Consider the following 72,089-nt stretch of genomic DNA (forward strand, 5'->3'; position numbering starts at 1 on the left):
TTGGATACTCCATACATGCTGCTATATTTCCAGTTCCACGCTACTGAACGCCACGCTACTCAACTATATTTCCAGATCGGCGGCAAGGTTTCTCAGTGAAATTTTTCATTAGTAAGTTGGGCAGTAAGGACCTAAGGGTGAGCGGCCATCCTGACGACGTTTCAGAGCGTGCTCAATGGTTGTTTTCATTCAGTTTGAGAGATCTTTGAATCAGCTGTAAATTCTCAAGCACGTCACAACTGCTCACCACTTAAAAGCACAGAGACACGACGCTGTGAGTAGGCAGCAGTTGCTACTTTTATATGCTGAACCGGTGTCTTAACATCGTATGGAAGCGTTTCTGGGCACACCTTAGTGTTTCTCGTCCTTTTTCTCCATTCCTGACATTGACTGAAGCAGGGCTCAAAGGTTCGCATGTTGGTAATCGTTCATGATGGGTACCTTAGCTCAAAAAAGCACAAGAAACGCAAGAAATCATAAAAGAAGATATTAACAGCTATGATTCGATGTTTTTCTTGTTCTTTTCATTTTGCTTATTTTGCCTCATATTTACACCGCACGTTGATATACGCCTTTGGTTTCTAGAACGCGCTTGTGCAGTGTATATTAAAGGTTTCTCGCCCTAAATCACGATACACTACCTATTACTAACCACGTCCACTCATCGCTTAGCAGTACCCACAAATGTTAATTTAGGCATTCCTAGACAAACAAATTCAAACAAATGTTTCGCTGTGGGAAAAAGCACTCTCTCTACTTTAAGGAACATATCAGCACCTCGTACTTGGAATGTACGTGGTCCGAGTTGTGCTGGCGTCCAACATTTGATCGGCGCTGCTGCGCACTGTAATACAGTGTGTTTTTGATCTGAATTGAGGGTGACGATTATTCTGTCTGCTGCCTACGGAAGAAGTGTACTCGTGCTGACTTTGCTTTCGTGGAAACACTAACCGTTTTATAGACGGAGAGAGTACCAGTGTTCGTGTACAGGTAGAGTGAAGATGGCAGTTCACTCTTCGTTGCGAGAGTAGGGCACGCACCGTAGGGTAGCTAGCATTTCAGAAGGCAGAAAAGCGGCCTGGGCATAAGCATGATGCGGCGGCTGGCGTCTTCCGTGAAATGGTCGGAGAAGCTGCTTGTATTAGGTGTCGAGCGCTCAAGTGTTGTGAGTGGTCACGTTGGTGATGGTGGTGGTGTATACTTGCTGTAAATATGGATTGGTGTAATCTATTTTTGTTCCGGCTGATCTAGTCAGAGTGAATGTGGTATTTCACGGTTAATGATCTGGGCGATAAATTTGTGTTTGTGGCAGCTCTTTTTGTTTCGGCTGCGCTACAGGCTTAGTGAATGCGGAATCGCGATTGATGGTATGGGCAAGAGCACGCTCTACACTAAAGAGAGCATGTCAGCACCTGGAACTTGAAAATTTACGCTGTCAGGGTAGTGACTGCACCCCCCAAGTTGTTGGCGCGGTAGTGTAACGTGAGCACTGCGTGTTTTGATCTCGTACCGGGTGACGTTGATCAAGCTGTGTGTTGCCTCTCGGAAAGCCTAATCGTGGTGAATTTGATATATCAGCAACTGGAGGAGTTTTTAGCTGTGGAGTCTTGCACTGTTTGCGGATACAGGCATAAAAAGACGTTACATGGCGGTTGATTGCCTGGGGAGGAGCACGCAGTGGATTGGTAGGCGCCATTCCAGAATTTGGAAAATGAACCTGTCCATATACATGGTGCGTCGAATGGTCTCGCAGCTCCAAGATTAGGCGGGTCTGCTCATATTAAGTACCTCGTGCTCTGGTTTAATTGCTGACTGGTCTCGTCTGCTCGGTATGTGCTTCAGTTGGCGGCAAGTGAGTTCGTTTTGGCTGAGTTAGATAGAGTGAATCTGGTAGTTCACGACTAGGGATCTGGGAAACGGCACGCTCCGCCCTTCAGGTAGCATGTCAGCACCTGGAACCTTAAAGTCTGCCTCGTCCCGCCAGTGGTGGCACCCAGTATTTGGTCGGCGCAGCTGCGTATGGTAAATGCTGCGTTTTTTGTTGTGGTGACGGGTGACGTTGGTCAAGCTGTGCGTTGCAAAATGAACTGCTGCTTAATTTGATGTCACGGCAACTGGAACATTTTTATCTCTGGAGAGTATCAATGTTTGGCTACAGGCAGCGTTTATACGGCAGATAAAAACTGGTTGTCTGGGGAACGGCACACACTGTGCGGTAGCCAGCATTTAAAAATCTGGAAAATGAAGCTATGCATTTACATGGTGCTTCTAATAGTGTCGTGCCTCAAATGTTAGGCGCAGCTTCTCGTATTAAGTGTCCTGCGCTCTGGTTTTTCTGCCAGGCCACGACGTCTACTCGTCGCTGAACTTCCGTTCCCGGCTACTGAGTTCGTTTCGTCTGGGCTTGATACAGTACAGGTGCTAGTCCGCGGCTGGTGTTCTGACAACAGTACGCTCTAAACATTTAATAGCAGGTCAGCTCCTGGAAGTTGAAAAAGTACGTAGTCCTCCGATTATTGCCGGCCCTTAGCTGGTTGGCGCATCGGTGTAAAATACATATTGCGTGTTTTGATGTGGTGAGGGGTGACATTGATCAAGCTGTGTATGCCTTCTGGAGAAGCCTACTGGAGCTAAAGTGGCGTACGTGGAAAGTGGAGCCGTTTTTAGCCACATGGTTGTTGACTGCTAGTGGTGCGGCCAAGAGTACAGATTGGTGCTAGCAAACAGCTCAGTGTTTTGTAAGACCACGGTTATATTTTACCGCAGAAGCGGAAAACCTTTTTTTCCATGCATATTACTGCAAAAAAAAACCAGCAGGAGTCCTATAGAAACAGTATTACTCTTGAAAACCTAAGCAGATAAAAGCGGCGCTGGGATCTAATACAGCGCATCCCGCTTGAGGCGGAAGCTAAAGCCACCAGGCCACTGCAGCGTTCCACTACAAACAGACGTGCTCTAAGCACAGGCAACTGTGTTGGTTCACGTTGTAAAGAAGTTTCTATTCGCTATTTTTTGCTGTACTGAGCCATGTAATGTATCGATGCATTTAAAGCCTCAGCAGAAGCAACATAACTGAAGGCGCTAGTGTGCTGGGGCAGCTATCACATGCTGCAGATGTTTCAACGATGGCTTTCGTGCGTTTCCGTCTTATATGCTTCTTCCTTTAAAACGTATTCCTGACAGACACTTAACTGCCGCTTATCTTACGAGGATGGCACCAAGGTTCTGCATATCTTTTCATGAGCCATGAAAAGAGCTCGTTCACCCGTACTTTCTGGAATGAAATTTACTGTGCGCTGTAGCATACAGCGCCCTTCTACTAATTAGTTTGTGAGATTATTTTACCACATCATGCGCGCTGCATTCGTAAATGCTGACTTGATGTTATCCTGTAGCGGCGCTGGCATCGCCAGCGGCGCTGATGAAGAAGAAGAGATCTCGCTCGAGCAACACAGAACGATTTCGGCAACCGGCCTCGCCAGCAACGTCGTAGCCCGCTCCGCCGGCTCACCAGCCGCGGCTACCGCGACATCCAATTAATGTGGTTCGCCCCTCTACAATCCTACGCACATTCTCCTGTGGTGTGCAGATCAAATCATTTCCTGAAGCAAAACAGTCCTCGCCCCATATCGACAACTGTGTTCACTGGTGGTTTGCAGCTACTGAATGTTTGTTGTTCAGGAATGTCGAGCTTCGGACACAAGAACGAGTGAAGCAGTTCATTCCCCTGCTCTAAATCGCTAACATGCTAAAAGCATGACCACCATGAGGTGAATTTACCCTTGGCGTCCGTGTCGTGCTAAGCGCTCATTTGCACCCGAGGTCCTACACAGAGGAGGGCTCACGTTCTAATATGCTATTCACTGCCCTTCTTTTTTTTGTATACTGCGGTGCTTATAGTAATTATGCATGTTACAGTTATCATTGCGAATACCGCAGCCTTCTTACATGGAGCCCAAAAGCATTGTATGACTGCTAGCGGACAATTTTTTTTTGGGTGGGGGGGAGTAATAGCGTAACAGATGCTGCATATCACGTCTATTAACCTTTGTGCCGCCTGTAGGAACAGTAGGTGAAAGCATTTTCAATTTTGAACGGAGGAACCCTTTGCGCAAGGAATGGTAACGACGCGTAAGGGCGTTAGCAACATTTACTTTTTTTAAGCAAGAACGGCGTGAGCGGTGACATTGCGAAAGCCGTCTTAAAGCTAAAAAACTACTGCCCAATATTATTCGCTATAATGACACCGTATGCCATGTAGTGTAACATTAAACAGCCTGAAAAATGACAAGCGTATCCAAATTAGGCTGATTAATATTTTGATTCCAACGCATGAGCGAAAAGGCCTGATTTTAGAGCCAAACCAATGCTGCACATCTACCTATCACGTAAAATATTGAAGTGGCGACGCTATATGTAATTTCAAGTGGATGAGTAGGTGCCATGAAGTTGTAAACCCAATCCTCACAAGCACTAAAAAAGCCGGAAAGCTTTCTCCTGGAAACTGCGCTGCGTGCTAGTAACGTAGCTTCGCAAAGCGTACAGCCCATTCATACTGTGAACCCGCAATTTTCTTGCTCATGTAAAGCTTTTTTATACGCCATATAAAAATATCTGTCAACACATTTTGACGATGTTTTCGCAAAAATTGTACTGGTTGCTTGTTACTGAATAATTAAAAAAAAGGCACACAGGTTTGAATGGAAGCATTCTCCGTTTTTTTTTCCTTCAGGCCAAGCCACAACCTTAACTTCAAGTTCGAGCAGCATCAATCTGGTAGATACAACAAAATGACTACTAAGTCAGGTGGTAAGAAAATTTGTGCATTTTTGTTGTCTGTTGCACCACCTACACAAAGGCAGGCACGGGTAACCGATGCGAAAATGGATGTTGAATTTCTGATAACATTGAGATACAATCATGGTGAGTCGTCAGAAATTAATCACAAAAGCCAAGTATGTTGTTCTTTTGCATCAGCCCGGCATCATAAATTCTTAACGAGTTTTTGCGAATATAAATTTTTGCGTTTTTGCAAGAACGTTCCGGATGAAAAAACAAGTTTTTCTGATGCGTGAAGCAATAAGACCAGTATCTTTATCAATCACCGTCTCAGATATTTCTTTTTTTGCGTGCAGCAATGATGCACATCAACTAAAAAACTTTGCAGTTCAACCTCCTCATTTTTACCTGCTGGAGGTTGCGTATATGAACGAAAATTGCGTTAGAAAACTTTACTTGTTAACTTAACAGCTCCTTACTAGCACTTGTTAGGGGGCTTCTTTTTGTAGGTATGCAATCATGAGGCCGCGCTAGGAAGTATTGCAGATCACATGAGTGTACAGGTGTGACATGTATGTCAAAAACTTTTATGCCCTATTCAAGATCTTGTTACTTAATTCTTTGGAACATTTTTGCAGCCAAGACTGGCAGGTTATTGTCCTGGATAGGTCTACGTTTCAGCAAATGTACCACGTAGAATAGTTTTTGTAGATGTTTACATTGCTTGTAAAAGAGCTTCGTCGCAGCGGCTTCTGTGCGACGTTAGAGCCGTTAAGAAAAAAGAAATTAGCGACATTTATTTTTTTTTGGCCATAACACTAGTCGGACTACATCATAAAATATTCACGAATGCGTTAAGAATTCAGCACGTATGCAAAAGTAATAATGAGAACCTAAACACGGAAAAAACACACCCCGTCTTAATCAGAACCTCGGTGACCATTATTACTCACCAGTGCATCAGAAACTGAACTCACAATTCTTGAGAAATACGTCATGAGTGTGATATCTGAAATCAATGCCTTTTTATCAGAAACTCATCACAAATATTTTTAAGAGAAGAAACTATACAGTAAAGAGCCTGGCAGCTCTCGTGCATTTACGCATGCAATTTCATGGGGTTTCGCAGCGTCTCTTAATGGCGGAGAATCATAGCACCTTACGTCGTCTTAATGCAGCAAACCGTTGGTCTGCTGAGCTGCCTCCTTCAAATGACAAGAGAACGTACATCGTAGATAAGCAGAGGAATGATCAAAATGTTGTGTTGACGAAAACTTCCTTGTACAGAGAAAAAATGGCTGGTTTGCTTTCGATGTTGAAAATAAAGCGGACAGTTCGCGAATCGCTGCTTTGTGGTAAAACTATTTTGCGTTCTCCTTGTAAGTGTGTTGCTGCAGAGCACTGAAGCGCAATTATTGCACAAAAGCTTACCACTGTAATAAAAGAGATTTTAAGGATATAGCTAACCGCAATGAAAGCGCAGCTCACCATAATGCGTGCTATAGTTCAGTGTTTTAGAAACATATTGAACAAAGGATCTTTGCTGAAACTCATATTTTGTTTCGGCGATGTTTTTAAAATTGCCTTAAACCTTTTTTAACCGGACTTCTGTGGAAACCTCTCCGCTTTTTATGTTGAGCCGGAACAGCGAAAACAATTTTATGAAACACTGCGTGAGATATTCTGTAAACACCCCATACAGAGAAAGGCTTCACTTTAGTCTGTTAGCCTGTATCGTCCATTACAGTGTGTAAAAAAATTTGTGAACCGTTTCACACAGGAAAACCACTTTACGCGCATTTGGGGCGTTGTGCGCGGGCTTCGAGTATCTCCTCAAGAGCTCGACCCTGTCAAGCCACTCTCAGTTTGCACAAAACGTGGGGAACTGGGCACTGGCGACAGGTGTTCCACTCGCCTGTAGTAGGCCACACGACCCGTTCCGCGATTCGGACTTTTCGCCAATCTCTCGGCTGTCAAGATCTGCATATGAGTCGTCTTATTCCGTGCTGTAATGAGACGGCATATTTTACAGTTGCAGACGATCATTACCACCTGGACATAGAGGTGTGATATTTTTTGCGATTACAAAAGTTATCCATCATGCTCGAAGTCCACTTTTGGGGCATTAAAATGTATTATGTATAGTATTAAAATTTTGGCGAAACGGTTATTAAGCAGTAAAACATTCGTGGCTAAAGATTAGTTCTAAAGTCTATGAAACTTCCTCTCATACTGACATCATGCCGTCCGCTTGTACTAGTTAGTGGTTCCGAAAAGTCCTCCAATGTGTGATGCTGGCAGATCTGAAATTTACCTCTTGTGTAACCTATTTTATCGAGAGTGATGTCCGTATTTTCATACGGCCTCTCGCCAGTAGAAAATGAAGCTGACGTCGTAACCTCCATTCAGCATGAAGAAAGTTACGCAAAGAGCTTTTAGATGCCCTCTGCTACAATGCTGGCCGTCGCAGTAGTTCCGAGGTATATGCACAGTGGCAGCGTAGCTTCCAGAGAAGCTGATGCGTTCAAAACATTCTAAAATAGAGGACAAATAAACTCGACGCCGTAATTAAAAGCAAAAACGTGGCGTCATAGCCACGAGATTTAATGCAGACAAAAAACTATTGGGCGAATGGATGTTCATCACGACACACAAGACAAGGACGAAGAAGACGCAATGCGCACAACTACCGGCGCCATTTTTAAGGTGGTCGGCTCTAGCGTTCTCTTCCTTCTTGTGTCTTTCTGTGACACTTTCTGTGTCTGCACAAAGAACTATGTGCCGTCTTACAAGAGATCAACTGTTCAGGCAACTCTTATCAATAATGACGAGTTAGATTTAAATACCATTCCTTATTTTGTCAGAAAATGCGACTTAATAATCGTTCATTACCCAGGTTTTTTAATTGATCAGACGCCCATTTTTTATTAAAAGCTACTTTTTATAAAGCCATTTGCTTTTAAAAGACCCAGTAGACGGGGTGTTCAGCTCACTCTTTTCAGCTATCTTGTCGGTGTGTTCGACGATCTTCTTCACTGTGTACAGATCATCTACGCAAACGACACTTCTTTTAGGGCACCACGCGCCGACGAGCCCACAACTTCCTGCAAGCTTCATTAAGTTTTATAGGAATTTACCCTTATCATCACTTTCAAGACGTCTGCGTTCCTTCTGAAAAGTGTGTTGTTGCGTTCACAGGCAGGACAGTTTTAACACAAGCTATATTTTAAAAATGGCAAATTATCAACTAAGAAGGAAGCCATCGCAGTGTTTTAGTTATTTTGGACACCCCCAGCCTGTGGTCCGGAACATATATGGCCTATATCAAGTAGACTGATCGCAAATTACGTTGTCCTTTCGGTTTCAGAGACAACCTGCGGTGTGTGGACCCATGGCGCTATTTTAGAATTTTAAAGCCTTTCAATTTTTCACCACTATTACGCGATCGTAAAGTGCTGCCTTTATCAGATCCTGTGGTGACGAAAACCTGCATCCTGAGCGGCAGTTCGCAAATCCGCACGAAGGCCACATCCGGGCGGAGTGCTTATACTCGGTTGCCCTCGACGCTGGGGGCAGTCCACGATTCTTTTCTTTGTACAGTGCCCGCCAACGATGTTCAAGATAAACAACGTGGAATCAACCGCTAATGGCATGCTCAGCTTTTCAGGGACGAATCATGCATTACCGTTTGTTGTCTTCTCTCATAGGCTTACAGGAACAGGTCTTGCTCGCGTTTTTATAGCTGGGGATGAAAAGGAAAAGGCAACCATCTTGATATGAACATTATGAAAACTCAGTGGTCCACATTACGTTTATTCTACAATTTTTGAGGATACGTCTGGTTTCCTACCAACCTACAGCGAAGCTGGTCTGAAAAAGTGGCTCGGGGTTGGTTTTCTTGAACAGGGTCGGCAGGGTTGATGGGGATGTTTTGGAGGCCTTCAATATCGCCCTTCGGCCGGGGTCTCAGTGCAGCATATGAAAGACACTTCTTTAACGCCGTAAAGCTCGGCTGTCGTGGAGGTTGTCTCCCGCTGCATGCGCTAATCAAATATTTGACTTGCTGGGGGCACCTAAATACCCCAGGAGGAGGTGCGTGTCCGAGAAGAAAGGGGGGGAGCCAGTAATTTCTGTGGTTGAGTAATACTAGCGAGGAGTAGGAGTTGCACCGTTTGTTGAAACATAGAGTTACTGTGGGTTGTGTGGAGGCCGGAGATAGATACCCGCAGTTCCCATAACATCTAGCGAGAAACATCACCCTTTCGCTACAGTTCCAGGGCAGAAGGGCTCTCTGGCAGGCTATCGCAGATTCGCAGGCAGTTTCTTCGCGCAGTTTCTAAGGTGTTCTTACCGGGTAGATATACTGAGCGAAGAACCGGTGAACAGTATTGCATTATTCCTTCAATTGCGGTTTTTAAAAAGCTTCACTCAGCGGCAGTTGTATACCCTTCGTGTCCCAGCCAAAAAAGCCTGGAAATATGTAATTTTCTGGGACCCCTTTCACAAATTTTTGAATCTCCGCTGCCCAAGAGAGAATTCTACCGGTAGCAACACTAAGGAATCAACAGGACCGTATGCAAGGAAGCGCCCCTCCACCTAAAAGAAGCAGATATCTTGTCACTTTTTTGATAACCATGGCGACACGTCTGTCAGGCAAGAGACGAAGACTTCGTGGAGCTAAAGACATGAACGTCCTTAGTAATGTTCTCTCAAAACGTTGCTGGGTGATGTAGCCCGAACGTGTCGCGCTCCAGATACATTTATCAGCTAGTATATCGATGCATACTCCTCACGGCATAATCGATGTTATGCATTTTAGGTTAATAATGAACAAGAGAGCTCTTAGCACCTCCCCCTCCCCCCCCCCTCCACCTCCCCGAGGTACGCTCAACTCTACAGTGTGAAACAGCGTGAGACCGTTTCAAGTACTAAAAAAATTTATCGCTCTTTTAAATAGTTTTTATCCACATGTAAAACTTCCTTCCGAAGCCACGGCTACCGTAGGCTGGGAGCACGAATGTGAAAAAGAGTGAAAAACTCCACGATGTCGAAAAAAACAGGTCCTCTTTTAGTCATGACATGAGAGCGATGACCTCATTTGGTGAAACCAGTTCATGTAGCAAATCCAGCTTTGTAGAAACCAGTTCATTTCTTGGGGATGCTCATTTCGACTTTCCAGGAACCATGTGACACGTCTGTAGAACCTCTCCATAACTTACCTACGTGCCTCAGTAGTGCGATTAGCAGGAACGATAGGTATCTGTTGACTGGTTTCCATGTGTCTAAAGCGGCATAATTTTCGCCATCTTCTACTTCATTGGGACCTCATCAGCGACTCAGTGATGCCGAAGAAAGGGGCCTCGCATTAATTTTAACAACGCGGGGTTCATGAAAGTTCTGAGATGAACGATGCCAATGCAAAGTTTCTGCCGTTTCTTCAACAAAGGGCAGCTCCTCCGGCCGCGATGCGAAATAGCGAATTTCATATGCATTGCTCAAGCATATTATCCGAAGCGGCAGGTAATAATGAACGTTCTCAGCTCAACCAATTCGAGTGCCAGTCATCGAACCGCAGCCGGCATGAGGTCAGCTTTGACAGTTTTTCGTGCTGAAGCTCCGTCATGGCCTGGAGGAAGTGTCTTCGATAACAACTGGATAATAATGTAGAAGAATGTAAGATGTTGATACCCACCATTTTCCATCAGTCCTTCGCCGTTATTCGTGTTCCATAAACGCGGATAATGGCGCCGATGCCAGATTAAAAACGAAACACAAGTAGCAAAATTCAATTCGCAAGTTTCGACCGTGGGTTGCTATCTGATTAAAATGCCTCCCTGGTCTTTCGGCAGGGGAGATGCGGGAGTTACTGAACCAATTGGTATCTAATTAAAATGCCCTCCCTGGGCTTTAAGCAACGGAGTTGCGTCAACCTTGGTCGAGTTTGCTGTTTTGCTCTGACATAGGGCACCAAAGAAGCGAATTATGGACGGCCGCGTGACGCCGGCAAAAAAATTGCAAGGGTGTACAATTCTGTATTTCTTGGCTTCCCGAGCTACAGTGTCTCCCTACTAGCGTTAGAAGGACAAAAACCCCAGTTTTCAAACGTATACAAACGCAACCCTCATGAACACACCTAATGCTGGCAAGATTCGTTCCTCCGGATAAAGCTGCTCTCGTCGACCGGGAGCATCGCATCACTGCGCACAGTGCAGCTGTTTACGTCGGAACATATATTCTACGTGTCGCTCGAGCGCTATTTCACTCTCTTGCAAACATTTCTCTCACTCTTACCGAGACAAGTGCAACTTACTTCGAAGAACTTAATTAAAATCGGCCCTTTCTGCCCCTGCATTTTACACAAGCCTGAATAACAGCCTCCCTCTTGTGGAGCTTTTATGACCCTCTACACTTACAAGCAGTAAGAAAGGCAGTGTATCGTCTGAGGTGCTGAAATGCCTGCGACAAAATTTTCGCATATTATGCAGTCGAAAAAGCCCGTCTACAAGACGGCTTAGTTTCATATTTCTCGGTGTCTTGTCAACCTAATAATAATAATAATAATTGGTTTTGGGGCAAAAGAAATGGCGCAGTATCTGTCTCATATATCGTTGGACACCTGAACCGCGCCGTAAGGGAAGGGATAAAGGAGGGAGTGAAAGAGGAAAGGAAGAAGAGGTGCAGTAGTGGAGGGCTCCGGAATAATTTCGACCACCTGGGGATCTTTAACATGCACTGACATCGCACAGCACACGGGCACCTTAGCGTTTTTCCTCCATAAAAACGCAGCCGCCGTGGTCGGGTTCGAACCCGGGAACTCCGGATCAGTAGTCGAGCACCCTAACCACTGAGCCACCGCGGCGGGTCTGGTCAACCTCGCAAAGTCCGTTTTGATCTAGAGAAAAACAACATATCACACTTCATCGACAAATGTGTAACTCACTGTCCTTCGGGATCCTACTGAGTGCATTTGTCAACAGACGTGATCGGAATGGTTGACGCAGGTGATTTTCTTATGTTCTCAAGCAGCTCTCCAAGCTCTGCAAGCAAGATGACGCCGCGGGCCAAATGATCAACTTGTGTCAGAAATTCTAGACTTTTTCTTTAACGCCAGCATGAAAGGATAGCCCCTAATTTCTATTCGCTGCCAGGATACGACGACACATTACGAGAAACTACCTTGAGCTCGAATCCGTCCATCTGCCTGCAGTCAAGATCATCATGTGGCCATTCTATATACACTGATTTGACGCACCGGAAAGACTGTGCATGCTGCTGCTGGAGATTATTCTTCGCGCAAGTATAACTGAGGCCAGTTTTCAACCTATGTCTCGTCTCCCGACTAAGCCACCGCAATGTGAAGGAAATTCGCTTTTAGACTGTAGCTCGGCATTGGCTTCACAACATCATCGTCGTTCCTGATTTGTGTGGCAAGCAGCCCTTGCTACAGTACCTCCCTGGTTGCGATGAGACAATTCAAAATATGTTTGAACATTGGTTTTGAAGAAAGAAAATGACGCAGTAACTGTCACACTTATCTTGGTGGGCATCCAAACCGCGCCGCATGGGAAGGAATAAAGGAGAGTGCGAAAGAAGAAAGGAAGAAAGAGGTGCCGTAGTGGAGGTCGCCGGAATATTTTGGACTGCCTGGGGATCTTTAACCCGCACTGACATCACACACCACACGGGCGCCTTTTTGCACTTCGCTTCCATCGAAACGCTGCCGCCACGGTGGGGCTGGAACCCAAGCACTCCGGCTACATTTTATGCCCGCTAACGGCAATCCCCGCTCCAGCTCCATTTAATGCCCGCTAGCGGGCATTAACTAGCGGGCAATAAAAGGGATGTTATAAGACTTAGTATTATAGGAGTGTAGAGTACTAAAGGACGGCTATATACTGTGCTGACGTGGATTAGCAGATAGGCGAGAACATGGTGTGAGATTCCTCAATAATCACGATATAGGTGGCAATGTAGAGGAGTTCTATAGTATTAACGAGAGGGTGGGAGCGATCGTAATTAGGCTCAAAGGAGGTACAAGCTGAAGGTATTGCAGACCTACGCGCCTACATCCAGCCATGATGACCAGAACGTTTAAAGCTTCTATAAAGACGTGGAATCAGCAATGAACAATGTAAAACTAAAGTACACTGTACCGATTGGCGAATACAATGTGAAGGTGGACAAGAAGCAGGCTGGCGAACAGGCGGTAGGCGACTATGGGGTAGGTTCTAGGAATAGCAGGAGAGAGTTATTAGTAGAGTTCGCAGGAAGAAATAATTCACGGATCATGAACACCTTCTTCCGCAAACGATAGAACAGGAATTGAACCAGAAGAGCCCCAATGGGGAGACTAAAAATGAAATCGACTTCATACTATGCGCTCAACCTGGCATCGTTCAGGACGTGGATGTGCACGGAAAATGCGTTGTAGCGGCCACACATTGGAAAGGTCTCGATTTATTTATTTATTTACAATACTGCCAGTCCCATCAGGGACCATAGCAGGTGGGCGAACAAAAATGACAAACATGATAAAAGTTTGAGCCGTGCACTTTGGAATACAAATCAAACACACGTGAACAGAAAGGAACAAGAAAAATACAAGAAAAGGTAAACATTAGCAAGGAAAAATAAAAATACATGTCTAGGAGTCGGGTAAAGCATTGCCATAAGGAATTCAATTAGAGCACATGGGAACACAGCAGCGGAAAAAATAAGACTTTCTTCACAATTAATTAACAGTCTAATGAAGTGATGAGAGGCGGTTGAGTATGTCAGTGAAACTGCTTTATTCGTTAATTGATAATGATTCTATCCGTGACGTGAACTGAGATAATGTGGTTTCAGTTATGATTGAGGGATCAAGGCGATTCCATTCTCTGATCACGAGGGGAAAGTACGAATACATGAACGTGTCGTTATGTCATGAGTATTCTGTTATCGCGGTTGCGTGTTTATGCCTCGACGGGCGTGATTGCGAGAAAGATATGTATTTTGATACGTCTATCTTGTAGTAGTTGTGCATCAGGTGAAATAAAAATTTTAGTCGTGCTTGTTGCGCTCTTGATGATAGCGTCTCTAAACCCGAAATAGCCGCGAGGTTAGTTGGTGAATCTGTGCGCTTATATTTGTTGTGTATAAACCGCAATGCTTTACGCTGTACTTTTTCTAGTTTTGTTACATTAGTCACTGAATGGGGGAACCAAACTGTGTTAGCGTACTCAAAAACTGGTCGAACGAAAGTAGTATATGCGAGAAGCTTTGTCGATGTGGGTGCAAGGCGCAGACATCTTCGAAGAAAAAATAGTTTGCGTAATGCTTTCGAGGTTATGCTAGCAATGTGCGCGTCCCATCTGAGGTCAGAAGTTAGTGTGATGCCTAAGTACTTATGCTGGTGAACTTTCGTCAGTATTCTGCCATTAACAAAGTACGGAAAATCATAAGGTTGCCTTTTTCTTGTTACCGTCATGCAAACAGATTTAGTCGTGTTTACCGTCATTTGCCATGTTTTGCACCATTCGGTTATTTTGTTCAATGAATCGCTGAGTGAAATGTGGTCTTCGTAGCTGTTAATTGTTTTATAGATAATGCAGTCATCGGCGAAGAGTTTGATGTTAGAATCGATATTGTTGGTTATGTCGTTGATGAAAATTAAAAATAACAGTGGTCCCAACATGGATCCTTGAGGTACACCTGATATGACGGGTACTGTCGCAGATTCCATGTTCTGAAACAGTACGAATTGTGTCCGGTTTGATAAGTAATCTGAAATCCAATCTAAAATTTCCCCATCCCCGATGGCACCCCGTAAATTTGCTATTAATTTGTTGTGGCAGACGCGATCGAATGCTTTAGAAAAGTCCAACAATATAATGTCAGTCTGGCTACAGTTATTGATGGCCAATGCGAGGTCATGCACAACCTCTGTAAGCTGTGTGACGGTTGATAGCCCATGACGGAATCCATGTTGGTTTGGAGATAACAGATTGTGTGTATCAAGGAAGTTTGTTAGGTGTTGAAGGATGATATGCTCGAGCATCTTGCAAGCCGTGCTGGTGAGAGATATTGGTCTATAGTTCGATGGTAATGTGGTGTCTCCTGTTTTGTGTATTGGTATAATCTTTGCCTTCTTCCAGTCGTCCGGTAAAGTTGATGACTCGAGAGATTTACGAAATATTAGACCCAAGTATCTGCTGCACCATTCTGCGTATCGTTTCAAGAAATCGTTTGGGATATTGTCTGGGCCGGGTGATTTTTTAGGGTCAAGCGTGAGTAATAGATTAAAAATGCCGGCCTCTGATATGATTAAAGGGTCAATGCGTGATTTTTGATTGCCGTAAAAGTCCGGGAGATTACCGTCATCTTTTGTGAAACGTGAGTGAAAAAACGTGTTGTACGCATTAGCATTGTTAGCTCTATCTTCTGGAGACAAGTCGGATAACGGGTTCTTAGTTGGACGGAAATGGTTCCAAAATCAATGCGGGTTGTTTGTCAGAAAGTTAGGCAGTGTTACATTAAAGTAGTGTTTCTTGGCCCGTTTGCCTATCTCTCTGAACTTCGCGATTGCGCAGGCTAGTTTTGTAGTTTTAGAAGGACATGAACCATGATTTTTGATAGAAATACGCAACCTTTTCGCATGACGTTTAGCGTGGATAACATCCCTTGTTACCCATGGACTGTTTCTTTGTGGACGCTTAGTTTTTAGTGGAATATGATTAGTTATGCAGTGTGAAACCATAGTCTTAAAATGAAGCCAAACCCTGTTAATATTGATTGAGGGGTCGGAGACCATTTCACTGAATGCTTCAAATTCATGTGCGAGGTAGGTTAATATGCTGGCATTATCAGCCTTATCGAAGTTCAGTGTTGTCTTTACATCGGATCGTTTTTGTATTGAGCAGTCTAGAGGTAACAAACATAATGGTATGTTGTGATCAGAGATGCCTTCGATGATTTCTGTCTGCGCTAGGTGTACTGGAAAGTGATCACTGATTAGTATAAGATCGAGTATATTGTTTGCTGATCCTTGCTTGCGCGTTGGTTCTAGGATAATTTGGTGGAGATTAAAGGAGAGCATTAAGTCAAAAAGAGCTTCTGAAGATGATGATGTGTGTTGCATAGTTATCCAGTCCACGTCCGGAAGGTTAAAGTCACCCATGAGAATGATTCTAGTGCTGCAAGCATATTGTTGAAGGAAGTCATGAATGACAGAAATGTACTCATCTCCTGAAGAGGGACTCCTATACAAACAGCCTACACAGACAGTAGTATTGTTGCAGAGAAGTCTGCAGAATACGCTTTCAGCACCCGACACATCTGGGAGCATAACAAACGGCAGGGTTTTCTTTATCAAGAGAGCCACACCACCGCCACGGGAGCTTTGCCTTAAAGAGGTAACCGAAAGAGGTAGTGAAAACAAAGTCCATTATTGAGATTACGGTAGGAGAGAAAATAGAGGAATTCAAGATAGCGCTGCTGAACAGATTTTCAGCTTTAACTGAGGAAGATGATCTTAATGTCATACAATGAACGATAATCTGACAGCTGTCACTGCGGAGTCGCGAAATAGAAGTAAGCGATAGGACGGTTCGACAGGACACCGGCTAGCTATCTCAGGAGACGAAATATCTGATTAAGAAACGCCAAAGCATGAGAGTGTCCAGCCCTAGCGACAGAACTAGAAGAGCTATCGAAGTTAATAAATAAGCTCAAAGGGGGGGGGGGGGGTGAGGGGGTTGCCGATATAAGGAAGTTTAATATGGAGAGCATCGAGCATGCTCTAAAGAACAGAAGGAGACTGAAAGCGGTGAAAAGGAAACTAGGCATAGGTAAAAACCAGGTGTATGCGTTAAGAGACAAGAAGAGCAATGTCTTTAGCAAAATGGATAAGATAGTTAAAGTTCGACACGAATCTATACAGTAGCCAATGTAATCAGGACGTTAATGAGAAAAACAGTAGCTCACAGCAATGCGTCATCTCGCGAGTAACGAAACAGAAAGTAAAGAAAGCATTTAGTGCAATGCAAAAGGGAAAAGCAGCTGGTGAGGATATCAGGTAACAGCAGATCTGTTGAAGGACGGAGGGGAGATTGCGCCAGACAAACGAGCCACTGTGTATACGGATTGCCTTATGACCTCGACCGTAGCAGAAGCTTGGAAGAACGAAAACATATTAATTCGCAAGAATCGAGACGGCAAGGAAATTAAAAATTGCAGACTGCTCAGCTCATTGTCCGTGGATTACAAGGTATTTACAAAGGTAATCATTAATATAGTCAGTGAAACCTTGGACATTAATCAACTAAATAATGTGGTAGGATTTCGTAAAGGATATTCCACAATATATCATATTCATACTATCAATCACGTGATAGAGAAATGCGAAGAATATAACCAACCCCAATATATAGCTTTCATTGATTACAAGAAGAATTTGACTGAGTGGAAATCTCAGGAGTCATACAGGCATTGTGGAATCGGCAAAAAAATTCCGATGAGGAAGGGCGTCAGGCAAGGAGACACGATGTCATCAATGCTATTCGCCGCCTTTTTAAAGGAGGTATTCAGGGGCCTAAATTGGGAACAGTTGGAAATATGAGTTAATGGAGAATACCTAAATAATCTGTGATTCGATGATGGCATTGCCTTGCTGAGTCACTCAGCAGATGAACTGCAAAGCACGATGAATGATTTAGAAAGGCAGAGCAGAAAGGTGGGTCTAACTATTCACTTGCTGAAAACCAAACTATTGCTCAACAGTCTAGCAAGGAAACAGCAGTTCACAACTGGCACCGAGGTGCTGGAAGTGGTAAAGGAATGCGTATACTTAGAGCAAGGAGTTATAGCTGATCTTGATCATGAGAGGGCAATAAGTGGAAGGATAAAAATGGGTGGAGCACATATCGGAGCTTCTCTCAGATCATGAATGGCAGTTACCCACTATTCCTAAGGAGAAAAGTGTACAACATCTGTATGTTAGCTGCACTCACCTACGGGCCATAAACGTGGACGCTCACGAAAAGGATTAAGCTTAAGTTATGGACGACGCCGCTAGCCATGGAAAGAAAACAATAAAACGCGGGTTAATGATATCGTGGTCGAAATCAAGATGTAAAAATGGGCTTCGGTAGGAAATATAATGCGAAGGCAAGACAACCGCTGGGCATTAGGGGAACGGAGAGGATTCCAAGAGGAGGCAAGCATACCAGGGGGCTCCAGAAGGTTATGTGGGCGGATGAGATTACTAAGTTTGCAGGCGCAGGGTGGGCGCAGCTGGAAAAGGACAGGGTTGAGATGCATGCAGAGGCCTTTGCCCTGCAGTGGGTGTAGTCAGGCTGCTGATGATGATGAGATGACGCTGGCTTAGTTGACAACCGCCTTTACCACTCAGCCACTGCGGTGGGTTCAATGTCTGTTTTGGGAATGAATTCTGTACAGCACTCAAATCTTCTGGTGTACGGGAGAACACACCGACATTGTACCATGGACAGAAAATATAATCCTCGGATGACGGCTATATGTATGCGAGGAGCGAAGGCTTGCCAACAACTTTATCGCTTCGCGAATGCGTTTTCTTGCTCAAAAGACGGTGACTTGGCAGTACGCACTTACTTACCTCATGTTCTTTTAATGAGAAATAAATGCTAGTCCCTTTACGGTAAAACCCATCTGCATGCACGTGTGTGTGCGTATTCGTAGATGGTGCAGAAAATCCCATCAATACCAAGGAAAATAGGTTGACGTCATCAAGCGACCGCTTTACTCAGACAATAAGCCGAGCATCGACACGTCATACAATCCTATGCATCTCGTTCGCCTGTATACACACCCACAAGTCGAATTGAATGTGGCGACAGGTTTTCTGAAATCTGTACCGAAATTGTGACGCAACCGTTTCTCGCAAAGCATTTGTCACATGATTTTTCGTTTCATATAGCTTACATGTGCTAGTCAAATTGGAGGCTAGTTTCCAGCATAGATTCGAACTGATGGCATGCGCACCTTCAAAAGTATTCAAAATTAGCGACCACCGCTTTTTTCGCAAAATGTTTTGCTTCGCAGCTTAAGTTTTGTACTAACATGTCGGTTTGCCCATTGGCAAATTCGACAAAGCCTCGAGATACAAAAACTTACCGTCCGAGTAGCAGTGACAAGTTCGCTTCCTCAATGCCGCGAGTTCCGGAGCTGTGATCGCACTAGGCTGCGAAACATTTGCTTCCTCTGGGTGGTATTGTTTTGTGGTCGCAACGAACGCGTAACACTGCTCTGCTGGGCCCGGCGTGGGTATCAATGGCTCGCTAGGCTGAAAACACTGCAATAAGCTCCCGAAGGTTGATGACCGCATCCTACATTACGGAAGGAAAGCCATGCCAATAATCGGGTATTTTGTGCACTCGTGTAAACAACTTGGCAGTCAAAGTGACGCCGGGTATCTGTATTCGGCACCTGGAGACGCCAGTCGGCGTCATCACATGACCACCGGCTGTGGATATTTTGGGTCCAGACCAAGGCGTCAAAACTTCACTTAGAGTCCCAGTTATGGCAGGCTACTCATCAATAAAAATAATCGTCGGTATCTACGAGCGCGCTCACGCGACAACTATCGGTGGTTTGTAAAATTTTAGAGGAAGCCCGTCTTTCACAGCTGGTCGGTGAGGCCGTTGGATCGGGCCGTCGGCGCTCGTAGCGTCGCTTCAAACCATCGGGTGCAGGCTCTTCAAGCTGCGCTGTACCGGTGGTCATACCCCCGGCTGACACCGTCTTCAGTTTTCCCGGCGAGTGGACCTGGGTCTAAATTTACTAGAGGATGAGGGCCGACTTGATGAAGCAAATTGCCTCAGAGATGGCGACCTGGATGTGCGTTGCTAGAAGGTCAACGGCAGCAATGTGAGCAGGCGAGTCCTGTGTTCTTTCACCATAGCGGGGTCAAGGTGCGTCCGCTGGGTATACTATGAAATGTGCGCTTTGCTGATAGAAGGGCTCAGGTCCTGCTGCTCGACGGAGTGCTCAGACCGGTGGGGTGGTCCACTAGCGGGGTAGAAAGCTTGTGGCGTGGTGCAGGCGGGCGTAGGGCATCGCTATAAGACATGATGTACGGCTGAGGCTTTGCTGCTGCACCACTCGGCAGATATTGCCACGAACGACGTCGCTTGCAGAAGCAACGCTGGAAGATAGAGCATCCGAGAGGAGGTTCCGCAGTTCGACGCATACACCTCTCGAAGCGGCTCGTCCTCGGGTGCTGGCACTAACGCGCATTAGTGAGTGGCCACTGCACTTTTCTGACAGCTGTATTGAGCAATCCTTTTTTACAGGTAGCGTTCTATGCTCATCACTTCTTAGGCGAAGGCGGACACAGCTCATGAAGATTCGCGAATGAGGCAGACAAACAGCTGCTTCGCGCCTTCACCACACGCATGAGGTACCGCACATTCATTGCCTCAGGCATGGCTGGATCGGTGCGATTAACCGTCATGTCGTGCTCAATAAACATGGTCGCCGTCTTCATTTGACTGCTGTGATCAGGAGAGAAGAGCAATCTCAGCCTTTCAGTTTTGGTTGTTCCAGCTGAATGTTGTGAGCAACTGAGGGCGTGAAGCTACCCAGTGAGGTGTGAAGGACGCCTCATGATTCTCTAACCACGTCTTGTCCAAGTCTTCTAGAGGGAAATACACGTTCATCACCTTGCGCTCGTCGACTAATTTGTTCATACGGCCACACGGCCGAAACTGGCCGACCAATCTTCTACACTCTCGAATCTGTGGCCGTGGAAGGATGGTGGCGAACGAAGTGTGGGAAGGACGAACGGCAGGGAATTCTCGGAGAGCGGACCTGTCTGGTTTCTCATGGTGGACGTCATGGCCCGCACCAGCGTTAATATTCGCTCAAATGTAGGTTAGAGGCCTCACGGACACACAGCTGGCCTTTTGCACAGGTGTTGTGTCGGGGAGTAGCATCAAGGATGTCTTCGTGGCCAGCGTACACAGCATAGAACCCTGCACCTCAACCAAATGTCATCGAGATAGGTAGCAGGTAGCAAGAGAGCTGGTTACTAGGGCGAGGCTCATCGAACAGCCGTGTTCATTCGACTGGAAGACGACGCTAGGCCATGCGCCAAGAAATGCAGCACGGCTGAATGATGGTGTCGGCAGAGTGACAACAGTGTGGCAATGTATATTCGCCACTAACCGACTTCCACGTGGCACCAGTTTTCCGGACATTCGAACCAAAATAGTACGCACACCCATTTCTCGTACAACGTTCCGGGTAGTGTTATAAGATTTCTCATTGCGTATATTTTACATTAGCTTCGTCAAGTTGGAGGTTAGCTTACAACAAGGATTCGAACCGACGACACGTGCACCTTCAACTGTATGCCTTTCAAGAGAATCATATCATAATTCTGATGCAGCTGTTCTTCGTACAGCGTACTGATGGTGTCAAACGCGTGTTTACAGCACCCGGAACTATGTAGGACTCTGTGGCTTTCATAAACTCGTAGAAATGAATACTAATGCATGTACAAACATTACACGTGAGCAATGCACACAAGGGCCGCAATAATTTCGTATTCCTACACACAAGTATTTTGAAGTGTTACTGGCAATTCTTCTTCACAGTAAACAAATAATAACAAAACTCACATAACCTAATAATACTCTACAACCTGCAAATTTACGACGCAAGAGCAAAGTAGCGTAGTTCAAATGGTCCTTGTGACAAAATGAGCGCTATTGCTGCTTTATAAAGCACGAAACTATGCGGACCAAGACACTACTCTTTTTTGGAAGCCAAAGGTGCCTCTTAGGCTATCGCATCTATCACAGTTATAAGCACTGTGGCAAAGGCGCTAGAATTCAAGGAAGGCGCCAAACGCGCTGCTTTACCGCCACTGGCCACTTTAACGGCAGCCTAACTCATGTAATTTATGTGGACGAAAAGGCCATCAAAAAGTCTTTTTCGCGCTGTCGCCCCAGCAAAAACTTGCCACTATGTTTAAGAAATAGAACTATCCAAGGCGTATCTAGCAGAAGAGCAGTGCACGTTTGCCCAGATCGGTAATTTGAAGTTGGCTACCGAGCAACGGTATGTTAACAAGCGACAAGAAAAACTTCTGTGGCTATTCAGTGCAAGCAGCATCATTAGTAAGGCGCCAAGTTAGCAGTTCAAATTAGTGATGTCAGCCAGGCATAGGTCGTTGCATTTTTGAAATACGAAATAAAAGAAATGGGTAAACCATGAGCTAACATAAGCAATGGATTTGCAGTCACCTCTTGTACACGTTTCGCAGATGCTATCAACTAATTGGGAATTCTGCTGTCAAAGTCCCTTGGTAATGCAGATTTTAAAGTTTACGCAGATATTGTGAACTTTAGACTAGAGAGAGCATAACTCTATATACATTTCTCTTTTCTTCCAGATGCCCCTTCCAAGACCTACATTTTCTTGTCGGATGATCCAAACTGCATACTCATTGAAGCCCTGGACGATATGCACCACAGTCTAAGTAAGTCCAAGTACAGAAACGAGACGTACTCTGATAAAAGTACTGGCTGAGTGTGTGCTGATTCAGCGCGTATATACAAGTTTTGCCAATTACGCAAAGTAAGGCCACGCAAAGTTGATATGATTTCTTCTACTTTGAATCAAAGCACTCTTAAAATGTTCGAACCATTGAAGCCTGCTTCAGTGTTTCTGCTTCAGTGCTTGAGTCAAAAGAAAGATGTGTTTAGTTGACTTTTTTAAAGATATGTATAAAACTGCGTAACTGGAGGTGCTACATTATGGAACAAAGCACTCTGCAAAGGGCAGGGTCATTGACGCTTCATAAGGTATCAATTTGCGCACCCTCTTTCGAAACGTGTTCGACTTCCGTTGTCTGTTTGCACAAAAAGACGTTCGGCCCAAAGAAATAATTGTGACCTGCCGAACTGTATTCCATTAACATCCAGCTCGGCTCGCGGATTTATTGTTGAGGGGATAGCACCAGACCACATCTCACATTTCGAGCCTTTGAACAAAAGTAAAAAATTGCTGACGGTTTAACTCCTATTAAGCCTTGTGTGTATACGATAGCTGACCCGAAGAAGACGTGATATCTCTCCCGGCTTTTCGCTGTCGTTTCTGCGCTTGCTGACAGCGTCGTTTGGCTACCCGTTCCTCTGGTTGTTCTGGCGTCTCGGCCGCGCGTGTGGCATTCCTGGCATCTTGGGCTCGTTGTCGACTGGCCTTATACCAGGCCACAACTATGGGATCCGTCGACCTGACTTCCTGCAGCTGCTGTTGATGTTGGTCGCAGTATACACGCGGACTTTCCACTTCTTCACCCATCGTTCATCTGAAAAACGAGCGCTTCGCACCCTGTGTTTATAAAGTGGCCGAGCAATGACACGCAGCTGTTGCCCAACTGCACATGCGCGGCGCACCTCTAGCTACTGCGCAGGCGCGACGCGCGCATCGCGGCTGCGGTGTCGGCGGCGGCAGCAGAGAGGGCACAGCTCTGACGCCACGCGCGGCGCACCTGTTGCTCGGCCCAGCGAGGCAGGGGAGTCGGCAGTGGGAGCCGCAGAGGCGCAACTCTTACAACACGCTCGCGGCGCACCTGTTGCTTGGCGCAGCGAGACAGGGTAGTCGGCAGTGGGAGCCGCAGAGGCGCAACTCTGACAACACGTTCGCGGCGCACCTGTCACTCGGCGCAGCGAGGCAGGGGAGTCGGAATTGGGAGCCGCAGAGGCGCAACACTGACAACACGCTCGCAGCTTACCTGTCGCTCGGAGCAGCGAGGCAGGGGAGTCGGCAGTCGGAGCCGCAGAGGCGCAACTCTGACAACATGCTCGCGGCGCACCTGTTGCTCGGCGCAGCGAGGCAGGGGAGTCGGCAGTGGGAGCCGCAGAGGCGCAACTCTGACAACACGCTCGAGGCGCACCTGTTGCTCGGCGCATGCGCATTAACGGCTTCGGCTCGGCCTGGTCACCTTGGCTTTACATGGCGTAGTAAAGCTATCGCTTAAAAACATGTATTTTACAGAGAATGAGTTGGTGTCACTCAGGTGGCCAAACCATTTGAAGTAAACGTTCAGGTCTGTGGTTTGGCCGGTGAGGATCATCAAGACTTCATTGCGTCATAATCTAATTGTCCTCCTGGTAGACTAGTTGTATCAAGGATATTCGAAAAAGAATGCGTTCTCTGTCCGCCCATTGGTGGACAATGCTTCGAAAACTGCGGGAGAAGGAAGTATCCGGCCAAGAACGCCAGCCTCTAGATACCCATCTCGTGTTCAGGGCCCGATTCTGCCGTGCCTCGCGCTTCGTGCAGCTTTTGTCGCCACTGGATGAGACACGTGGTTGTAATAGTGCCCCTGGTGCTTTGAGACGCCTATCGGGTACTGCATGCAAGCAATGGACCCGAACCCGCTAAGATGTCGTGGGTTCAAGCAGAGAGCATGCTCTCAAAGCGTTGCCTGCAAAAACCCTGCTTTAAAACAGCTGCAAATCTATACCCACGTAGTTCAAGCCTAGCTTTCTTGGACATCACTTTAAATTGTGAGGAAAATGTGGCAAATTATAAGGCACGGTTGTGAAAATATTTTTGGTAATGGTCTAACCTTCCTGTGAATAGCGTAAACTTGCTTTTAAACTTTGATATGTGCTCCCACCGAGTATGTTGGTGCTGTTTAACGATATGAGAAAAAATTGCGCTCCTAAGCGGCTCCCTGTTAAAAAAAATTGGAGACGCTTAATCTCCTCCTTAAGAATGAAACGCAATAGCGTTCCCTCGTGTTCGAGCACCCTCTGATTTAGATTGCACATTAGCATTCCGGGTAGGCGAAGTCTCAGAATATACACGCGCCATCTGCCGGGCCAGCGCCCTGCATTGCAAATGGGTGCTCCAGTGGGTGCCTACAGGATGGCGCTACGACTGCACGCCAAGCTCGGAAGAATTGTACTCGAAACGTGTGGTACTCGCTGAATTCTGATATCTGTAATGCCTCTGCACACATCTCGAAGATACGTTTCTAAGAAACCCGTGCATACACTACACGCGCCTATATTCATGTTCAAGCGTCGAAACATTCTTATATTTTTCTTTTCGACTCTATTTCCGTGCAATAACGAAAGAAAAGGCCGTTGGGGACGAATGGAAGTGTCCCCGTCCAGGAAGCCAGAGGCCCTGATTTGATTGCCGGATTGGACGTCGGTTTTGTTACTTGAGTGTGAGTGCCCTCTCACTTTTATGCAGCCCCGAATAATTCGTCGCATGCGCAATAGAAGGCTGCGCCAGGCACGCTGAAATCGGCTTTGCATGGCGTGGTGAAGCTGTCGCTTCAAAATCTGCTTTTCCGGAATACATAGGTATATGATAGATCAGACCTGAAACGTTTACACCATGCTGAGTAATAAGCAAAACAAGAGATTGCAGTATCAGCCTCTCACGCAGATCCACATTCACCCTATATGTGCAGGAAAGCTCGAGCCTCGACCGTGTTCCCTCTATCGCATTTGCTGAGAATGTGAGTCTGCGCAGGGGTTATGAGTTAGTTTATGGACAGGAAAGGCGCAGTAACAACCGTATATTCTGTAAACATTTGGACCGTAGCCTGAAGGAAAAGGTAATGTAATAGCTGAAATCGGCAGAGATCTTAGAGCGCAGCTCACGAGCTCCCGTTACTGACTTCCGCGCCATTGTCGTTGTCGGCGTAACCGGCAGAGCTATAGCAAATCAAAGAGCCTAGCGAACCAGCACGCCTATAGCAAAGCGAAGCGCGCGGCGAAGGAAGGCAGTAAAGTGAGAATGAAAAGGTAGAGGAGTAGAGAAAGACAGAAATGCTAGGTGGAAAGTGGAGTAGGTGGGTACGTCACTAGCAAGCGAGAGACTTCACTCTGAGTTTGCGCGGCCGTTGCGTAATGACTTCCTAAACGCACTTATATTTATCCACCCTGTTTAGGAGATGGACGACAACCGCATGCCCATAAATGACTAGGCTGGGTGCTCTAGCAGGCATCTATCACCACAACTCTTTCGTTTCAGGCGGCACATATTGGAAGCTTTGTGCAAAATGACTCACAGCCTCCCAAAAGTGAGCAGATTGGTGCCCTTTAATGATGGTGGTGTGGTGGAGCTCTCGAATTTCCGCGACCACTTGTTCATGAACCCCATGACGAAGAGCAGATTGTAAAGCTTGGAGGGCTGCCTTTGAATCCGTGAAAACAGACCATTTCAGGGGGTTTCATCACTGAAATGCTCAATGGCGACACGAATAGCAGTAGGTTCTGCACCAGTCGAAGAAGTCTGGTGTGATGTTCTCACTTTCTTAACTTGGGTCCTTATGGGGATGGCCACGGAGCCCGAGGAACTGGAAGGGGTCACAGCTTTCGGTGCATACGTGCAGTCGGTGTCCGTGGGTCTCATGCAGATATTCAAGAGTGCTCTGTTTTAATGCTGTCGGCAATAAATCAGCCTTCTTTTTGATGCCTAGATTGAATGCCCTGGTATGCAGCAGGGTAGATCAGTTATCCAGAAAATTGACCGCATGACCAAGCGCAGCCAAAGGGCGTGGTACAATTCACGGGGTACTGCCACAACCGTAGGTAAGGTGATCGCGTCTCTCTGCGATTAAGGTGGCGACAGAACGAGAACCGCATCACCGGAGCAAGTTTTCAAACTGTGTTTATCTAAAAAAGTTGCTCGTACCCGAAGCAGTGGGCCTGTCTCGACTTGTCTAGTGTCCGCTTCCCTCGGAAAAACGGTGGGCTCAGCTACTTTTGTCCCCGATAGTATATTAATTTTAATTTCACACATCATAAAGCAATGTCAGTTGCTCTCAAAGGTGAAGATGCATTGAAACAGGATATTGACGATGAAAATTTTTTAATTGGAACTAATAATGGTGGTCGGCTTCCTATTACGTGAGTCAGTTGAACCTTCCAACTGCTCATGAACTTTCGGTGCGTCAGCTACTGCTGGACTTTCGGGTCGAAATTGTCGACGGCGTCTGGTCCTCCGGCATGAATGAAGGCACGGAAGAGACATATGACGATGAACTCGACGAGGACGTACTGAGCGCATAATCATGAATGCGCCCAAAAAATATTATCACGTGACAGTATAGTGTATGAAAGAACTAACACATAAAAAGAAAATGCAGCAGAACGGTGCTTGTAATGCTGTCGCACTTCACTATCTCTTAAGCTGACTTAGGCTGTCCCCACAATGTTTTGTTTTTATGAGCTCTATTATTTATTTGTCTTTTTATGTGCTTCATTGCTCCATCGCAACACACCTTTCTCCATTGTGTAAGCGAAGGCGTTGATTGTGCTCTAGAACTGTAATGATCGGACACGGTGTTTGATATGATGTTCCCGTTTTTCTTAGTGTTTTCGGTCCGTTTCTCAAAATGTTGCTACCGCCTTTAAACTGAGTGCAGCCTAAAATGAGGACTGCTCTCTTCTCGACACCCGTCAGCTGACACTGCTGCCATTGCCAGCACCGAGTTGTCCAATTGTGCGGCCATATGTTCAGCTGATTGGGAAATTTATAACCGTCTTCCTGACGGCTTATTACCTCCTCTTTTACCACTGCCTCTGAGGTAAAATAAAATATTCACGGCAGAGAGTTGAAGGCTGAAATGTTAAATACTTCAAAGCGAAAAACAAATTGCACAAAATTCGAGGGAAAGCCTGAGTCTGCTAACCAACGTTTCGACAACAGGACTTGTCAGGCGAAGACAAAGTCTGTTCTTGGAACGTTGGTTAGCAGACTGAGGGTCACCTAGAGAAATTCAGTTCGTTTGTATTACACGATGGCAATACCGGCGAGTTCGCGATACATACTTAAGCGAAAATAGTGCAAAAAACCAGGACAACAAGGAAAGAAAACAGGACCAGAGCTTTGTATTTGCATTTGTATTAGGTCGTCACTTGAAAATGGCGCTTTAGGGCCTTGCCTGCTGCTGCCTCTTGCCCTTCCCCGCTCAATAGCATTTCTGCCTATGCGAGCTTAGGCTAATAAAATAGGGCACCGCTGAACATCGCCGCGTCGCCGATCGACGTTGACCGATGCGTTTGCGCTGCGCTCTTCACATTCAAACGAGTTAGATATCAAATGCAGCTACGCGAATGCGACTTGTAACAAAAGCAATAGGATGCGCCATGCGCCCGCGCAGCCTGATTGACATGAGGCGGACGCCCGTCGGACCTCGGCACTCGTCGCCATATAATATATATATATATATGGAGACCGAGACGTCGAAGCTGTGCCGAATGAAACCCGCATGATCTCAAAGCTATTGTTAATTAATGAGGCGGTGGACTCTCCGATTGTCCAGACTACCCAGCAATAAAGTGAGGTTGACGCCTCTTGGCAAGCATGATAGTAGGATACGCGGCAAGTCATTAAAATTTGCAATTTAATACGGCAATTTTACTGACCTGACCACATTTCCTAACCAAGGAAGGAAAATAATTAACAAAACAAGCATGAGATTGTGAAATTTTGGCAGGTACTCTCGGCTGATAGATCCGCCAGGAAGAAAATGTGTAACATCTGTATCTCGTTACTAGTTACCTATATAATAGAAGCTGAAGGCTAACGAAGAAGCTTTAAATGAATAGAGAAAGCACAATGGTTTGTATAACGCTAAGAGACACAATCAGAGGGGAGCGGGTGTGAAGGAGAGGAAATGAGCTTATTGGAAATGCACTGCTGAGAGGAGGTGGCCAATGGTCGCTAACGGTAACGAAGTGAATTCCAAGACAGCTGAAGCACAGCAGGCCTGTACGAGATTCAGATAGGTTGATGAGATTCCGAAGTTTGTATTGATATGTTTGTCGCAGCTCCCACCACATGGATAAACGAAGATTCATACGATTCTCGCATGTCCTAGTACAGTCTTGTATAGTGGCGCTGGTGTAAAGTGGCCCAAGATAGCTAAAGTAAAATTTATTCTAGTGTCCTTTTTCAACATACGTAATCAATTCATTCTAAAATATCAAGTTGCGCAATGAAAGAAGTGCCAATACACATGATACTTTAGAGTACTCATGGGGTCGGAGTTCTACAGAAAGGCTGTCATCATCATCATCAACCTGGTTACCCCACTACAGTAAAAAGTCCTATACCACTCCAATTATCTCTGTCCTGTTCAAATGCTCCAACTTATCCCCGCAAACATCTTGATTTCATCCACCAGCCTAACTTTCTGCTGCTCCTGCTACGCTTTAACTTCCTTGGTATTATGAACGTTACCCCTACCCACCATCGGTTAACTTGCCTCCGAATTACATACCCTGCTTAAGCCCATTTCTTATTCTTGATTTCAACTTGCAGGTCATTAACCCAGGTTTTTCTCCGGTCCACTCTGCACTCTTCCTGTCCCTTAACAGCACGCCTATCATTTTCCTTTCCGTAGCTCGCTGCGTATTCCACAATTTAAGCTGAACCCTTTTCGTCAGCCTCCACGTTTATGCCACACTAGTGAGTACCGGCAAGATACAGCTGTTATATGCTTTTCTCTTGAGGGATATTGGTAAACTGGCATTCATGATAGGAGACAGCCTGCCAATTGCGCTCCATCCAATTCTTATTCTTCTAGTTATTTCACTCCCTTGATCCGGACAAGCTGTCAGCAGGTGCCCTAAGTAGATGTATTCAGCTACCACTTCCATTGCCTCGTTAACAATTGTAAAATGCTCTTCCCTTGCTAGGTTGTTGAACATTACCTTTGTTTTCTGAACATTTATGTCGATAGCCACCGTTCTGCTCTGCCTGTCTGTCATTGATCATTCTTCGCAATGCATCCCCTAGGTGACATAGCTAGGCAACGCCATGAGCGAATCGCAGATTGCTAAGGTATTCTACGTTAACGCTGATCCCCAACTGTTCCCAATCCAGGGCTCAGAGTACCTCTTGTCAACAGGCGGTGAGCAGCTTTATAGAAGTTGTGTCCCCCTCCTTGAAACGCTGCCTTTTTGGAATTTTGTTGGTGGCTTTATAGATGATTAAGGCGGCTGTGCAGCCGTTACAGATTGCTTCCAGTATATTTACACGAGGGTCATCTGCACCTTGATTCCGCGCCGCCTGCATGACTGTTAAGGTTTCGATTCAGTCAAATGCTATCTTGCAATCTATGGAGGCTATATATAGGGGTTGATTACATTCTGCACTGAAGGCTGTACTTTCTTCTAGATCTCACGGCATCGTAGCTTAGACAGCTTGCAGGGCCTAAAAAACGCAGCTACAAAAATGAAACTATGTTTTCCAGTAATGTAACTATGTTCGCAAATGAGTATCGTTTCATTCCATGATGTCCATTGCATAAAGTTTTTTTAAAATCGTCCCTATGTTAGATGACGTAACTTCGCCATGCCAGCACAAGATCTATTTTTCGTATTCGTGTCCCAGTTTTGGTGAACCATGAGAGGCCTAGCGAGAGAATGAAAATATGAAGCCAGGCGGCCAACATTAATCAGTATTAGGTCCCTGCTTGAGTATGGAACGACCAATATGTGCACACATGTATTAAGCTGGCTTGCCATGAGATTAGAAACAACGACAAAGCTGAAACCAAGGAAAACCACCATTCTGCAAAAAAGTGGCGCCATTGGCAAATTGCGCCATTTTTACACGCTGGCATCATGAAATGTAATCGATCAACAGTTCGAATTGACGGCAGCGAGATTGGTACAGGATAAGGAACTTTTAAATTATCATGACAAGGAGGCCTCATTCCGATAATCACCAGGACTAGCAGATATTCGAGATTTTTCAAAGCCATCAGGCAATTTCGGCGTGTGATAAAGAATTTCAGTTGGGTGCGACAGACGACCAGCAGTATTAGCCCCTTTAGGCTTGTTGTATATTAACAGCCAAAAATGCCACACATAATTTATTCATACAGCAACAATTAAAGACCTTTGCAGCTCTTTAAGGTGAGCCGGATGTAACATGGCCCTTTTGTTTTATTCATACCTTTAAGATTGACTTTGGGAATTTCAGCAGACTTAACGAACATATACGTATCGTTTTATCCAAAAGTAACCACGCAAGGAAGTTTTCTTTTCAGCCGTATAGCGGTGCCCGTATGGTATCCATATTGAGTAAAGGTCTCAAAAGTTGACGGGAAAGATTCTCCTTACATTGCACAGATTTACAGATTAAACGGTGCAAACAGTGCTTCACTGCGAAGATAAACGTATGCCGGTGTAGCATCACTTTTGGAAAAGGCGTTATCATGTCCCTTCCTCTTCACTTGATGTTGCCTACTTTATTTCTTTTCTAAAAGAGCGAAGTGTGCCTAAACGCGACACCAAAAAACCGCAAACGTATTATTCGCACAAACCGCAGCGCTGTCCAAGTCGGTATATTACTTGCTTTAAGTATTAGTTAGGGAAACTATATAACATTATGCAACGAAAAATTCTCCAAAGAATTCGTCCAGTATCAGCATGTCACTTGAGATTTGGCTTTTTTCGGTGTGAAACTTTACTTGGTCGAGGTTGTTTTCAAAAAATAATTTCTACAGCTACATTTTTAACATATTAACTAAAACATTATGGCATGATTACAGCAAGAAACCATTTCGATAATTCATAGTGAACAATAAGGGGCACTCCTGTGCTCCCACACAAGCATATAAGTGCGAGTATCAGGTTTCTGTCGTAGTCACCGACCACATAGCCTTCTTTTGCACTGCTCATATTTCGAGAGCGGAAAATGAATCCATCAGTATGTACTGCGCCTAAAATATATTCTACTTCACATCAGGTTACTAAACACATGAGTGGTAGCAATATTGCTGACGCATACAGGACTAAAAACGAAAGGGCGACTACTTTTGTCATCACCTGCCGGCACCTGCTATTTCGTTGAAGATAATGAATTTAAAACTCAGCTTATAAAAAGCTCACTAAACGGTTTAAGGTTAGGTGTAGAAGGGGCGCATACTTGATTCTTCAGAAATAGAGCTAATAATACCCTCTTGACAGCTATCTTCTAGTTTCAGATCTTCCACCAGTCTCTTCATACTCTTCGCAGTCGATGAGAAGGTAGCGTTGGAGACTCCAGGGAGTGAACAAAAGAAACCTTGAAAAGGTTTTGCGCATGAGGTTCAAGCTGCCAAAGAAGGCTGTAACAAGACGATTTAGCATATTTTGGCCCCTACATCACCAGGATCGTGCAGAGTTTTGATCTCACATAGGATTCGCGTGAAAGTACTCTAGGCGTTACTAGGCACCTTTCGTTCACAGAGCTTTTGGAGAACTAAGTTCTATGGATAAGCTTTCCATTATAACAAAATTTGTCTTCATTTGCATTTTAAGGTTTGGCTCACTTAAAAAAAGGCACCTCACTCGTAGCATGATTTTGACTTCAAATGATGTTCATTATGTCTCCACACTGTCATTACGTGTTTTCGTTTTCATTCTCACCTACACACAAGTGCATAGTCGTGGACAATACCCTGTGGACCTCGCGTTCCGTAAGGAAAGCGCACAGATGTTGTTATTAAACCGCCGACTGGAGACCACACTTGTGGAGCTGAAAGAACAAAGTTTTCACTTTTACCTCCACAAGTGGGGTCTCCAGTTGGTGGTTTCATAACCAGAGCTGTGCGCTTTGCTTATGGAAAGTGTAGTCGAGGAACTTTGTCTCCGAATTTACCTATACCGCGATTCAACAGAATATAAACAAACAGGAATGACGCTCTAGAGTCCGGTTTCAAATTTAGTCACGATTTACAGGGCTGCTACCCCAGTACAAGTCCTATACGACGCTTTTAACGCAAACTACACAGATGCGAAGAGAAAGGCAGACGCTAGAAATCAACAGTTTTTCTTTCCATATGTTTCAACTAAAATCTTACCGTGCATTTAAGATTACTTATGATCACACTTAATAATGTTATGAGGCCTCTATGTTTCCGTTGCAGGTGCTGCTGGAACTGAAACACGTGATGAACATCCGGAAGAAACCGTGCGAGGAAACTGCATGTTGTGGGTGCCGAATGAAAGGAATGAAAGTCCAGATGAGGAGTGCTTTCAAAAGTACCGCGAGCTTTGTCCATTTCAATACGCTCGCCAGGGTTTCAGCAACAACAAATGCGAAAAGCGAACCCCTAAAACTGTGGTTAAGAAGGAAGCCCCAACTGAACAGTAATGATGTTAGAATTCAGCGCATTCACCAGCTGATACTGCGCGGCTCATTTCTCCTGAAGGAAGCAACACTTTCTTTTTTAAGTCTTTCTCTTAACATGAGTTTTTTTTAAATAAAACATATTCTGCAAAATTATTATTGCCGGCTGTTCACCTTAACGCTGGGAGAACTGAGGCGCAGTCTAAGATGTCACTGAAAAGAATTATTATTGGGTGCTCTTGCGGCCACACACAGCTGAACAACTTGGCGGCGGTGTTAACAACTTTCTCGGCGATCATCGAAGAACAGAATTACCGCCGCTCACGACCGTTCTCAAGTTAAATCTGGCTAAGTCCCTTTGAGGTAAAGCGCCAAAAGTTGCTACAACAATCTCGAGCAGTTTTGAAGCTGTTGCGTGTCGCTGCAGTGAGTTGATATAAATGTCAAATCTCGCGTCACAAATTGCTATAGACGCGTTCCGGTGGCTTTAAGCTAAAACGAACACATAGTAAAAAGTTTCGTAGCATTACAACCCCTCTCAAAGAAGCATCGACCTAATGTGCTTCAAGAAAAGTCGGCAAAAATTTGGCTATTGTAGGCAACGGCCCACTGAACAGTCGCTACGAACCTTTGGCTGGGCAGCGGCTGCTGCTACTGAAGCTTTGCACTGGCGCTTCGTACGTCCTCGCTCCAGCGTGGCCCTCCTCGCACGAACCTCTTCCGAGGCGGCAGCGTCGAAAGTTTAAAGTTCGCCCTCTACACCTGGCAGGTGTTCGTCGCAAGCTGTTTCTCTTTGTGGCTACGCCCCCGATCGGCTCCTGTCTCGGCGGCTAGTACGACTGTGTCTGGTCGCGACAAGCCTCACGAGCGCGAGAGTGACGAGCATGCTTTTAATTAATTTTCTATTTTCCCCAAAGCCGGCAAAGATCTCTGGGTCCGGACGCTATCTTTATTAATTTTTATATTTTATCTTTCTTTTGAGAGGGCAAAGTAAGCGGTAATAAAAGGGCAGGTGCGGCGCCGTTCGCGCGCTCTGGTTTTTCGGTTTGTTATTGTGTTTTTCCGGCCACTGGAAGGAAGTGAGCTTTCTCTCACCGAGAACTTCACTTAGGAGCGGCAGCTTCTCGGCTGGAGTGAAATTGCAGCTCCGATACTGTGGCTTGGAAGCGAGCCGCGACCGGCATCGAACGCATGAAAGTTTTCACAGCTAGTCAAGTAGCTCGAGATTCAGATCTTTCTCCTTCTCTCTCTCCGACAGCGTTCCATCATTAAAATTAGAAAACCATCATGATCATCAGCCTAACTACGCCCACTACCGGGCAAAGGCCTCTCTCATGTCTTTGCAACTAACCTTGTCTTTAGCCATTTGCGCCCACTGTATGCCCGCAAAATTCTTAATATCATCCGCCCCCCTAACCTTTTGCCGCTCCCTTGCTGCGCTTGCCTTTTCTTAGAATCGACTCCGTTTTCTTAAGAACCAGTGGTTATCTTGCCTCCGCATTACATGCCCTGCGCAAGCCCATTTTTCTCTCGGCTGTGCTTCCCGCTCACGTGTCCTAGAGATTTTGTTCTTGATAGTACCACCTGCGACAATCTTTGTCTCTCAATAGACATCAAGAGTAAGAACGTGGAAGCGGTTAGGACATTGCAGGCAACAACTAAGCAAGCGGCGAGTATGATTAGTAAGATATTAAACCGCAAGCATGAACTTAGATAAAAAGATACCATCAAGTTAATGCAGGATTTTTATTGTGTGCAGAATCACGTACACTGCACCATATCTGAAATGGATGAAAAGTAAGAAGTTGGACGTTCTAATACGCAAAGCATGTAAGATAGCACGTGGTATCCCGGTCAACGCGGGAACAGTAGGCTACTAAATATGGGTATTCACAACTCTTTAGAAGAAATTATTCAAGGCAGGGGACACGGCTGTCAGTAAGCAGGACAGGAAGGGACGTTCAGTATATACCAAGGATTCCGTGCTTTTATTCTACGGAGGACAGAGATTACTTGAGAACAAGATCATTTTGCTGCAATTCCGAGAAATATGCACCCGGAATATCATAAACAAAGAAAAAAGGATACGGAGAACGCCGTTATGAGAACATGAGGAGGGAAGAAAGAGGCAATGTAAGTGAACGCGGAAGGAACTGTCAACGGGATATCAGCCATGGCATTCATGGACGCGGAAGGGAAATTACTTAATGGGGAATCATTTTGATCAAAGGGAGAGGCCCAAGCGAAGAAGAAGGCGGTGGTTGCTTTGACGATGTCTCCCGGAAGCTCTCATTTGTAGTCAGAGAATTTCAGACTGCATGTCGGAACTTTACTAGAGGAGTCATTATAAACACGCAAGAAGAATACTCGAAACTAGAGATGCAAAAGACAAAGCCCATAGTCACATGGACGTGAGGACACTACGGAGGTTGTAAACAATGTCGCTACGCCGCTTGCTGCGCGTTAATACTCCCGGTTCCAAAACATTCGCAGTAACATAATTAATCAGCACTTTTATTGATATATAGGTAAAACCGCCAACATTTGAAATGAACAAGAATAATATATGTCGAACAGGACAAAAGTCCAAACATGGAGCAAGGTGTCATTGTAAGGAACTCGCAAACAAATAATTATACTCGTAGTCAAGTTCTGCTATGTGTTTGCAAATTTGTTAGATCCGCTTTGCCCCTTCTGCGGGGAAGTGGCTAACATATACCACATAGTACGGGCATGCCATGGCAATACAGATACGCGACAAGGAAGAATCCGACAAGTGAGCACTGGGCGGCGGCATTGTCCAGCTTTCAGCTGGAAGACCAGCTTTGGCTGGTGAACCGGGCAAGAGCGGCGGCAACAGCCAATGGGTTGCTGGAATGAGGAACCGCGCAACTGACCGCAATTTATACAATGCAGCGAACGGTTTTCTCACACACTAACTCACTCTCCGTAGCTAAGAGCTTCCCCGTTTCCACGCCCAATTATTTCCATCTTTCTTCCTTCGCCACCCCCTCTATTGGTTTTAAATTGCTCTTTTGGGGGAATGAAATGGCATAGTGTCTGTCTCACATATCGGCGGACACCTGAACCGTGCCATAAGAGAAGGGATAAGGGAGAGATTGAAAGAAGAAATGAAGAAAGAGGTACCGTAGTGGAGGGCTCCGGAATAATTTCGACTACCTGGGAATCTTTAACGTGCACTGACATCGCACAGCACACGGGAGCCTTTGCGTTTCGCCACCATCGAATCGCAAACGCCGCGGTTGGGTTCGCACCCGGGTCGTTATCGTATCTTTTATCGTTTTATTCATTATCTCGATCGATAAAGTTGGAGGGGCTACATCCACGCTCTATATAACGCCTCACGACGCAAAATAAACAGTGAGAAGAAAAATACACTGATTGCAAACACAAAACATCCATTAGCGTCCAGATAAAGCATTGGCGCACAACACTGACTACTCGGGATCCTTGTCAAGTCCTTGCAAGTGTATATATAAATATGGTCATTGATATGTCGGTTGCATCGTAAACCATCGCGAGCACTTCGTTTCTTGTGCGGTGGGTGTCGTTCGCGAATTCGATTCCGTTTCCTTGTCTTGGGGCCATGCCTGTGCAAGCCAAACCGGCAGATGCCTTAATAAAGATTATCAGAGCACAGCTACAATGCGAGAGTCGATTTGAGGCCAGCGGGGTGTTCACGGCCGAGATTGCAAATGCAAACCTGAGTTGAGCAACACGAAAGCGCTGCACAGGTGTGGTGGCAAAACCGCGCGAAAAATCTTAGAGGGTTGCATTGCTCAAAACAAAAATCGCGACTTCTGCTGCTGTACCGCTTGGTAGCGTTTTTGCTTCGGCGTATCAAGTCAGGTAGTCAATCGCCACAAATATCAAATTGTTTCCTGACGTCAGGTGGAGAAGGGGCAGGTAGGATAATGCTCATCAACTTGAAGGCTTGGTTTGGTTTTGTAGCGTTTAACGTCTCTAAGTGACTCAATCTGTACGGACGCCGTATTGCAGGTCTCCGGATAATTTTGCGCACTTGCAGTTCTCTAAAGTTCACTGATATCGAACAGTACACAAATCTCAAGTATTTCGCCTCCATCTAAAGGCGACCCCCACAGCCAGGATCGAACCCATGTATTTCGGATGTGCAGCCCTGTAGCATAAACACTGAGCCCCCGTGGCGGTCCTCTAATGGGCTGTTATCGCTGGTGGTTGCATCGGGGCAGAAATCTCGAGGAGCTCGTTGACAGCGTTTTGCGGCGATGACAGTCACAACAAATCCTGACGATGCGTACGCTGTCAGCGGACAGACGGGGCAAATAATATTTGTCCTCAATTGGGCGGAGATTACAAATAAAGCCAAGGCGGCCAGCTGTTCGTTGTCTTTAATACGAAGCTTCTAGAATTTTTTAACGAACGTTTACGGGGAGTTCAAGAAGGCAGCGGCCTTGTTATAGGAGAAGTTCTTCACGCGGAAATTGTTCTGTGCGCAGAAAGACAATCCGAACATGAAAGACACCGGAGCTAAAGAAGTCTTGCGTTCTAAGTTCTCGACGACGCTTTGCAGTTCAGGTCTGAACGTTGCGGCTGTGCAAAACTGATGACGCTCATGGGTGCTATGCCTGAGCACGCATTCCGCTGGCATCCGTGGAAGCCAGCGCCGTGCGCCCGCCCTTGCGCAAAGCAAGCCCGGACTCTCGGACATGTCGCGACTTGCAGCATGGTTCATGAAGGCTCGCCCAGCGGATTCCTACCCCTCTCTTTGCTAGCGCCGGCTCGAGACGGAACCGACGCTTCTCTGGCAGCCCTTTCACGGCAGCAAACTTGGAACGGCCGAGCCCTTTCTTCCATTCGTTAAATTCAAACGGTAGCCAGTGGCGTGACTGATTAAAGGGTTTGAATGGATGGCTGCTGCAATGGTCATCGGAGGCTATAAAACCCAAGCCGCGCCGAACGGAAAGCGGGCGGAGATATCAAGCGAAAGAGACGCTCTCCTGAGGCATCGCCGCGCTCCTTTGTACGAGGCCGTTGTGATCCAGGCCCGCAAGCCGATAATGTAACTCCCTTGTTTTTCTGTACATAAATGTTTCGTTGACTCACCGTCGCCTTGAGAGTGTCATCGCTCAGCTCTGCGCAACCGTGGCAGCAGGCTAACAGTGGACACCAGCTGCGGAATCGACCGGTGTCAGCTACCTTGGCGCGGCGAGTGCCTGATGTTTTACCCTCAAATCGCCAAAATGCTCCATCACACGTCATTATAGTTTAGAGTAGGGCTGTGTGAAGCACTGGAGAGAGTTTTGCTGTTTCAAGCCTAGTAGAAGTGTTTTGAAACTAAACCTAATACTGAGGGAGAAAATGCGTGGTTAGGAAGAATTGCTTGCGCGTGCCATGCTTGTAGCACAATTGCAGTGAACGCCAATGAAATTCCAAGAAAGAGCAAACAGCAAGAAGTTATTGTGCGCGATGGAGAACCTTAAAGTGAAGGAACTCGCCGAAATTTCTGAAGAGCTAGGCCTTACTGTAGGCCTTGTGAAACAAAAGCTTCCGATTCTTGAGATCTTGCGGAAGCGGGCGCAACGGCTGAAGCAGCCAGTGAGGCCTGCCCGAGTTCAAGGAACGCCTTAAGCGCGAAGTCGCAGAGCGAAAGCGACAATTACGCCTGCAGCGCGAAGAGCCAGAGCGACAAGAACACTTTCAGCGAGAAGAGGCAGACAGGAACGAGCGCCACGAGATTAGAAAATACGAGAGAAAAATGAAAAAGTTGACGCAGCGGCAAAGCTCGCCGGCGCCTAGCCTATCTTCAACTATGGTGCAAGATAATAGGCAAAGAATCCGAGACCAACTGCCGCATTTCTTAATCGGCGAGGACATGGCAAAATATATCGTAAAAGTTTAGCATATTGCGAAAAAAATGCCATTGAGCGGGCTCTGTGGGCACAGAATATGCTAGCTCTGCTTCTCAGATAACAATAATGTCACTTTATAAAGTGCTTGTCGAAAGAAGTATTCGAGAGCTGCGAAAAGAGGTCTAGGAGGCCCTGTTGAGGAAATCTGTCACCTGAGGCGTTCCGGCAAAGATTCTGGTACGCAAAAAAAAAGAGCGCAGTGAGTCGCACATTGAATTCGTGTTTAAGCTGAAAGCCGACCTAGTTGACTGGCTCAAATGCGAGAAAGTGTATGACGACCGGGATAAGGTGCTAGAGTGCCGTGCGATGGACCGATTCTAACGCTGCATAGAGGATGATGTACGGCTCTTGCTGAAGCATAGGCTTGCGGAAGCTAACCTTAACAAGGCAGCCGAGCTGGCTGAGGCGTTCTACACTCGCGTAAACTTGCACAGCAGGGCATTACGCATCGAAAATTCTGAAACGATGGACGTTTCTGTAAGGAAGCCCGATGGAAGCAAACAGTTCGAGGTTCGGGATTTTCGAAAAGATGCGTCTGCTTGGACGAAGGATGTGTGCGAAGAACAAATGTAGTTTAGAAAGTCTGACGATGATCCAAAGCAGCGCGCGGATGCCACACGTGTGTTTGATACCCCTGTCACACGGGCACTTTCGATCCTCATTGAGCTCGATCTGCATCGAGATTTTCGAGCACGCTCGAAACATCCGGTGCTACACGGGCATTTTCAGTGCTCATTGAGAAGTTTCTCTCATGTTTGTTAGGTGGCGCCAAATGTTCCGCCGACAGCCATAACATGGCGATGTCCGGCAACACTGTGCAGTCGGGGGCAGCGGCAGCCAAATCCGTAGCCAAATCTGTACATTGCGTATCTGCGCCAGGTTTTTGTGGCGCACCTCTGCTGCTGTGCGATGCAACCCAAGGGCCCGCAACGCCTCCGCGATTTCTGCATAGACTGCGGCGTTTCTCTTCTGGCGCCGCAAATCATTTAGGCGGTACTGTCAGCAGTCGATGAGAGCGGCTGTGTCGCGCTCGCTCCACAGTTTCCGCTCCGACGAGCAGGAGGACGCCATCTTTGTTTACACTGACGGCGAAGCTTGGAGCGTGGTGTCGAGATTACTTTCAAATGTTTGCATATAAGCAGGCATAGTAAATGTTCTGGAAATGTTCTGTATTACATTTTAATCAATCACAACAACAACAATTGTGGTTTGGTTTTGTTAACTTGTGTTTATTTTTATAGCTTCATGAGAGCGAGAGTTCTCGATTGTGCTTGGAACCTCAAGCACTCTTGAGGAATCGGCATCGAGTCAAGCAGGATCGAGCTCGATTGCGCTTGAAAGTGGCCGTGTGACAACCGTCGATCTGCATTGAGTTCGATGAGCATTGACTCAATGAGGATCGAAAGTGCCCGTGTGACAGGGGTATGAGTTACGGAAGCCTTTGAACTGCTGCAAGTGCAAAAAGGAAGGGCATATCGCGACAAAGTGTAAACAAACGGTCGCTTTGCAACGATTCGGGAAACAGACAAGAATAAACGGTTGTTGGAGCCATATATGCCGTAAATTAGAGGGAACGGCAAGACGTGCACAGCCCTTCGAGACTCTGCAGCAACTTGGACGTCGTCCACCCGTCTTTAGTTTCTATGAACTATTTGCGGCAGAAAGCGTGTGGATAATTCAAGTTGCCGAGGAACTCCATGGTGGAGCAGTGATCATTATGGTGATCATTGAGGGCGCTTATAGTCAGCTTAACACCAAAGCAGCCGTGTGTGCCGCCCTCCCCGAGCATTTTCCTTACGTCTTTTCAAGCAGTTCAGAGTAGCTTCTAAGGATAAAGGCCAATCGTGCTTTCCCAGTGTGGCATGCATGGTACTTACGCGGTCTCAAGCGCGGAAGCATCCGCAGAAACTTCATCTGGCACCAGAGAGGTGTTGTGCCCGGACAACCAGCCCGGACTCCACATTTTCAAGACGCACAATTTCTTCCGCGAAAGCCCTTGAACAAGCCCGGTGCTGCGCCGCAAGGCCAAAGCGCCCTAACGCTCCCTTGACAATCTATGATGCTGCATCGCCAGGCAGCAGCGCTCTATGGAGAAGCATCGGCGAGCAACATGTCCAAACGTGTTGCAACATTGCTAGACAGCCAGGCGCCGGTTCCCTTTCCCCCTGGGAGTCACCGCGCGCGGCAAACTTGAAGCGGGTGGCCAGCGCGGTCGCTGGTTGGACCTCTAGGACGGCTGTCAAGTGCTCGATTTTTATTTGTCCGTTTGTGTGTCGACTGTTTCTCGGGGCTATATAAGCCCCAACGCTGCCGCCTGGAGGAGACTCCGGACTCATATCTTCCGAGCTCGTGCTGAGTGTGCCGCTCCCGAGTGGAGTGTGATGTGTGACGCGTTGGAGCCTCGGCGGACGTCACAGTGCGAGAACTGTCGCGTTTGCTGCTAGCTCTCGGCCCCTGTGCCGACCTCGTGCTGTATAATGTCCTGCACATAATGTATAAAATCCCTTTCGTTGTTCTCACCGACGCCTGACTCGGAGTCTTCGCTACCGACTGAGAGCTGGCGACGCTTTGTCACGAAACGGGTGGCGAGCGCTACGGGACCACGTCAAAGTCACAACAGAGAGAAACACCGCTCGGAAAAGGATTCGAGCAATGTAGCTTGCATACGGTGTCGGTAGATCCTCACATTGAGAACTCTCGGGAAAGCAAAGAGCTTGCTGTTGACGTAACCAGAATTAGTTTCAGCACTAGTGGCAACGAGATGGTAACAGTGCCACCGTTGAGCGATGCGGACTCCACATCGACTCTAGGTTCTGACAGTTGGCACGAATTAGGTCCGGTTGACAGCGCGACGTTCATTCGAGAACAGCAGGAAGATAGCTCAAAAAATATTTGCTTTATAACGCTGAAGTGCGAGTAAAGGAAAAGAATGTTTCATTTCACGAGAAATCTGGCTTGTGATACCGCAATTATAGTGACGCCCGAGATCGTATTTAAAGGTTTTGATTCCACAAAAGTATCGCCGCCAGATATTGAACCTTGCGCACGAATACGCATGGGCATGGTACCTCGGCTTGCAAAAGACAAAAGCCAGGCTCGCCGAAGAGTATTACTGGCCTAATTGCTGGAAGGACATTGATGGCTTTGTGCGCCCTCGCGAGACATGCCAGGGAGGAGGCAGCATATCAAGAAGTGGAAGGCGCACAATAAATTGATGCAATCATAACTGAACCTTTCCGCCGTCTGGTAATTCACATTGTTGGGCATTGCCTAAGTTCAAGAACGGTTCTTGGTACATTCTGACATCCCTATGAGTCGCGACCACTTTTCCGGAACTGGTATGACTCAAGGAGCTCAATTCCCCTCAGATCGCGGACGCCCTTCTCTGGATATTCGCTCCTGTCGGATTTCCTTCGGACATGCAGTGAAGAAAAAGCAGTGTCTTTACCAGCTGCGTAACCTCTACTTTTTTCGAAAGGTGCGGAATCAATGTCGTATGCAGTTCGATCCATCACCCGCAATTAATCCCAGTAGGGCGAATGCACTCCGTGCCTAAACGAATATTGTCACGAAGTGGCGACTGCAATCCAATGAGCAGAACTAGAGCGAAGATGGCGTCTAAACAAAACTTTATTTGGGGCTCACTTGCACGCACAATCGACTGAATCACTTGGCAGCGGCGTAGCAACAAACGTGCTCTGCGGTCGTCGAACGAAATGCCCGCCGCTGTCGGCCGTGCTCAATTTAAAGCTGATAGCGAATTTTCTAGACAAAGCGTGCAAAGTTACCAGAACATTCTGGAACAACGTAGAATCAGTTCTGCCTGGCTGCGATCAATCGAGATACATCTAGTCGCGTCGTGCGTCGCTAACAAAGCCATAAGGCGGCGTGGTGACATGTTTTAAGAATGAACAAACACTGCAAAAATTCGCGGCATTACTCCCCTCTCAAAGAACCATCGACCCGATGCATTAAAAGAAATAATGCGACTAGCAACAAATAAAACGGATCTTGCGAAAATAGAGTGTGAAAATGCAGCGTCCTTTCGCGCGCACAATAGGGCTTCAGACGGGCGACATGGACAATTTCTGGTCGTACGTCGCGTAGCTGGAATGCAGTCATCGCGTCAGGGATGACTTCATGATCCAGTTCACCTAGCCGACGAAGTACATTGTGTGAGCCAAAATTACGGCGCAAAAACTTTTAACTCAATCCATGGCGGCGAATAGGCGTCCAAACCCAGACTTGGTTTCCTGGATTGTATTCCGCGTTGCGTCTTCGTAGGTTGTAGCGTCTGGCGTCGGTCCGCTGCTGATCTTTGATCCGTAATCGGGCAAGCCTTCGAGCTGCTTCTGCGCGCTGAAGGTAGACGGCGACGTTGACTTTCTCTTCTGTAACGGTGGGCAGCATGGCGTCTAGCGTGGTCGTGGCCTTCCTGCCGTGGACGAGCCTAAAAGGCGTCACCTGGGTGGTCTCCTACTCTGCGCTGTTGTAGGCGAAGACGACGTAAGGCAGGATGACGTCCCAGGTTTTGTGTTCGGCATCGACATATATGGCGAGCATATCGGCGATGGTTTTGTTCAGGCACTCGGTCAGTCCATTGGTCTGCGGATGGCATGCAATTGTCCTCCGGTGGCTGGTTTGGCTGTAACGCAGGATGGCATGCATTAGTTCCGCCGTGAATGCTGTTCCGCTGTCCGTGATGAGCACATCGGGGGCGGCGTGTCGCAGAAGAATGCACTCCACGAAAAATTTGGCGACTTCTGCTGCTGTTTCGTTTGGTAGGGCTTTCGCCTCGACCTAGCGGGTCCGGTTTGTCGGTCGCTATGATGATCCACTTATTTCCAGACGTTGACTTTGGAAAATGGCCATGCAAATCCATGCAGATCTGCTGAGAGGGCCTTGAGGAAGGTTGAATGGGGTTCAGAAATTCTGCTGGTCTCGTGGGAGGAGTCTGTCAGGAACAAACCTCCACCAGACGTAACGAAGTGGTCACTGCAATCCTAAGAGCAGAACGACAGCGAAGATGGCGTCTAAACAAAACTATTTGGGCTGACTTGCACCCACAATGGACTGAATCACTCGGCGGCGGCATAGCAAGAAACGTGCTCGGCTGTCGTCGAACAGCATGCCCGCCGCTTTCGGCCGTGCTCAATTTAAGCTGAGAGCGAACATTCTAGATAAAGCGTGCAAAGTTACTAGATTATTCTGGAACAACGTAAAATCAGCTGTGCCTGGCTGCGATCAATCGAGATAAATCTTGTCGCATGTTTCGTCGCAAACAAAGCGATAAAGCGACGTGGCGACAAATTTGAAGAATGAACAAACACTGCAAAGATTCGCAGCAATATTCAGAGCTATTTGCTTTGAACGCAAATGCGACTGGGAACCGTGCGTTCTTGCACCTATGTTCACCAAGGCGGATTTAAAGTGGTGGCGAAGGCTGGGCCGAAAAGTGGTTTAGCGCGACTGCAGCACAACCAGAGGATGGGGGGCAAAACACTCATATAAAGAAATGATAAAGCTACAAAATTGGAATGTAATCTGCCAATAGAAAAGAAAAAATATATTAGCACCTTGTTTTATGAAAGAGGTAAGTCCTTTTATTAAAACCTGGCAAATTTTGTATTTTTGCAACACTCTTGACCTGCCCCCTATTCATGAGTGTGCGGTGCATTACAGCGCGTCTTTGCAGGCCTTCTTTCGATACCCGGCTAACCCGGCCACAGTGGCGGAAGCTTACGAAGCGATTTCTTATCGCCAGCTGTCTGCGATGGCGCGCCTGGTAAAGCGTATAAATTTAGCTCGCCTGTCTCAAAATGCTCCTTTAGCGAAGTTTTCGTCGTCCTTGCACGTCGCTTCTTTGTCACCGTTCGGTAAGATTTGCACCCCGCTGCACCGCTGCGGCAGTGTTCTCGGTTTTGTCGTTTCCTTCGGCGTGCGGCCAGTGCGAAGTCTTTTTCAGTCTTTGCACGCTTCGCGCTCTTCTTTTGAAGCGCTTAGCGCTTCATTTCAAGATGAGCTTGCGGCATGTGAAGAAACGATGCTCCGTGGCACACTGCGACAGCGTGGATAGTACCATTGGTGTCACGCTACACCGATTCCCGCTGGACTTTCACAGGTGAGCTCTTGACAGTGTCGTCTGCTCTAGGTATGCGCGATAGCTTCGATATGGTTTCGCCGGGCTGTTCGCTCGTGTTTCATAGCTGTAACCCGTTCGTGCGTACTTGGCTTCATGTTTTCGGGGATATTTATGTACTACACTGCAGGGCACACACTTTCAGTGCTGAGGTGTGCGAAAGAGGCCCACATTTTTCTAATTTATAGTGAGTTTCATGCAGCTGACTATCACCAACGCGAACTTCACACCGGGCTCTCAGGAGCAACCACGTGCACGCTACTGACCGGGAGGCCCATTTAGAACAAAGTTTGCTACCTGACAGCTCTGAGTACGACATTGTTTAGTTTTGCAAAACCATGAAGCAAATTTGAGGATCCCCTCGCAGCTGGGAGTATCGAAACTCAGCCTCGTGTATGTGCGCGGCTTTGAGGAGGCTTTAACTGGATTCGCTCAGCAGGAGTTATTGCCTGCCTTGGTATTGCTGTCCTACATATACATGACTGTCAGGGTAATTTTAAACGCACTTCACTCTCGTCACTCGTTGAGCTTAGAAAAGCAGCTAGCCGCGTGGCATGAGGATGAGCGTTACCGCACTCTGGGGCGCAGAGAGCTTGGCGCGAGCATTTACTACCATAGTTCAGATGTAATGCAAGTATAATTTACTGCAGTTAGCAGTGACAGGAATAATGACGCATTGGCGTTTCGAGTATGCGTATTTCTTTTGGCGCAGTTGTATCTAACGTGCATGTTGCATCACGTCCAGGTGCCGAGCGTGGGCGCAGTTCTGCCGCAACGTCAGCCTGGAGAAGGCACCGTCGCCGCTACGAGAACTCGGGATTTGCTCGAGGCACTTCGAACCATCTGTGTATCTGCCGTCAGGAAGGCTGCGACACGATGCTTTGCCTACTCGAGCAAGCATTGCCGGTTATTTTTGTTATCAAACTTTTAAGGCATTCGCCGCTCTTGAAATGTCAGGTTTTGTGAAAAAATGAAATTTTTCCTTTTTGTCGTAACCGTAAACAGTCTAGTGTCTTTTGCAAAACGAATTATGTATCGGTCTTGTGGCTTTAAAAATTACAGTAAATTTTTACCTGCACCCTGCTAAGCGAAAACGAAAATGGAAGTATCGCTTTCACGTGAGCACATATAATTATATACATATCGTGTATATATATATATATATATATATATATATATATATATATATATATATATATATATATATAATATTCGTTATACGTCTCTTGTATGCACTGTGCACTGTATGTTAGGTTCGTGACAAATGTCCAACATAGCATAGAATTAGGTTTGTGCTTGTGGTAAGCTAATGGCACAAGCTTAGTAGGCGCAGGGTGCTCAAGCGAATTTCTAGGCACGGGTGCGGAAAAAGTACACTGACGGTGTGAATACTCTTGCCTGATATTTCCGGTAAAAAAAAGGATAATGGAAGTGGGATATTCGGTAGTCTGGTATGGCAAAGGGCTCCAAAGGATCTTAACGTGAGTCTGTCAGTCTTCCGGTTCAGGCTGTTAGATGCCGCTAGCCACTTCAGCAACGGAAACCAGGCGACTCTACATGTTTTGCAGCAAGTGGGAGTTGAATCTTTCATATTCACCGTGAAACCTTGTCTCATGAACGGTCCCTGTCGTGTCCAGAGGGCATTCTCGTCCTTCCTTTGATAGCTCAAAAGAAGTGAGGGGGAAAAAAGGGCGAGCCTTCCTAAATGTTTGATGAATTTCAGTACTCCAGAACTTTGCTTTCTTGTATGAAGAGCTTCTTTTTTCATCTTCAGTCTTATCAGGATGCAATCTTATGCCGACTTGGGCAAGGTACGCTTGGTGAAAAGCTTCTCGAGATATTGTGTGCTCATGTGTTATGTATCAAAGCATGCACTGAACGATTATAGAAATGCACTAATAATTGTTTGTGTTGTTGCCTTTTACCTCAATATTCATGCTAGCGAAAGCCAATATTTGTACAGGTTTTTATTTTTTGCGATAATTGCTTACGAATTCATTCTTGTTGCATCTCATTGCGTAGGCCATAGGCTGACCTGCATAAATCTGTAAACAATATGGGGCATATTACTTGATTTGCGAGCTATCGTTGTTTGTGTGATAGGCGAATTTCGCACTCTTCAAAGTAAAACATAGCGTATGAAAATTGCAAATGATTTACTGGTGCTCCACAGCTGCTGATGACATCAAACTAATGTGCCTAACGATTAAGGGTGGTAAACAGAATTTTATTTCATTGGATAAGCATTTTTCTTTCTAGAGTGATGACAATGTGAACCGCATGCTGTGGAAGCTATAGTTCCTTGGAAAATATTTACTATAAAGGTACTGAATTCTCTTTTCTCTCCACAATAATGTGGCCATGTCAGACACCTCAAGCGAATGCAGCAGCGACATGGATTGTTCACAATCTCTGAGCGAAACTTCGGCATCAGTGCGCCGGGCTGGAGAACCAGGTGAGCAGGGTTGTATGCATAACTGACATAAATCTTTTGAAAATGGTGACGACTGAAAGCTCATTGGACTGCTTCCTATGATAGCTGCTGTCTCCGGTGAACCTGTTTCCAAGGGGTACGTCCAGAGTCGGTCGTCCCAGTCGCTGCTACTCTTCCAAGAAGGTGATTGTTATTTCGTATCTGCTCGAACAGCCTGAGGAGGTATGGCTCAGAAATATGCTACAATTCCTTGTCTGTGCGCTGTGCAGATGCAGATGGTGCCAGCCCTACTGGTTCTACGCTGAACCAAGCTTGTTCCCACGCCAGTGGCTTCATAATGGTTCAGTGTAAGTGTTAATTCTGCCTGTGGCGCTTAGTTATTATTTGTGCATTGTTGGGTTGCTGGATTCCCTGTCAGAACTGTGCTGTCACTATATTTTGTTCTTTATATTCTGTGGGCGCAGCTGACCACACATATGCAGGACCAAGCACTGAAGCAAGCGTTTCATCTCTGGAACCTGGCACGGCAGGGGTGGCCGCAACACTGTCAGCGAGTGCTGATCTGTCACCAGGAGCTCCGTTCAGCAGTTCGCCTCTTTCTTATGAAGGTTAGCAATTTTACAACCCTTTCGCAATATTGCGCACTTTTTGGTGCTACAGGACTACATGCAGCTATGACTAAACCCGACGTAGCAACTTATTGCTCTTCCGTCGACTCTGTACGTTGCAGGATCTTTCACCAGCCCCATCAATGAAAGGCGGCCACTGCAGAAACTTCGAGCCAAGCTCAGGCAGCTGTGTAACCGCAACAAGAGGCTGCAAGGACTGCTGCTTCAGCGCCGTCGCATGAAGACCACTGCCGAATTGGTAGATAGTCTGCGTGAGCATTTAACACCAGCTGTTGCTGCTTTTGTTGAAGCTCAGTTAAAGATGCACAATGTCAGCAGGTTTGGCCGTCGATGGTGCAGCCAAAGCAAAACCTTTGCTTTAGGTTTATACTTCCACAGCCCAAAAGGTTACAGATATTGCAGGAAACTTCTGAAACTTCCATCTGTTAGGTCACTGCAGCTGTGGCTTGCACGCGTACCATTGAGGGTTGGATTTTATCCTGAAGTTTTTGATTTGATCGAGAAACGGGCAGCGTCTTTTCCACGGCAAGACAGGGCTTGCACCATAATTTTGGATGAAATGCATGTTTCAAAGGAGCTGTCGTACAATCCAGTGCCGGACAGATTTGAAGGCTTTTGTTGAAGCTCAGTTAAAGATGCACAATGTCAGCAGGTTTGGCCGTCGATGGTGCAGCCAAAGCAAAACCTTTGCTTTAGGTTTATACTTCCACAGCCCAAAAGGTTACAGATATTGCAGGAAACTCCTGAAACTTCCATCTGTTAGGTCACTGCAGCTGTGGCTTGCACGCGTACCATTGAGGGTTGGATTTTATCCTGAAGTTTTTGATTTGATCGAGAAACGGGCAGCGTCTTTTCCACGGCAAGACAGGGCTTGCACCATAATTTTGGATGAAATGCATGTTTCAAAGGAGCTGTCGTACAATCCAGTGCCGGACAGATTTGAAGGCTTTTGTTGAAGCTCAGTTAAAGATGCACAATGTCAGCAGGTTTGGCCGTCGATGGTGCAGCCAAAGCAAAACCTTTGCTTTAGGTTTATACTTCCACAGCCCAAAAGGTTACAGATATTGCAGGAAACTCCTGAAACTTCCATCTGTTAGGTCACTGCAGCTGTGGCTTGCACGCGTACCATTGAGGGTTGGATTTTATCCTGAAGTTTTTGATTTGATCGAGAAACGGGCAGCGTCTTTTCCACGGCAAGACAGGGCTTGCACCATAATTTTGGATGAAATGCATGTTTCAAAGGAGCTGTCGTACAATCCAGTGCCGGACAGATTTGAAGGCTTTTGTTGAAGCTCAGTTAAAGATGCACAATGTCAGCAGGTTTGGCCGTCGATGGTGCAGCCAAAGCAAAACCTTTGCTTTAGGTTTATACTTCCACAGCCCAAAAGGTTACAGATATTGCAGGAAACTCCTGAAACTTCCATCTGTTAGGTCACTGCAGCTGTGGCTTGCACGCGTACCATTGAGGGTTGGATTTTATCCTGAAGTTTTTGATTTGATCGAGAAACGGGCAGCGTCTTTTCCACGGCAAGACAGGGCTTGCACCATAATTTTGGATGAAATGCATGTTTCAAGGGAGCTGTCGTAAAATCCAGTGCCGGACAGATTTGAAGGCCTTGAAGAGTACAGTGCAGCACAAGGTCCAAATCTTGCAAACAAGGCGCTTGTGTTCATGGCCAAAGGAATATGTACGCCGTGGAAGCAGCCTCTTGGCTACTTCTTTGCAGATAAGGCAGCGCCTGCAACTGTTCTGTATGACCTCCTCTTCAAATGCCACAAAATGTTGGTTGGAGCTGGATTGCAGCCTGTGGCTATGGTTTGTGATCAGGGGAACCAAACTGTTTCTCTATTTTCGAAACTTGTGACCCCTGAAAAGCCGTACTTAAGTGTGAATGGTGAACCGCTTTTCTTTATTTTTGATCCACCGCATTTGGTCAAGTGCTTGCGCAATATGCTCTTCAAGTATGACTTCAGGGTAGGCAGTGACACAATTAAAAGCTCGTACATACGACAGGCTTATGAGAAGGATCGAGAAATGCAAATTCGGTCCATCCCAAAGTTGAGCGCCCGGCACTTTAATTTAACTTTTCCTTCGAAGATGTCTGTGAAACTCGTAGCACAGGTATTCAGCAATCATTGCGCTGCTGCATTGTGCACATTGGTAACATTCCAACAGTTGCCATCAGAGGCTATCCACACAGCCAGATTTGTTGAGAGGATCGATAGACTCTTTGACAGTATAAATACTTCACAGAAGCGGGGAAAGTCTCCGTATGCATCTGCAATTTGTGCAGGATCTGTGCATGAAGAGTTTTTGGAAGAGTGTATTGCAGTTTTCGAAAACATCGAAGTTCTAGGCTGTGCGCGGCAGCCTCTTTGCATCCGTGGCTTCTGCCAAACTATGAGGGCTGTGCTGCTGTTATGGAACCACCTGGCCTCTCGCTATGGTTTGACATACCTCCTTACCAGGCACCTGAACCAGGATGCACTTGAAAACACCTTTGCTATTGTTAGGTCGAAATCTGGATCGAACAGCAACTCGTCTTGCCGGCAGTTTCAAGCAGCATTTAGGCATCTTTTAGTTAGCAACCTTTTCAAACTGTCGGAAAGCGGCAACTGTGCTGAAGACATGTCTAGCCTTCTAGCCACTCTCCCAGTTTGTTTATCTAAGTCTGCTCCTTCTCTCTGTACAGCTGCCACATCTTTGCCAGTTGCAGTAGAAGTTTTGCCATATGATTATCAGTCTCCAATACTAGAGAACAACATTGTCTATTTTGCTGGCTGGCTTGCCTACAAGTTTATGAATGATCACAGGTGTGTTACAGGGCCACATACGTGCGAGGTGAGGCTAGAAAATGCCGCCTTTGCCGATCAGAGCCAAGTTCTCTTGTACTAAAGTGTCAAAAATCCTGGAGAAGGTGACTTTGGGAGCCTATCAGTTCTTGCACCCTCGTTTGTAGCTTTCATCAATGCTTGCGAGCAGGTTTTTGTCGCATCTAGTTCCAATATTGTGGGAAAAGAACAAGTAGGGCATGATCTGTGCATGTTGCTTCATGCCAAGGTAGAAAAATCGCTGACTGTGTGTGGTGATGACGTTTATGATGGTTTGTTTGCCCTGTTCGTCAGGGTGAGGCTGCATTGGCTTGCACGCAGAAAAAATCTTGAACTGCACAGTCAAACTACTAAACGGAAAGCCACGAAGCAAGCATTGAGGCTAAGCAAATGAAAAGGATGCAATTCCCGAGCTGTTGGCTGAATATTTTGTGAAGTTGCAGGCTATTATGCAGCCTGTGCAACAAATCAGCTTAGTCTGGTTGAACGGTTGCAAAGGGTTTTTTTCTGGTTCACAGCCTGGTTTTATTCTTTTATTTTTTACTTGTGTATTTTGATTTGCTAGGATGTGACGTGGTTCCTCACAGGGGCAATGGTTTAACAATGTCGCATCTTTCATCGTTCATTCCACTATGTCACTCTTTTAGGGTATTTTTATGCCATGTACAGCCTGTTCAAGTGTCACCTATGTACTTGTGCAATATTGTCAGATAAAACACCATACCGATAAAGCGAATGCCTCTGAACGGAGACTTTTTAGGCAATGGATTAACCTAGTTTCCGTGGCGCTGGGATTAATTTTTCCACCTGCTCGCCCCCCCTGCAGTTCCGTGCTGGCAGGTATAATGAAATCATCCATTATCATCATAACTACCACTCGGCACCACTGGCTACCAGGCCACCTTTTAGCAGGCTAGTTGCATCTCAGAGTTTTTAGTAGGATCTTTGTCAGCGCAACGAACAGAACAGCGCTGGACTTTTATCTGGCTATATTGTAGCGTACAGTACACTGATTACATGCTTTACTGCCCCGCGAATGTCCTTGCACTTCACTGTACGCTGTACTTTATGTGTACTTTTGTTGACGTAAAATTACTTCAAATTGATCCGGCTAACGACTAGAAGTACTCTGGAGATGGTACGCCGGCTCAATGTATGGTATTTGCTCCTACGTTGAGCACGTTTGAGGGTGCTAAAGCTGGCTTTAACATTGCCTTGCAGATGTAAACGCACCTGCTATATTCTTTCAGCTGAAGAAATTAAATGTGAAGAATAATCCCAGTGTGCTCTATGGTCTGTGTTGATGCGTCTACTTATGTCACGTTATGTTTGCTTCAATTGAAGCTGTCGTAGCATTGTTTTCTATACTTTTCAATTTCCTAACTGACAACGTTCGTGGCACTTCAGGGCTTTTTCCTTCTGCACTGTGACTATTGAGATGATTAGCCAACTTAAACAATACTGCTTGTGCTGCCTGTGACATGTATTTTTTATTTGTGTGCCAAGGGTGTGCTTTGTGACTGTATTTGTTTGGTTGCTGCAATAAACAATGAATATGAAACTATGAAAACCATACAAATACTTGCCGTACACTCTATTGCGAACTGTGCACTTGAGCCAGTGCTTTGTGCATCATACCTTGCATCATACCTTGCTGTACTCAAAAGCTCTCAAAAGTACTAGCACCAGTATTTGCGCTACGAATCATGCATGCTTCGCCAGTGTCTGGAAGTGTTGCTGCCTTTCTATGCTGCCCCTCCTTTACCAGTCACTTTTATTGCGTTCCCAATTGCACATTAACAAGGCCATAACTAGCAGGAACTCGAGCACATTTGACTGGCAAAGGTTGGGGCGCGCTGAAAGGCAGCAACCTTCGAGAGGTACGGGCTCGAAAACGCGGATTCTACAGAAAGACCGCTTTATAATTCGCGCCAAAATCATACGTATGCATGACGTCATTCTACGTCACGTTTGCGTAGTTTGCCCCCCAAAATCCAGGGGGCGCTGGAGTGCCCACGAGCCGCCATTTTTTGGACCAATGGGCGTCTATGGAGCCTTCGCTACCAGTGTACATCTACCTTGTGTTCACTCTGAGACCTGCTCCCCATGAGAGCACAGGCTTGAGCCCTGCGGTCGAAGGTTGAGAAAACCGCTGCGCATGCTGCAAGAGACTTGGGAAGGCGATGAGGAAGGCCCAAACGTGGTCAAGTATGTCCTTAACCTGCTAATGATGATCGGAAAAACAAAAACTTCTTGTCGAAGGCCTCATGAACGCTGTACAAGAATTGTCAAAAAAGTACTACGACAAGTCTGCAAGAAAGCGTACTTCAGAAGTTGGTAACCAAGTAAGGCTATTGAGATCGTCTAAGAAAAGCTTGTTCATTGGGAGGGCTAAGCAAAAGTGGTATCGAAACTTTCTGATACCAAATACGGAGTCCAACTAGGTAGAAGGCACTTCAAAATATATCCTAGTCCAAACCAAACCATTCCTCATGCATCCACACCACATTTTCCTTCACCTATATTATCCTGGATACCTAATTTTTTTACAGATGTGCAGGGTGTGAGCTTGGCTCCTGTCGTTTATATCAGCACCTTGTGCATGACGTCTCACGATCCATGGGGAATTGGAGGACCTAATAACAGGGTCGAAGCCTCGAAAATGTGGATAACAGTCAGTCCAGAGCTTTTAGGTTCGCACAAACTATGTCGTTCCCTACAACTTTGTTGGTAGCTCTTGCATGCCTGCTGTGAAAATCGAAAACCCAAACCTCCTCAAAACCCACATCTCATCAAAGCCTCTAAAATAGAGGACTGCACTGCACTGAAATCCAATGAAATCGAATGGTGTTTCATTCCATGCTTGTGGCTGCTGAAAACCGCCATTTCAGAGGTCCTTATGGCGTAATGTTTACTGCACATTCGGCACACTGGTGATATAAATATGCAGTTTATACTTGTAGCCGCAAAATATGTCACCTGAAAGCGAAAAGGGTCTAATAATTTTTTATAACATATAAAAAAACGACCGCAATAGGGAGTCACCTTGACAGGACGAAAATCAAAATGTACTGAAGGCAAACAGCTAGCCCCCAACAACAACTGACGAACGAAAAGGGGATTATTGAACCAAAGTATGCTCAAAAATATCACATAGGTCTTCTATACCCTTGACATTTCGAAACTACGCGAAACAACTGGCATGGGTTGAACTCGGCTGAACATAGTTTACAGGGATGAAGTTCTATTAAGCAATGTCGGACGCGGTTTCCTTAAGTTTAACGATCCTCGCTCTATCTTTCGCCAACGCGCCCTCTCGACGCTCTTCATGATCAGAATCATCAGATTGAATCAGCCGTCTACAATACAAAGCGGAAACACTAGTTCCAGCTTCGCGCTTTTTATTATTTTGTCAGATGAACGCTGAGTCACGTGATTCAGAGCATCTGCAAGGTGAGCGTTGAATCACTTTGTTCAATACAGTTGCGAAGGCCAGCGAACGCCGCCGGCTCCACGCCGCAGCTGCGCCGAGGCACGGCGAGTCACATGGTATAACGTCACAGTCACACCCCCTGCTCCGCCGCTTGACGGCAATTCTTCACAGCTACAGGACCTAGAAGACTTTCATGGAAGGAGTACAGCTTCAGTTGTAAAAACTGAAAATATCATACTGCTTCGTTCGCTCCTTGCCATAAAGGCAGACTTTTGATATACTGAGTTGAGGCGTTTTTAACCGGCGGTCTCCAGCTTTGGCTCATGGTTCCGCGTAAGTGTGTTGGATAATGGATGGAAAGGACAACAGTTGAGCCATTACCACCTTATAAATCAGCAGTGTAGGGGGTCCAGGGCTCTGTCAAGCTGTCAATGGGCAGCTTTTACTCCGGGCTTCCTGTCATCATGTACCGCATGATGGTCGAATAAAGTATTATTTTGAGCCCCGGGAAAATAATTTCACCTGCAATGCATATTTCCCTGACCCTCCTCCCCCACTTCACCGTAAAATCTTTTGTTTATTTAACACTCGCGGTGGCCAGCGCCCAGCACGTGCACGCCTTTCTTGCATGGTTTATTGAGAGGACGGTGAGAGCGATCGCCTTTGAAATGAAGTGGACGAAGGCGCCACCAAGATCGGTGCATTTTACTCGTAAAAATAACTTTGAACATTGCCTCAGGAACAAAGAGCTATATTGAGAAATATAGATTTTCATAAATCAAAATTTCAGTTAAAAATTGGAGGCTTATCAAGGTTAAGCCCAGTGGATGCGAAGCATGTTAAGCAGCTGCCTCAGTGTGGATGGGGCTAAGTAACGGAGACGTGGTTTTAGGTTAATCGTCGTACTTTATTCTTTGCAGCCCGACAAACACACTCTTATGGCCCGTAAATGCATGACTCTTGGTTTGCACGCGTTCTTCGCGTTCTTCATCGGTTTCCGTAGCACGCTGCAGCCTTCGTTTTGCATTCCTATTATTAACGTCCTTAACGTTTGGAGGCAACTTGACCGCATACACGCCCGGCGCAAAGACGCTGGCGCGGTTGCGGGCACAGAGACTGACGCGACGGCGGGCGAGCGCCGCTTCATCCCTGGCGTGACGTCACATATCACGTGATGCAGCGATGGTGGCGCCTCCGCCGCATCGCGCGCGACGGCGCGTACCGAAGCGTGGAGGCCTCCGCCGGGCGACGTCCGACGGCGCGATATGAGGCCCCATCTGCAGCCGGTGTGACGTCATCACGTGACGTCACATCATGTGATCTCACATCAGGGTCAATGGTGGCCACCGCCGGGAGGCGACCGATGGCGCGATATGAGGCCCCATCTGCAGCCGGTGTGACGTCATCACGTGACGTCATGTCACGTGACCTACTTGAAGGTCACTTGAAGGTCAATGGTGGCCACCGCCGGGAGGCGACCGACGGCGCGATATGAGGCCCCATCTGCAGCCTGTGTGACGTCATCGCGTGACGTCATGTCACGTGACCCCACTTCAGGGTCAATGGTGGCCACCGCCGGGCGTCGCGCGAAGGCCCGAAACCTACGTAATATGCTTCGCATAATAATATTTTGGCAGTGCTCCATCCCGAAGTTTGACATTTAGGTAAGTGCCCTGTTTTTGAACCACCAATCTTCCAACCCTTTCCTACCATGATCAACAGCGGTAGCATATACATTACCATAATTATCCCTGAACCCTAGCACTTTTGTGATGCTTATTATACTGGTGTCGAAAGCCTGTTTGATACTGCTGACGCTAGCAAAATGTCTTTAACTGTTCCTTCAGATTTTTCATATTTCTAATGTTATTCCTTCGGACGCAACACCAACACACAGAATGGAAAGCTTTAGTACAATGTGAAATTAAGATTTTCGCCGGCGTTGGTGACGTCGACCTCTGCTGCTCCAATAAAAAGAGTGTTCTTGAGGATTTAGATATGATAGATCGGTTTTGCGAGGTATCAGGTGTTCCTCTCAATGCAGATAGCATAGGATGTGCCCTCTTTTTAACCCTTTAAACGCTTCATCCGTCCTCATCCCTTCAATCATCTGTGCGTTTATCTCACTAAACCCTATGCATTTCATTTAATAGCCTTTAGTTCCTATAACGCCGCCGATAGACTTACCTCACCGGATAAGGTTCTAGCGTTAAACATTGCAGGTTCAGATTGCAATGGCGGCCTGTCCAGAGCCAGAAAATCATAGCACCCTACGTTGCGTCACAGGACTGACCACCACCATTGTCTGTTGCTCCGCAGCCTCTGGGGACTGCCGAGGGTTAATTGGTTTGTTAATATAATAAGTTGTGGCCGAGTACTACACCAGGGTCGCCAAATACTGTTCTGGTGTGTTGTCCCAGGGAGTGTGTTGTCTGTTCTGGTCACCGATGCCAGGCCACACCCCAGGCCATCCTATGCAGTTCCATCGACACGCGTAGTTTTTTTAAAGCCGGTGAAGAATCAGGCGGCACCGGGATTCGAGCGCTGGTCCTTTGCGCACGAGTCGGATGCTCTACCTTCTAGGCCATGGCGCCAAGTTAGAGCTGGCCCCGTTAAGCTTTTCCGTCTCGGTGCGGCGGTCCAAAAACAGGCAGAGGCAACGTCCGCTCCGTCAGAAAGTTTATAGTGTCAGGAATTTTAAGAAATATGTTGAATGCAGTAATAATTTATTCTACAAACTTCCGACTACCTGGGGCCATGCTTAAATCGGTTAAACCGGTCGCTGCTTAAACAAGCGCCTTATCCAGCTTAAGAAATTGTTCAGCCAAGACTGCTTTAACCTGTCAGACCATTGCCGGGAGAATGATTGGTCAGCAAAACGTAAGCGGTGTGGGCCAAAGTTTGAGAACCCTACTGTTTTGGCATAATTTTACCAGTGAAAGTACGAGACACCAGAAGAAGAACAAAGGACAACTTTGGACTAACAGTTAAAGTTTAACAGAGGAACGGCCAACCTAGGTCACCTGAAGACACATGCACATCAGACCCACAAAAAAAAACAAAAAAGCAAACGCATATGTGTTATTTCACCAAGGAGTGGATACAGGCTTCATATCTGGCAAACAACGAAGGCACAACTTTGCCAACGAAACCTCTAAGCGCGCACTTCTGCTTATGAAATTAAATTGCATGTTAGTGAGATGCAGACGGTGCACTGACGCATGTGTCACTGCCTTCCAACCTAATATGGTAGGCCTCCAGGATTTGCCTCTCCTCCTTGTTTTTACCTTTTCGGTGACTGTCATGTTGTTAAAAGCCGGAAAACCGTTTTTACAACTCCTGCAGTTACTTGGGAGATTATTTTGATCAGACAAATTTTTTAGGCAATTGTTATGTTGGCGTGCCACGTCATTAACACATCTGCCAGTTTGGCCCGTGTACACCTTAACACATTACAGGGGTAACTTGCAAACGTCAGGAGTCGAATAAGCAACGAACTTGTTGGCATGCTTCACAGTGCCGCTCTTGGAATTCCTCTCCTCACTGCTTAGGAATTTAATTTCCGAAGCAGAAGTGTGCGCGTACAAGTTTGATAGGCAATGTTGTGCCTTTTGTTGTTTGCCAGATATGGAGCGTGTATCCACTGCTTGGTGAATTGCCACATATGTATTTGCTTTCTATTTGTTATTTTGTGATTGATACGCATGCGACTTCTGGTGACCTAGGTTGCCTGTTTCTCGAATAAACTTTAGTTGTTAGTCCAGCGTTGCCCTGTGTTCTTCTTCTTCTGGTGTCTCGTACTTTCGCTGGTGAAATTACGTCTGAAATACACCAACTAGCCCACATGGTTACCTTGTTACCACTTTTTTTATACACATTAACCAATTATCGCGCGAGTTAAAGGAAGCGTTTTACATCGCAAAATGAATTGACGCATGTATCAGTATCTCTTCAATCATTTTAACATGCCATGAAACAGCTTTCCTTGATGACAGGAAAGAAGAGGAAGTGCATCTGCTCGGATGCTTTTATGAGGTGCTCTGACAAAGTCTCGCTGTCTTCATCACCTCGGTGGCTGCAATGGCAAACCTTTTGAGTTGTTGGATACAAGATTTCACCAGTACGCGAATACCAACCACTAAGACGTGAGTCCAGAAACAGGAATTCTACCACAGTTGGCAGAGGCGCTCAGCCTGACGACATGGAGGGGATCGATGGGATACAATCCTGATGAGATGCAAGTTGGGAGTCCTCAAGGAGCGCATCTGGAAGAAAAGCAAGCCCTGGATTCAACTCCGCCTCAATAGATTGAGGCGCATATAAGAATGCGGCGCGAAAAGCCAAGCGAGACCGGCAGCTGTAGAGTCGGAATAATGACGTGGAACATGCTCAGGTAAGTCCAGGCCAAGGTAAAGGTTTTCCGAGACCTACAGCGCTGGAGAGAGGAGATGTCTTGGTAATTATCAGACCAAGAAGCGGTTTGGACTTAAGCGCGAGCGTATGAAAAGCAGCACCAGCCGTTGCATCAGCCACTGGCCGGCCCGACATAAAAACTCAGATCAAAGTCAGCCTCAGCTTGGAACAGAATATTATCGTGATAGGGAGGCAATATAGAAGCGACTTGAGTAATCCTCAAAGTGCAAGTGATAATGTTAGAAAGGTGCAAATATTAGACCTGCGCGGACGCCACACCACCAGAGAACACACGCAAGCGAGTACTGGGGAGAGAGAGAGAAAGCACTTTATTTGCACCCGTCAGAGACTATGGGTGATGGGTGAGACGCAGCTCCCCTTTCACCGTCTGCCTCCCCCCTAGACGTCAGCCGGAATCAGTTGACTTCCGGCGGCGGCCTGGGCATGACCGAGGACTTGTCGCTGTACTTGTTCTTCCTGGCTATGGAGGGAGGATTCCCATGACTCTCTGTTTCCATGTCGACCATTTAGCGCTGGGCAAGCCCACAGCATGTGATTTAGGGTTGCTATGTCTTCACAGTTTTTGCAAATTGAAGAGTGCACCTCAGGATGCCATTTGTGTGGGACATACGGGTTTGGAAAAGTACCCGTCTGCAGTTTTCGCCAGATAACTTCTTCCTTCTTTGTGAGAGATGTATGGGGGGAGGCAGGGTTCTCCTCCCCATTCTGTAGTGTTCTAGAATTTCACTGCAAGTAATTAAGCGTCGCTTTTTGGACTGGGAGTATTCTGCCTGCGCTGGGGCCCAGTGTGTGAGTGCTCGGCGACCTCGTTGCCGATCTCGTTCCCTGTGAGTTCACTATGGGCGGGTGCCCATATTATGCTAACTAGGTCGTTAGGTAGTTTCTCCTTGCCTGCTTGCAGAATTTTGCCGGCCTCTCTGGGCACTTGACCGTTGTCATAGGCTTTGATTGCAGTTTTAGAATCGGTGATGATAGTTCTAGTTGATGGGTTTGTGATTGCCAGGGCAATCGCCGCCATCTCTGCCTCCTCTGGTGAAGAGTGTCTTACGCTACAGCCTGAGATTAGCTCGCCTTTGTCGCTCACTACTACTGCAGCGTAGTGGCCTTCTGGGTACTCTGCCGCATCGGTGTACACAACCCCTGGTTTTTGGAGGAGGGAGCTTTGGAGTCTTTGGACTCTGCTTTTCCTGCGTTCCTCGTTGTGTATGGGATGCATGTTTCTTGGGATGGGGGGTATTCTTAATTTGTTGGCAATCTCTTTGGGGATGGTGGTTATCCCCTCTCGTGATTCTGGGTTTTGGTAGCCAAGATTCCTAAGGATGGATCTGCCCGTTTTGCTGCCAGTTAGTCTGACATATTGTGCCGTGAGTTTAGCCTCGCACATTTCCTCTAGTGTGTTCGACACTCCTACGTGGAGGATCGTCTCGGTTGATGTGCACGCTGGTAAACCTAGGGCAGTTTTTACACCTTTCCTGATGAGAACGTCTACCTTGTCTCTTTCTGCTTTAGTTGTCTTTAGGTACGGGATAGCGTAGGTGATTCGGCTAATAATGAAAGAATGAACAAGCCTAAGTAGGTTCGCCTCCTTCGTCCCCGCGTTTTTGTTCGCTATCCTCTTGAGAAGCCTGCATGTTTGGTTGGTAGTGGCTTCAAGTCGGTTTATTGTTTCACTGTTTCTCCCATTTTGTTGAATCCACATACCCAGTATCCTGATCTTGTCCACCCTTGGGACCGGGGTGTTGTTGACCAGGAGCTGGATATTAACCTGCTGCTGGCTCATGATTAGCATCTCCGACTTTTCCGGTGAGCATTTTAGCCCTATGGGTCTCAGATAGCTTTACGTTTCCCATATTGACCTTTGTAGGGTGTCTTCTATTTGCCCATCGCTCCCCCCTCTGTCCACCCAAAGGGTGAGGTCATCAGCGTAGAGAGTGTGGCAGAGGCCTTCTAGCTTTCTGAGTCGTTCTGGCAGGCCGATCATTGCAATGTTAAAAATAATAGGAGAGAGCACCGATCCCAGCGATGTTCCCTTGTTGCCTAGCATAATGTCTTTTCTTATTGTGCCCCCGATTTCTATGTTTACCGTTCGGTCCGTGAAGAAGCTTTTGATATAGTTGTATAGCTTGAGTCCTACATTTAGGTGATTGAGGTGTGACAGGATTGCTTGGTGTTTGACGTTGTCAAACGCTTTGCTAACGTCAAGCCCCACTATGACTCTCGAGTCGCTAGTCTTCCTTTCCAATACTTGTTCTTTGATTTGTAGCATGACATCGTTTGTGGACAGTTGTTGTATGAATCCGACCATGCTGTCTGGGTAGAGTTCCTTACCTTCCAAGTATCCCTTTAGCCTATTCTGTATGACGTGTTCCATGAGCTTGCCTACACAAGAGGTTAACGATATTGGCCTAAGGTTCTCAAGTTTGAGTTCTTTTCCAGGTTTGGGGATGAGGACTAGATTTGCTGTTTTCCACTCCCCGGGTATCTCCCCCTGTTCCCAACACTTTTGAATGAATGCTGTTAGTTGCTGGAAGGAGTCGTCATCGAGATTTCTAAGCATCTTATTGCTGATCCCATCTGGGCCAGCCGCAGTTTTTTCGCGGAGCTTGTTTAAGGCCGCTTGGACCTCTCTTATGGAGCTTGGTTGGTCTAGCTTCTCGTTGTTTTCGCCGCTATAGTCGGGCAATGTTTCGGTGTTTGTTTCCTCTATGTACCTCTCTTTTATCTGGTTGATCATCTCCTCCTCCGATCCCTGGAAATTGTGGGTTAGTCTGCATTTTTCTCCTGGTCTCAGATTTGGTGCTGCCTGGGTCCAGGAGGTGTCGCAATAGTTTCCAGGGGGTGACGGAGGTTAATTGGCCGTCTAGTCTATCGCAGATGTCGTTCCAGTGCTGTCTATTTAGTGTTTGGGCATAGCTCTCAATTTCCTTGTTGAGAGCAGCTATTCTCCTTCTCAGGTTACGGTTGCCCCTTTTTTGGGCGAGCTCGGTTTCTGCCTCTTTTTTCTTTTGCCACAGTTGTCTCATGTGGCTGTCAACCCAGTTTTGTTCCTCATCTAATTCCACTTCCTCCTCAGCTGCTTTGCACGCCTGCTTGATGCCATTGGCCCATTCAGCTATGTCGGTGATCTCCCCGCAACCCCCTCCGTTGGCGCGGAAGGACTGCCAATTGATGGATTTGAGGGTTTTCCTTTCCCGTTTGATGTTGACCCCGTTTTGGATCACGATCTCTATGATTCTGTGATCACTGCCTAGGTTCTCTCTCGTGTTGTGCCATGTAGCCTCAACGTCCACTCCTATCATAGCCAGGTCGGGGGAGGTGTCGTATGAAACGCTATTCCCCTGCCTCGTCGGTGCGAGCGGATCGTTAAGGAGGGTTAAATTGCACTGTGTCATGGCGTCCCATACTTCCCTGCCTTTTATCTGGGAGTGGTTGTATCCCCATGCTTGGCGTGGCGCATTAAAATATCCTACTATTACGAGACGCTGCTGACATTGTGCCAGTGCTTGCGCTTTGGCAAATACCTCCCTGAAGCCGCAGCCTTTCCTAAATTTTGGAGAGCTGTAGACGTTCAAGACTAGCAGGCTGCGTTCTTTCCGCTTCTGCGGTATAATCTCCGTTAACACATAGTCAATCTGCGTGCATCCTACCTCATGCTGCATGACAGTGATATTTCTCTTCACCAGGGTAGCAGTCTGCGTGTTTGGTGACTGGCCTGGGTACGTTTTGTATCCGCTCAGTTTAGTGTTTTTCCCACATCCTTGCAGCGCGATGATGTCGGGACCATCGCGTCCCGCAAGGTAGGCTTGGAGAACGTTTCTTTTTTTTGTAAAGCCCCTACAGTTCCATTGCCATATTTTGTTTGCCCTAGTGTTGATTCTGGCCATGATTCAACCGCAGAAGGATTTGTTTTTGCTGTTCTGCCAGTTGGTCAATTCTAGTTCCCATTGGAATAACTAGTTGGCTGAGCTGGACGGAAAGTTGGTCTATCCTCTCCGCGTTACGCTGGGTAGCTATGGCCGCCTGTTGTACTACCTCTTTTAGTTGCTGCATGTCTGCCTCAAGTTTGTCTGCCCTGCCCTCGGTCTTCGTAAGGCCCGAATCGGTCTTTTTAACTCGTTTTTTCTTTGGCGGTGCAGGTACCTCTGGCTCGGATTCGGACGACTTATCTTCCATGGCCTCCTGATGCGCTTCCGGTTGTCTGAGTGTAGCTTTGAGCTCAGTGTTCTCCCTTTGCAACTCGATAATGTGATTACGGAGCTCCTGCATCTGAGCCTGTGTTTGCTTCTGGTAAAGTTTCCATTGCTCCTGTTGCTGTTTCATCATTTCGTGTTGTTGTTTCATTTGCACTTTGAGCTCCCTCACTATGTCTGAGTCATGGGAATTTCCCCGCTTCCCAGCCTACCTTTTTGGTGGGTGGTGCCCCTTACTTCTTGGGCGGGGTTGGGGTGGCCTGGTGCGGTAGCCTCGGAAAGGATGTAGACCGGCGTCGCTCCTTGCTCGTGGCCCGCGTCTTACTCGCGTCCCGCCTGCTGCGATTCTCTGGTAGTTTCTTCTCCTCCTCCTCCTGCTGCTGGAGCTTCTCCCATTGTCGTTTCTTAACGATGTACGTGGTTTTGAAGATCTCCTTGCAGGTTCTGTCGCCGGTGGGGTGTGGCTGGCCACACAGCTTGCAGGTGGGGTTGCAGTCGCGTCCCTCGGTTGGGTTGGGGATGCCGCAGCCTCTGCACTTCTCCTCGTTGCTCTCGCATACGTCGGATCTGTGTTCCAGGTCTCCGCACTTATAAAATACGTCGTACTTTTTCTTGTACAAATAACAGTTCAAGATGGCACCTAGACACTTGATTTTCCTCGGTACCTCCTTGGTGGTGAATGTGAGCATGATGGTCTTGCTCTGTCCTAGTCGTCTGATCTTCAGCACCCTGGGGTTCTCCTCGTGAGCTGCTATCCCCTGCTTGATCTTTTGCAGTGAGGTCGTGAGTCCTATTCCGTGGATGACTCCTCTCGAGAAGTCGTCGGGTACTGCCAGGTGAACGGTCACCTCGTGCATTTTCCCTTCAATGTCCAGATGTGTGAGGCGTAGGAGCTTGTCTCTTGCATCCGTGCTGGGCGTGAAGAAGACCAAAATGCCTTGCTTCTCGTTCTTGAAGAGCAGGCACGCTTTGTTCTATTCAATCTTCGCACTTACATGTATGGCTTCGGTCAGGGTTGATCCATCATACTGTTTGACTACCATGCCTCCCTTGGGGCGGAAAATGATTCTCCAGCCATTCTCTGGAAGCTTGACTTGGTTCGAGGCGATCGATTTCTCTGCTTGCTGTTTGACGTTGCGTTTCGCTGATGGTGGTGGGGTGTCTATCAATTTCATTTCTTCTGAGACGAGCTTGGTTTTCCGTGCCCATTTCTCCTCGAGGTTGCATTTGTTGAGTACAGTGATCCAATCTGGGGAGTCGAGCTCACCCTTTTCGCGCTGCGACCTTCCACGGCGATATTCATACCTCCTGTTGGCTGCCGCACAGCTGACGCGTCGGCACCGGGGGCGTCGGTAAGCCTCAGCCCTCGTTAGGCCTAGTGGCCGGCGTTCGGGTTAGCGCGTCGGCACACGGCTGGCAGACGTTTGGTTCTAAAATGGCGAAAAATCCACTTACGGAAAAAACGCTGGTGTCCGCAGAGTCCTCTCATCTTCCGATTGGCGATTTTAACCATCTCTGGTCGATCCGACAACATTTGCCGCTAGAAATCACTGCAGGAAGACAGAGCCGACGTGACATACGTCCGCTCGCCACGGCCCCCTAGCGGCCTTTCGAGTACTGGGGAGTATTAATTCGGAATAAAGTGAAGAAGACGCCCGAAAAAAATATCATAGCTGAAGGGAAGGAAATCCTGACTGTAAGGAAATTTGGAAAAACGGCCACATTGGCAGTCAGCTCCTCAGGTAGCAGAGTTCCCTTTTACATCTACTACATCGCAGGGTGAATGCCCTGCTACCTTTACAAGAAAATTACACCGGCCTGCTGCTGGTGTGGGGAGGTGGGCCGCAGGGCCTACGTTTGCCCCAACCCGGACGTACCGAGATGTGGACTGTGTAGGACATCAGGATCATGTAGATCGAGGGACACATGAATATGTAGTTCGCTGTTTAGTGTGTATCGATGAACACAAGGCAAACTCCAAACTTTGTAAGCAGAAATTCAAGACACCTTTGTGAGGTGCACAAAAGAACCTCGGAGGATTTGAGAACACGGTGCGTCGACAGTAATGCGTCGCACAGCGGATCGCTGCGCGTGAAAGCCCAGCGTTGCGCGTGCGAAGGGTGTGTGCGAGGCGACGGCGACAAAGAGCGTAGCGAGCACGAGGACCGGAGAGCTGACCTGCCAGAAAACCGAGGTGTAAAGGAAGACAGAGCAGTAGAGATGGTATGTTAAAGAAGAAAATACCAGCCAAAAAAAGACGAACACACCAGGAAAGAACAACACAGGACAACGCTGGACCAACAACTGAATTCTTTATTGAGTACAGACCGCCGAGTAATCTCAACGCATGCGCCAAGGCAGGACAGACGCTCAAGCATACTTATTCAAATAATCAAGTTCTTTTATCGTCAGCGCTATCGATGGTGAACTGACGCAAGCATCGCCGTGTTTTGCTATTTGAAAGGCCTAAAAGATTTCGCGGGCCTTCCGTGTTTTCCCATAGCCCAGAATGGTGACTTCAGAGAAACGTGGGGAACACTTGCCAGGACATCTACTACAGTGCCAAGCAAGATTGCCATCTTCACCAGCGCCAACTTTTGTTTTGTGCTGGCGCATCCTCTCGTTCACACAGTCACCCGTCTGACCTATGTAAAATTTTCCACAGGTCAGCGGAATCTTATAAATCACTTCAGTCCGGCACGTTGCGCACATGGTTCTATGTTTGGTCGTGCAACGCTTCTTGTTTACGCCAGGCATAATTCGTGCACAAACTCCTGAAAGCTTGACGGGCGCCGAAAAAATCAAACTGACCCCCTGGCGCTCGGCGACTTTCTTAACACTGTGCGCCACTTTGTGCAGATAAGGCATGTCTTGAAATTTTTTCCTTTTGTCAGTGGCATCATTATTTCTCTTCTTGATCTCACCGTTCATCTCTTTTGATACGGATTCAGCGACCGCTATCAACATTTCTGCAGGGAAACCTGCATCAGACAGGCGTTTGGCTTGCGTAGCGACACTGGTTGACACGGTGTGACAGCAACTTTTTTTCACAGAGTTCTCGAAACAAGCCTTAGCAATACCTCTCTTGACTAGTTTCGAATGGTTAGAGTCAAAGGATAAGAGCCCTTTTTTTGTCCTAGGTGAATACATCCAGCACACATGGCCTTCTCCAGAAAAGGTTAGTAGCAAGTCTAAAAAACGGATGGAGTTGTTAGTGGCTAATTCGTGAGTAAATCTCAGAAGGGATGAGCAGCGCCTAAAGGCACCTAAAACATGTTCAACTATCATCTGATAGGGGTCATTATGTCCGGTGTTTAAAAGCACTAAAAAGTCATCAACGTATCTGACAATTCGCAGAACACGGCCGTCATCCAAAACACTTCGAAGCGAGCGGTCAAACTTTGCTAAGAAAATGTTGCAGAGCACTGGGGCTACACAAGCACCTATGCAGATCCCTTTCTTCTGAATATAAAACTTGTTAAACTCGACAAGAGTGGAAGAGAGGTACATAGCATGGAGCTCCAAAAAACTTTCACTCTGGATTCCACATATTGTTTGAAAGGCCAGTTCACCACACTCTTCAATCAGTTTTCTCACCGCATGAAACAGTTCGCCGTGAGGGATAGAATAGTAAACGTCCTCGATATCCACAGAGAAGGCCATGTTTGCTCCTAATAGGCCTTGCTGTAGCTCCTGCCCAAGAGCTGCAGAGTTCCTAATCCCGAAAGGGTCTTTTGGCGTAAGGCTGTCCAACCACCTTTTGCCACGAGCTCTCTTCTGTAACGATGGCACTCAACGGTACGGATGGCTTATGTGTCTTCGAGGAGAAAAAAACCTGCAGCGAATTCTGCGAAGATTTCTTTACAGATTTTAGCAGGTGGTCCAAATTGAGTTCTCCGAGGAGCTGCTCAGCGGCGGATGCTTTCGTCAGTTCACCATCGATAGCGCTGACGATAAAAGAACTTGATTATTTGAATAAGTATGCTTGAGCGTCTGTTCTGCCTTGGCGCATGCGTTGAGATTACTCGGCGGTCTGTACTCAATAAAGAATTCAGTTGTTAGTCCAGCCGTTGTCCTTTGTTCTCTCCTCGTGTGTTCGTCTTCATTTGGCTGGCATTTTCTTCTTTAACATGCCATACCAACAGGTCCACCATTCTGCCCTGCTTCAGTAGAGATGGGGTCATTCAAGCGAGGAGGTGGCAGCCGTCGGACGTTGGGTCCGTTCTGCCGTGACTTCCCTAAGATCACTGACGTAAGCCTCCTGCGTGCCTTGCGAGCGTGGAGGTGGCAGCCGATGGACTGAGGGTCCGTGCTGCGAAAAGGCACGCTTGGATAGCCTGCTTCAAGACAGCAAGCTGTCGGGCTAGTTGGTGATGCATGTTGTAAACTAGGAAGCGCAAAATACCGGACGAGGGACAGAGTAAGGGACACAAAGCGCTCGTGAAACTGTTTTTGTGTCCCTTACTCTGTCCCTCCTCCGGTATTTTGCGCTTCCTTGTTTACAACAGCCTGCTTTAAGCCTCCAGCGTTTCGTTTCGCCGTCGACGGGACCTGGCTACGCTTCTCCTACTGCTGCCAAGTTCTTCGCGCTCTTGACGGGAGACCATCGGCGTCGTCCTGTGTTCCCCTCCGCTCCTGATAACACCCGGCTCCCTTCCGTCGCTTCGTTCGACGCATTGCCAACGACGCGTCGCACTACATAGACCCGCGTTCGCCCTGTCTGCAAGGCATCCCCGCTTCACACGAGACGCTACACGTAATGTGAACTCTTTCCTTTATTCTGGAGTGTTTTACGTGTGTTGAGTGAGTGTTTTTGCTGTTCCGTTTCTTATTGGCCCTTTTCCTTTAAAGTAGGAATACCGCTTCATTTTGTATTGTTTGATCTCTTTGTTATCTTGTTCTCTTGTTCGAACATGCACGCGCTAGCGTTCCCCTTCGGAAAGTCGGGGACGCGCTACCGATTCGCGACAACCTTTCATTATTAAGAAGAGGGCGGCGTAGGTGTTGCATCACTTTGGTGTTGCAAACGACAAGGAGTGAAGTCCCAGGACAAGGTTCGAGGCGGGCGCAGCCGGCGGCCAAAGATCTAGCAGCCAATCGTGGTCGGTCAGCTGGATGTCAATGGACAGAAGCAGAGGTGGATCAAAGGAGCGATGCATCTACAAGACCACGTAGAAAAGAGCGGAAAAGGTGAGCTGGGCAGCGCGAGTTACCTCGGGTCCTCAGTTGTTGGGAAACAGTAATGTAGAGAACTAGAAAAATAACTGGAAGAGCTTAGGAAAATAAATCGTGAACTTAGAGAAGAAATAGAAAATTTAAACAGAACCATGGAAATCGATAATTCCGGGCCTGTACCCCAAAGCACCGAAACCAAACAAACTGGTTTTCCGAAAATAGCCTCGATAAAGGAACGTTTGCAGATGCGTTCTTGCCTTGTGCAAATGCAACTCGACATCCAGCAGTTACAGCTCAACCAGCAGCAGCTCCAAGAGGTGGTAGGCCTAGCGAAATGAAATAGCTGCTCTCAAATTTAAGATAGACCGGAAAAATAACAAAACAACAACCCCGGTGAAAACGACCTCGGTCAAGTGCAATTGGACTGCCAACAGAGTTTTAGACGACAATGACGGTGAGTGTCCCGAATAAGATAGTCATAATAAAAAAAAATTAATAATTCGGCAAAGAAACTGCAGAGGATTTAGGAAAAACAGGCCACATTACAGCAAATATGTAAAAAGCGTTGATCTCAAACCTGCGGTTATAGCACCGCAGTAGAAAAATGCAGACGCGAAGCTAATTGAATACGAGACCTTTCATCTTCACCCAGGCACCAGCAAAGAAGCAAAGAATACACAGGCCAAATCGTTGACCTGGAAGTGGAGGGGGTAGATATATCTGCATAGAAATGTTACCCCTTCTTAGAGAAAACAATAGTACTTGGATCGCAAATATCTATAGCAGGCTGAAGGACACAAGGAGCAGGTTCAAGAAAATTATTAAAAAGCCAAAATTGCAGCTAATGGAGGTTCGCTGCTAATTGTAGTGGGCTTCAACTCAGCAAGCTACCTATCGGGCTACTCGTTTGAGATTGCGAAAAAAAAACTTAGCAGATGCAACCGCGAATGCGGCGCTAACGATCCTAACGGACCCAAACGAGCCTATTAGAGTGGGTAATAGTTTCTGTATGAACACTACTCCGGATTTAAATCTAGGTGAAAACCTAGGACATGCAGCCTGGAAGAAGTAAAGGAAAACTTTGGAAGCGGTCACTTTATCCTTCAGACTACAGCTGAGTGCAACAAGAGCAGCAGGACGCGGGGGGAGCGAGAATTACAAATTGGACAGTCAGGGAGTGCAGAAGCGGAAAGAAGCGGCACAGCACTGAAGATTATGAGGCATGGGCGAAAACGGTTTTCGAGGACGTGGAAACTCAGACCAAAAAGGTTACGACATTAGAGGACTTTCCGACTATTGACTCGCATTTATTGCATCTATGGTAAGCGCGGAGAGGTCTTACAAAACGATGGAGGAGGAAGAAGCTAAACAGGAATCTAAACAAAAGAACAGCAGAGCTTACGGAGCACGTGGAGCAGTATGCTTCGAATCTCACCAGGGCTAACGGGCACAACCCTTCCACTCTTTCAATGGCAGACTTAACCTCAAGATAACCTGTTCCATATTAAAATGTCTGATGGACCCAGGAAACAGCAAAACGGAGCACCAAGCAAATCTGTTTAACACCACGGGCAAGTTCAAAAAACGCGAAATGGAGCTCAATACAGATCATAAAAGAAGGTAAATACAATCAGAGGGTGTATGTTTGGACACAAAAGAATACACGGGTAAACAGAATAAGGATATGGACCTAGGAGATCACAACCTTTGAGGTGCGTGCCGCACTCGTGGACATGAGGAGGATACCTGCCCTGGCGGAGATCTAACTTGGGCAAGTCGACGGTGGATATCACGGAATTCTTTATCAAATGCTGGTTGGGAGGAAAAATTTCTGAGGAATGGAAGACGGCAGAAGTTTTGTTTATTCCGAGACCCGGTAAAGACATCGCTACAGATAATTTAAGGGCAGTATCGCTAACGTCGTGCTCCATGAAAATTGGTGGAAAAAGTACATATAAAAGAATTTACAGAAATTTATATAAAAGTGGCCTATTCCCAAACACAATGATTGTGGTCAGATCAAACTTTTCGACTCAAGATGTACTTTTACAGCAAAAAGGAGAAATCATTCACAAAACTACAAGCTATCCGGCCAGGGCAATTCTACCATTCTCAAAGATGCTTTTCACAATGTCAGACATGATATCTTAGTGAAAAACATACGTGACTGCAGTTGCTGTGAAAGGACGTATAATTATATCAAAGAATTTCCCTCAAACCGAAGATTTAGGCTCAATGTCGGAGATGTAAAGTCGGAGTTCACGTGACTGGGAAGTAGGGGCACGCCGTAGGGGGCAGCGCTGCCCCCTATGCTCTTCAACATTGCCCTATTGGGACTACCGAGCAGGCTGGACAACATACAGAGTGTCAAGCGCTAGCTGTATTCTGACGACATTGCGATTTATACCTCCAGAGGATGAAGTGGGAGCATGCAGGAAAGGCTACAATGTGCGACGGATACCGTGCAAGAATGCTTCAATAGCCGTGGACTCCAATGCGGAGACGACAGACCGGAGCTACAAATATTTAGGAATAAAGGAGACTTTGACTCCTGTAGTATTTGTGGGGAAAACGCAAAGAGGTGCCAATTGTTGAAATCTTAGGTCTCTTAATAAACGCAAAGGGCGACAACTCGGAGGTGATTAGGCGATTGCAGGCAACAACTCAGCAAGTGGCAGAATAATTAGTAGGGCATCGAACTACAATCATGGACCTAAAGAAAGAGGAACCTTAAACTTAGTACAGGAGGAGTTTTTCTAGCTTTTTTGTGATAGCTTACACAGCACCTTATCTGAAATGGAAGAAAAGTGAGAAGAACAAGCTGGATGTCATAAAACGCAAAGTATATAAAAGAGCACTTGGTATCCCGGTCAACGCAGTAACAAAAAAAATTACTACACATGGGCCTTCACAATACTGTAGATGAAATGACTGAAGGCCATTCGATATCGCAGAGTACACGGCTGTCAGGAAGCAGAAGAGAAAGAGATGTGCTCGAAAGACTAGGGCTCCCATGTATTTGGTGTACAGAGGACAGAGAGGACTTGGGAGAGCAGCTTAGATGCGAGATCTAGCTGCAGTACATTTCGAGAAATATGCACCCGGAGTATCATAAGGAAAGCAGAAAGGATACGGAGAACGTCGTTATGAGAACATAAGGTGGGAACAAAGAGTCAATTTACGTGGACGCACCAGGGCCGCTCAACGGGATTTCAACTTTAGCATGCACGGATGCGCAAAGGAAATTAGTTATTGGGGCATTTCTTCGATGCCAGAGAATCGCTGAAACAAAGGAATCGGCGACAGCTTTGGCAATGGCTTTCAGGAAGGTTTCTTTTGTAATAACGGACTTCCTGACTGCATGTAGTAAGTAGACAAGAGGAAACTTTGGTAAATGCGCAAACAGAATACGCAGAACTAAAGAAGATAGTGTTTAAATACGCAGTCCTATGGACTCCAGATCACTCTGGGGATGATGGAAACGAAGGCGCTCACGCCGCTGCCCGCGCACGATTACCCCGGTTCCCCCAGCAATCGCAGGAACATAATTATTCTGAACCAATCCTAAGCTACAGGGATTTAACATTTGTGATTAACGAGGAAAGTGGACACCTAACCGTACAAAAATCTAAAGAGGGAGCAAGGGGTTGTTTGAAGGAAAATACAGTCGACGACTTTTGCAAATCCTGTAAAATTTAGGTATATGTTTTCAAGTTCGTGCGATCCGCACTGCGTCTTCTGCGATGAAGTGGATTGTTTATAAAATATGGTATGGGCATTCCAGAAAAATACAGCTATACCCAGAATCAATAACCAAACTTCTGATGACTGGGAGGCGGCTTGTCCAGCTCACATTAAGCCGACCAGCTTTCGCTGGTGAACCAAGCAAAAGCGACAGCAAAAGCCAATGGGCTCCTGGAATGAGGGCCTACCCAAAAATTCTGTATATTAAACATTTCTCTCTATCTCTCTCTCTCCTTGATGACACTTGATTTTGCCTGTTGTAATTT

General features: G+C 46.7%; 1 protein-coding gene, 1 long non-coding RNA gene and 1 pseudogene across 2 annotated transcripts; all 3 read left to right on the forward strand.

Annotated features, from left to right (window-relative positions):
- Window positions 1-22,194: 22,194 nt before the first annotated feature.
- On the forward strand, window positions 22,195-33,057 carry LOC144135004 (uncharacterized). Its single transcript, XR_013315336.1, has 2 exons — window positions 22,195-22,282; window positions 32,699-33,057. It is a non-coding gene; the product is annotated as an uncharacterized LOC144135004 (long non-coding RNA).
- Window positions 33,058-45,776: 12,719 nt separating this feature from the next.
- LOC144134166 (uncharacterized) lies at window positions 45,777-49,603 on the forward strand. The gene is made up of 7 exons (XM_077667129.1): window positions 45,777-45,858; window positions 47,321-47,407; window positions 47,492-47,569; window positions 47,656-47,733; window positions 47,851-47,994; window positions 48,117-48,348; window positions 49,591-49,603. The coding sequence occupies exons 2-7, from the start codon at window positions 47,347-47,349 to the stop codon at window positions 49,601-49,603; spliced, it is 606 nt and encodes a 201-aa protein (XP_077523255.1). The 5' UTR covers window positions 45,777-45,858; window positions 47,321-47,346.
- A 333-nt stretch (window positions 49,604-49,936) lies between these two features.
- On the forward strand, window positions 49,937-51,436 carry LOC144132666 (uncharacterized; annotated as a pseudogene).
- Window positions 51,437-72,089: the final 20,653 nt, after the last annotated feature.

The sequence above is a fragment of the Amblyomma americanum genome, chromosome 5 (assembly GCF_052857255.1).
Source record: "Amblyomma americanum isolate KBUSLIRL-KWMA chromosome 5, ASM5285725v1, whole genome shotgun sequence".
Classification (NCBI taxonomy): Eukaryota; Metazoa; Arthropoda; class Arachnida; order Ixodida; family Ixodidae; genus Amblyomma; species Amblyomma americanum.

Coding starts and splice junctions, on each gene's coding strand:
- LOC144134166 (XM_077667129.1), top strand. CDS start 47,347: ATGGATTGTTCACAATCTCTGAGCGAAACTTCGGCATCAGTGCGCCGG. Junction 47,570..47,655: donor GCTGCTACTCTTCCAAGAAG/GTGATTGTTATT, acceptor TGCGCTGTGCAG/ATGCAGATGGTGCCAGCCCT. Junction 47,734..47,850: donor TGGCTTCATAATGGTTCAGT/GTAAGTGTTAAT, acceptor CTGTGGGCGCAG/CTGACCACACATATGCAGGA.